This window comes from Nomascus leucogenys, chromosome 7b (assembly GCF_006542625.1).
Source record: "Nomascus leucogenys isolate Asia chromosome 7b, Asia_NLE_v1, whole genome shotgun sequence".
Classification (NCBI taxonomy): Eukaryota; Metazoa; Chordata; class Mammalia; order Primates; family Hylobatidae; genus Nomascus; species Nomascus leucogenys.
Window position 1 is genome coordinate 100,065,878 of NC_044387.1, and position 72,089 is coordinate 100,137,966.

The 72,089-nt window shown below is 35.4% G+C and overlaps 1 long non-coding RNA gene across 1 annotated transcript; it reads right to left on the reverse strand.

Moving 5' to 3' along the window:
- Positions 1 to 38,643: 38,643 nt before the first annotated feature.
- On the reverse strand, positions 38,644 to 44,925 carry LOC115835914. Its single transcript, XR_004030872.1, has 3 exons — positions 44,784 to 44,925; positions 39,473 to 39,586; positions 38,644 to 38,800 (listed from the first exon to the last, which is right to left on the reverse strand). It is a non-coding gene; the product is annotated as an uncharacterized LOC115835914 (long non-coding RNA).
- Positions 44,926 to 72,089: the final 27,164 nt, after the last annotated feature.

Genomic DNA, 72,089 nt, shown 5'->3' on the forward strand with positions numbered 1-72,089 from the left:
TCTCAGCAATGGATAGAACAATTAGAAAATAAACAAAGATGCAAAAGGACTAAACGATACTATTAGTCAGGAGGGCCTAATCAACAGTTACAGAAAACTCTACTCAAGCACAGTAGAATATACGTGACTGTCACATGTCTGCAGAAAGTGTACTAATATTGGCCCAGCTGTCAAAAAAAAACTCAACAAATTTAAAACATATGCTGCGTCCTCCAAACGCAATGGATTTAAATTAAAAATTAATAAGAGAAAGATAATAGAAAAATCTTCGAGTACATAAACTAAACAGACCTTAAAAAAAAATCCATGGGTAAGGTAAAAGTCTTGTACGTGTACCCACTGAATCTAAAATAAAACTTTTTTTAAAAATCCATGGTTAAAAGAGGAATTATGAAGAAAAATAAAAAAACACATTTAATCCAATGAAAATTCAACATACTAAAATTGGGCAGATACAACCAAGGCAGTGCTGAAAGGGAAATTGAAAAAACTAAGTGCATACATTAGAAAACAGGAAAAAGTCTCAAATCAGTAATCTAAGCTTCAACCTCACAAGACTGGAAACAAAGAGTAAAATTATTGCAAATCAAGGAGGAGGAAGGAAATAAATGTAAGAGCAGAAATTAATGAAATTTAAAATAAGAAAATAATAGGTAATAGCAATCAAACAGAAAAAGCTGGTTATTTAAAAAGTTCTATAAAACTGAAAATCCTCTAATAAGACAGATAAAAAATAAAAGAGACAATAAATAAATTGTCAATATCAAGTCTGATATAGGTCTACTGACCCTGCAAACATCAAAATGATAATAAGGAAATAATACAGACATCTCCACACACATACATTTGACAACTAAAATAAAATGGCCTGATTTCAAAAATAAAAAATCACATCTTACCTCATGTGGAATAGTTAATTTGAAGCCACATAACTCAAGGAATTTGAATATGTAATTTTGAAATCCTAAAAATGAAACCTCTTAGCCCAGATAGTTATACTTTTGAATTATATCAGACCTTTAACATTTCTATACACTGTCATCCAGCAAAGAGAATATAAGGGAACACTTCCCAATTTATCTTATGAAACTAGTGTTACCCGGATAACAAACTAGACAAAGCCAGTACCAAAAAACAGTAAGGAAGAAAGAAAACTACCAAATATTAACTTTCATGAATATAGACAGAAAAATCCTTAACAGGATATTATCACATACAATTCTTCACCTCACTAATCAAATGGATGCATTCCAGCCAGGGATGTAGTTTGGTTCAATGTTTGACTATCAATCAATATTATTCACCATGTTAAGAGGATAAGGAAGATCCTATCAATCAATGTAGAGAAGACATTTGACAAAATTCAACACCCATTCATGATGAAAACTCTCAGAAAACTAGTAATAAACAACAATAAGCACATAGGGAACATCTACAAGTAACATTGCACTTAACGAGGCAAGATTGAATGTTTTCCTCTTACACTTGGGAATAGGACAAAAACATTCACTCTCAGCACTCTCATCCAATATAGTGCTGGAACTTCTAGCCAGTACAAGAAAACAAAATAAGTGTCCCAAGTGTGATGGCTCACGCCTGTAATCCCAGCACTTTGGGAGGCCAAGGTGGGTGGATCACGAGGTCAGGAGTTTGAGACCAGCCTAACCAACATGGTGAAATCTGTCTCTGCTAAAACTACAAAAATTAGCCAGGCATGGTGGCGGGTACCTGTAGTCCCAGCTACTTGGAAGGCTGAGGCAGGAGAATTACTTGAACCCAGGAGGTGGAGGTTGCAGTGAGCCGAGTTGGTGCCACTGCACTCCTGCCTGGGCAACAGAGCAGGACTCCCTCTCAAAAAAAAAAAAAAAAAAAAAATTGAAAGCATACAGATAGGAGAAGAAGAAATAAAACTGCTTTTATTTACAGATGAAATGGTTGTTTATGTAGAAGATATAAAGGATTTTTTTAAAAAAATAGAACAAGTGAATTCAGCAAATCTACAGAATATAAGCTAAACATTTTTTAATCTATCATAATGTTTTTATATACTAGCAAGGAAAACGTGAAGCCTGGAATTAAAAATACATTTGCATTTGCAATCAGTAAAAAATGAAATATTTATGTGCAAATGTAACAAAACACATAGGCAACTTCTATGCTGAAATCTACATAATGCTAATGAAAGAAATAAATGAAATAAATAAACAAAGAAATATACATTTTTCATGCATTGGAAGAGTCAGCCTAGTAAAGATGTGAATTCACTTTCAATTGACATACAGGTTGAAAGTAATTTCTAATAAAAACCCAAAACGATTTTTTTGAACTATAGATAAATTTATTCTAAAATTTCTTTGAAAATTTAAAATACTGGAATAGGTAAATCTATTTTCAAAAAGAAGAATAAACAGAGAAATCAGTCTATCTGTTTTCAAGACCCATTGGATAGCTACAGTAATCAAGACTGTGATAGCAGCACAGAAATAGACATGCAGATGAATGGAACAGAATACAGAACCCAGAAAGGCCTGTGCAAATACTGTCAACTTATTTATGACTAAGGTTCAAAAGCAATTCAATAAAGAAAAGATAAACTTCGCCACAAATTTTGCCAGAGCAATTGAACATTTCTGGAGAGACAAAAATGAGAATTAACCTTAACCCAAGTTTCATACCTTACACAAATCAATCATAGAGCTAAAATGTAAAATGTACAACTGTGAATGTTTTAGAGAAAAAAACAGATAAAATATTTGAGATCTAAAGGTAAGCAGAGTTGTTAGACAACACCAAAAAGCATGATTCATTAAAAATACACAAAAATTTGACTTTATTAAAACGAGAAGCTTTTGCTCTATGAAAGACCCTGTTAAAAGAATGAGAAGACAATTTAAAAAGTAGGAGAAAAGATATGCAAACTACATATAGAACAAAGGACTAGTATCTAAAATATATTTTTTGAAAGCTATCAAAACTCAACTGTTAAATTCTAAACAATCCAATTACAACATGAGCAAAACACGGAAAGAAACACTTTCCCAAAGACATACTGATGGCAAATAAAGACATGAAAAGATGTTCAACATCATCATCAACAGGTCAATGCAAGTGAAAATCACACTGAGATATCACTCTATGCCTATTCGAGTGGCTAAACAAGAAATAGCATCTATAACAAACGACGGTAAGGATGCAGAGAAAACGGATCCTCATATTGCTGTCGGAAACGTGATATGGTACCACCAGCATTACCACTAGGAAGCATTTTGGCAGTTTCTTTAAAAATTAAACATGTAACTATCACATGACATAGCAATTTCACCCTTGCTGGAGGCATTGATCACAAATAAATAATCTTTATTTTACTGCCAGTGATGTGTTCATGTTTCCCGTTGTTAGCACGTTCCTATTTCTTCTCAATCTCCGGTATTTTCTTTTTTGTATATGTAATTAATGTGTATTTGTGGGAATCTGTGAGTGTTTGGGCATATTTAAAGCACTGATAATCACAATTGTTGTATAACCATTCTGAATTGTTTTTATTACTAATCATAGTCTTGTTCTCATTTACTGCTTTTCATCTGAACTATATTTGTTCTGATGTAAAATTCTCAATCCTTGTTTTTTTAATTGTTTCATTTGCCTGGTAGGTTTTTGTTCATCTCTCTGTTTTTAGTCCTTTGGAATCACTGTTTTAGGTGTGTTCCCTAAGAGTGAGTTTACCTTGATAAGCCACTCTGAAAATCTTGGTTATAAATTATTAATAGTAAAACACACTCATGTTTATTGATGACATATTGTCCTCAACTTCGTCATGTATTTATGTTATCACTCCTGGGTTATAATGATAAATGACATCATCAAATTTGTAAGGGTAATTATTTATTTATTTATTTACTTTTGTTACATTTTAAATTTACTTTTGAACTTTTTAAAAGGCTTTTATTTTTATTTTAGTAGTTACTTTGCATTTACAAGTTTGATAGAGACATTTTTTCTTGCTTAACATTTTACAATGGAGTCTGTCAGTTTTGAATGGTGATTTTAATTCTTACTTATTCTCTACAACACAGTCAATGACGCCAATATACTTTTTCTTTTTTCTCCATGTACTCCTTTTTTGGTAATAATGCACTATTTCTGCATTGTCAAACATAAAATGTTTTCATACTTTTCTTCATGAATATCCTTATCTTCAGCTTGGTCTTACAATTAAATATATTTAAGGTTTACATCAGCCTTTTGCTATAACTTCCCCGGTTTCCTTTTGATTGATTACCTTCATCCTCCAGTAGATTCTTCCAGAAGCACATGTATATGCATTATTTCCTGAGTTAATTCATATTCAAAACTATATTCTGAAGCCTTATATATCTAAAACTCATCTAAATACAAATTCCTTAGTTTATACTTTTTTTCTCAAGCCTCTTGAAATTGCTACTTCTCTTTTGCCTTGACTTCTGTGTTATCTTGAGGAAAGTAATATCACTTGTTATCTCAAGCAAGAAATTTACTTAAATAACAAATTGTATGACATAAATGGAAACAATCCAGGAATCATTTATTTAGAGTAATTGCCCCTACGTAAAGATCAATGTCGGCCAGGCATGGTGGCTCATGCCTGTAATCCCAGCCCTTTGGGAGGCCAAAGAAGGTGAATCACAAAGTCAGGAGTTTGAGACCAGGCTGGCCAACATAGTGAAACCCTGTCTCTAGTAAAAACACAAAAAAATAGCCAGATAGATTGATAGCTGTGGGTAACACAAATTGAGAAAGGTTAGTGGAAGAGGGAGGTGAGTATCACTTGTAGCCCTAAAATCAACTGCAGAGCTGGGAGCTGCATAGCATCTTACTAACTTCCTTCTAATTTCTTCCTCTAGAAGACAAGTTCACAGGAACTGTGGAGGAGGTGCTCTGCAAATATGCGAGTAGATTTGAATCCGTGCAGTAGAAAGGATGAACTATCTAGAGGGGACATCACCCTTTTTCTTAACCTCAGCACCATGATTTGAAGATAAGAAGGCTAACCAAAACTTCTTGCTCCACACTGTGTATTTGCATTTCAGAACTAAAAGGCAGAAGCATGTCGTGTATTTTAAAAGATTGCTTTTAAAAAGATTCTCCCAAGCCCTATATTTTTCTAGAGAACTAAATGGAGATGAGTCCATGAATAGAAAAGACCTAACCTTTCTTTTGATTCATGCTTATATATCTGGAATAAAGCACAGAGATGTCTAACGATTTTATAATATGATCAACTATTTTTCCTGACTTCTTTTATTCAGCGAAGCAGAGTTGCTTCTGATGGAATTCTGAAATAGAGATTGTTCCTGAAACTAAGAACTATTAACTAAGAAGTGTATTTGAGGTTCTTAGCACTTAATTTGGTATAATCATGCCTTATGAAGTCATAGTCAAGAAGCTGTATAGTGTTTCCAGCTGTTAGACATTTTTATAAGAAAGGGTCCTGTTCTCCCCATCTAGACATAGGGCTTCACACCCATCTCATTTCCTGGGCCCTCCAACATAATATAGTAGATCTGCAATTAGCCTTCAGGATACGACTTATTGTCTCTCTACTCTAACATTATCTTAGTTGTGATACGGAGGTAGACTATAATTTTCAGAAAAAACAATCCATACTATACAAACGATATCATTAGAGCACACTGGAACCCAAAAGCTCTTTATTATCACATGTAGGGTGCGCCCACAAGAGCTTGAGGGCTTGAGAAATGTTTCTCACAAGTGAGTCACAGAAAGTTCTCTCAAGAAGAAAACTGGGAAAGGATTGAGATTCTCTCTCAATCTTCTGTCCTCTCCCTCCTTCGCTTTCCCTTTGATTTCCTTCCTCCTTCATTCCTCCCGCCTCTCATTATCTCTACACTCCATTTATCCTCTTTCCGTCCTTCTCTCCCTCTCCTTGCCTTAATACTTTCTCTCTGTCCCTTCCTTTATCCTTTGCTTCTATTTCTGCCTTATTTAGAATTGTGAATGGAAATCAGCTTCACCTTAAGCTAAATTGTCTTATTTACAAATATTTAAAATAATTTAAAAGACTATAAAATTTCTAGTAAAAAGAACTTTTGCAATATAGGATAAATATGGACTACCCTTTTACCTATTTTTACCTTTAAACTATTTCTTCTATTAGAAGTAACTTGCATGTGTTCATGTCTAGAGAGCAAGTGGTGGTTTAAAAGACATATTTTTTATCTTTTTTTGACTTCTTTCATTCCAAGACATTACATTATTAAATGTGATATAAACACCAGAAAGAAGCAAAAAGTTTTCATAAAACGGTAACTATTTAACAAAACTTACTAAGGTATTTTCACATACAGACACCCACCAGAGTGCTGTGAAATGAACCTATCACAGTGCCCTTGGTGAGACATGGGTAGTTATGCCCCGTTTCTCCTGCAGAGGGCAGCTCCAGACACCTCAGAGCTAAGGCAGTTTCTGTAACCTTCCTGGCCTGCAACTGGGATGATTCCTGTAGCTGGAACTAAGACACCATGGCCTGAAAACTATGCCTACTGGCTGCCTGAAAGGGGTATCCAGCAGACACCTCTGATTGGGCCCAGCAGCTACACATAGATGGGTGTGAATTCTTCAATTGCATATATTGGCCTGATTGTGAACTAGGGTGGAAACTGTCACTATTTAAGCCAGTTCCACTCTTTGCTCTCCCAAAGGAACTTTCCCATTAACAACAGAAGTTGTGTCTCCTTATCTTCAAATTGCTTTTTTTTTTTTTTTTTAGAAAAAAAAGCTTTCCTTTGCTTTTCCTTGGGGGTACCTCATGATCTTTTCTTTTCTTTTTTTCTGTTTTTTTTTTTTTTTTTTTGAGAGGGAGTCTCGCTCTGTCGCCAAGGCCGGAGTCCAGCGGCACAATCTTGGCTCACTGCAAGCTCCGCCTCCCGGGTTCACGCCGTTCTCCTGCCTCAGCCTCCCGAGTAGCTGGGACTACAGGCGCCCGCCATGAAGCCCGGCTAATTTTTTGTATTTTTAGTAGAGACGGGGTTTCACCATGTTAGCCAGGATGGTCTCGATCTCCTGACCTCGTGATCCACCCTTCTCGGCCTCCCGAAGTGCTGGGATTACAGGCATGAGCCACTGCGCCCGGCGTGATCTTTTCTTAACAATATATATACACATTAAAAAGGCAGACAGAGAGAGAGAGAGAGAGAGAAGGAGACAGCCTTTAATATACATTATCCATAATTGTTAGTGGAGAGTATATTATGTATATTTTCTATAATATGTGCTAATAGAAGGATCTCTCATATCCATAGATTGATAGTTCCAAGTCAAAGGTTGCAATAGCTATAGCCTATTATTACATGGACCGTTAAATTGCCTGGAAATATAGCCTCCTCTCCCAGCTTCTCTTTTTAGTAAGTGTTCCCCAAACAAACTTTGTAAAACAAAAGTTTCATTTCATTCATATACCTGCTAATATCCTTGATTGGATATATATTAAAGTCAACATGTGCTAAAGATAACAATTTATTATCTAGTTGCTATCTTTTAAAACAGCAATATGGAGCCTCTTAACATCTAAACATCTCAAATATATTTCTAAAGATAAATGGTATGCATGCACTGTACCTATACAGTTGTATATTTGCACTACAATTGTCACTAATTATACAAAACACACATAAACCTATCCTATAAACTATGTACTAAAAATACACTAATGTACCTTGAACTATATCAAAGTGGGGCTATATATATTTTTTCTGGTTTTAAGATTATATTATTATAGTCTTAGTCCTTCCCTGTCTTTATACCCATTCCCAAATGTGGGATGAAAGAGAAATAGAAAAATACATATGAGGTAAAGAGTCTTTTATAATGATAAGTAAGAAAATGATACACCAGTTTGAAATGCAGCATTTCAATCAGTCGCTTTCATTGTTATTCTGAATATTCAAATAAAAAAGAATAATCTCAGTGGATTCTTTTGGAAAAACAAATAAATTACAAAATGAGGAATGTGTATTTGCCCATCTGTGCATTTTGCAGCCATAATGACAAATTGTTGATTTGATATCATGGGCATTATTAAAATCAAAGTCCTGCCAATCCAGCTTTCATATATAACAGATTATACTAATTATCTATTGGGGCCAAATTCACACTCTAGCTATTAACTCTTATTTACCTGAATAGAAAAATGAAGTACCCACAATATAAAAGCCAGCAATGTCCAAAACAAAAAATAATTGGACTGGAGGATGACATTAACTGCCTAATACATTCTGATATCAATTTCATTTTCAAGTTTTTTAAAAATTGAAAAAACATTGTACTACTTTGAATCAGGCTTTCTGATACTAAATAGCCCTTCTAGTCTTCTTACTCCAAACAAGCCAGTGAGTGACTAAATTTTAAATTTCGACCTCTCCAGCAATATTCTTTATCTGAGCACCTGTGTTTTTCCTCAGTTTCCTTTCTATTCTCTCTGGATGAAATAAGGAAAGGATATAGCATGTATATCCTCTGGTGGATCAATTAAATTAATGAATTAATGAATATTTGTTTAGCAATCATTTATCAAGTGTATATTATGTGTCTGATAATCCAGAGTCTATTCCTTGTGAATTTTAATTATATTATTATTAAGATCAAAATGTGCCCAATCTCTATGCTCTCTAATGTAAGAGATCCATTCTTTCATGAACCACCCCTATCTAAATACCTAATAAAAGTTCCAGGTGGGAACTTTCATTAAGATCCTATTATCCATTCTCACTGCAGTCCCAGGCTGGACAGTGTCACCACATTTTCATTCACAAGTGTGCATTGGTGCTGCTGCTACCATCCTGGTAGCATAAGGCAAGAGCTTCATCTGGCTCACCCTTTTGCAGAGGGATGGGATTGAGTGCTTCCATTCTTGAGGAACGGAGTGATGAGAAATAAAGTGCAAAGTTCACTAAATTAACTGAGATGAGGAAGTATGAGAGAGCATTTTATATGTCCATTTGTGTAGGTTACTGTAGCAAATTATTCAATGAAATATTAATCCGGGTTTTTCTGGGAATATATCTTGTAGATGAGATTGAAGTCCTTTGTGAATTAACTCTAAGTATGGGAGACTATACTAGATAATCTGGGTGAGTCTGGTTTGATGGGTTGAAAGATCGTTCCAGAACTAAGACTTTCCGGAATTAGGAGAAATTCTGCCTGTGGACAACAGCTTCAGCTTACACCAAGAGTTTCAGCCTGCCTTTCCTGACAGCCTGCCTGATGGGTTTCGGTTTGTCTAGCTGGCCTCCATAATCATGTAATCCAATGCCTTGGTACACATTTTACATTAGTTCTGTTTCTCTGGTTGAATACTGACACAAGAAGGAGGAAGAGCCTAGTAAACAAATAATGACTTCAGGTAGCAGCACCATGATGACACAGAGAGGAAAGCAATGATGTCTATGCATGGGGAGGAAGGGGGGTTCAAAATATATTATGGAGAAGTTATGAGTTGTATTAGTTCCTGAAGGATTCACCATAAATTATGTCCTAATCATAAGCCAGGGTAAAGGCAGCCAAAAGCAGTGGGGGAAAAAGAAACACATGAGAAAAGTAATGGAGGCATGGCACCCCATGGCAGATTTTAGGAAAAGCAAGTTGTTGCTGTACATGTATGGCAAAAGGACAGAGTAGACGGGATAAAGTGACAAACAAGGAATCTAGAAACAGTTAGGATATAGATCATGAAATTTATTTAATGCCACGTTTAAGTGTTCTGAAAATGTTTGCACAACAATGAAGGATACAGAGCTGTGTTCAAATACAATCAAAATTTTGTGTTAGAAAAAGTTACTTTTTCTGCTATGTGGGTGATGAATTAGAATGGAGCATATATGAAGACTTATGATAAACAAGAGTCAAATTCAATGGCAAATGGGAGGAATGTGGAAAGCCTGAGGCAGGGGAGTGCTGCTGTGGGTGGAAATAAAGGGACTAATTATAGATATATCCAAGAGCATGTAGTTACCAATTGAATATAGGGAGTAAGGGAATTTTCCAAGTCTAGAAAGGCAATCCATTAATAACTATACCAGAAGACCCTGCAGCAGGAATGAAGATACCTAGATCAAAAAGGGAAATGGAAAATCTGAGAATATAAGAAATGTAAAATGATTTCAGTGTTATATATCTTGGGCCTGAGATGCACATGACTAATGAATATACTGGTTTGTACAAGAGAGGTTGTTAGCATTTCATTCAGCTGTGAATAACAGAAAACTTTCACTTGAACGACTTAAACAGATAAAGGCATATTTTGTCTGATTATACAAAGTTGAGGTTGGCAGTTCAATGTTAACAGGGTGTCCAGTACTGCCCCTGAGAACCCACACTTCTTCCATCTTCCTTCAAACTCGCTGGATGTGTAGAGTGTTTTTCCCCAGAATCCTAGGGGTGTGTGTGTGTGTGTGTGTGTGTGTAGAGGAACTCCTTCCTCAGGCATTTCTAACTATACATCATTATCAGAAATCCTGCCGAACAGTCCATCTCTAGATACAAGAAAGACTGTGATATTGACTATTTTGGTTTCCCAGTGTGTAAATTTTTAAAAAAAAGACAAAGAAAACGTGACTGAGTGGTGTGGGTTCTGAGTGAGCAAACCATTCGTATCTTCCACACAGGTCATTTTTAGAAAGATAGGACTAGGTAGGTTAAACATATTGGTAGCAAATAAACTTTTGTGATTAGGAGATAAGAAGAAAAGCACAGGAGTTAAAATAATGTATTATGCAATGGACAAGGACTACACAAAGTAGAACTGAAGGAAACTACCCAAAATCTAGAAAGAGAATTAGAATAGGGAGATGTCACATAAGCAAAATGAAAAGGATTTCAAAAAGGAATGTCTAGGAAATTCAGATATAAAAAATGCTGAAACATGAACATCCTATTTGTTGATTAAGGGTTGGTTTATGACTTTTCTCAAATCAGTTTTTGGAGTATTTTTAGTGTGATGTTTAAAGTGATTAGTACAGTCACTGTTCTGGGCACGGGGAATGCAATAGTGAAGAAGACAGATAGGCTTCCTGCCTGACCCCATAAACTGCATATAGAGGTGGAACAAGATACACATATTTTTTAAAAAAAGAATTAATGAAGGTAATAAAGGCAGTGAATGGATTAAATGAACAAGAAACCAAAAAATTAGAGAAGGGGACAAAATCTAGGTCAGGTTCTCATAGAAGATCTCCCAGGTGAGACCTAAATATAAAAAACTAAAAATGTAAAATATGGGGGAAAGGAAGGGATCTTTTTGCTAGGTAAGTGGTAATTGGAAAAAGGACCTCAATAGCAAAGGCAATTCTAAGCAAATCTAACAAAGCTGGAGGCATCATGCTACTGGACTTCAAACTATACTACAAGGCTACAGTAACCAACATAGCATGGCACTGGTACAAAAAGAAACAAATAGACTAATGGAACAGAATAGAGGGCCCGGAAATAAGACCATACACCTACAATTATCTGTTCCTTGACAAAGCTGACAAAAACAAGCAATAGGGAAAGGACTCCCTATTCAATAAATGGTGCTGGGATAACTGGCTAGCTATATGCAGAAAACTGAAACTGGATGAACAGCTTCCTTACACTGTATACAAAAATTAACTCAAGATGGATTAAAGACTTAAATGAAAAACCCCAAATTATAAAATTCCTGGAAGACAACTTAGGCAATACCATTTTGGACATAGGAACTGACAAAGATTTCATGATAAAGATGCGAAAAGCAATTACAACAAAAGCAAAAATTGACAAATGGGATCTAATTAAACTAAAGAGCTTCTGCCCAGCAAAAGAAAGTATCAACAGGGAAAATAGACAAGCTACAGGATGGGAGAAAATATTTGCAAACTATACATCTGGCAAAGGTCTAATATCCAGCATCTATAAGCAACTTAAACAAATTTACAATAAAAAAATGCCATTAAGAAATGGGCAAAAGACAAGAAGAGACACTTTTCAAAAGAAGACATACATGCACCCAACAAGCATATGAAAAAAAGTTTAACATCACTGATCATTAGAGAAATGCAAATTAAAACCAATAAGATAATATCTCACAGCAGTCAGAATGGCTGTTATTAAAAAGTCAAAAAACAACAAATTCTGGTGAAGTTGCAGAGAAAAACAAATGCTTATACACTGTTGGTGAGAATGTAAATTAGTTTAACCATTGTGGAAAACAATAGTTATTCCTCAAAGAAGAATTCCTCTAGTGATTCCTCAAAGAGCTAAACACAGAACTGCCATTCAACTCAGCAATCCCATCACTGGGTATATACCCAAAGGAATTTAAATCATTCTATCATGAAGACATATGCATAAGTACATTAATGGCAGTACTATTCACAATAGCAAAGACATGGAATCAACCAAAATTCCCATCAATGTAGACTGGATAAGGAAAATGTGGTACATATACACCATGGAATACTATGTAGCCATAAAAAAGAATGAGATCATGCCCTTTGCAGGGACATAGATTGAGCGGGAGGCAATCATCCTTAGCAAACTATCACAGGAACAGAAAATCAAATACCATATGTTCTCCTTTATCAGTGGGAGCTAACTGATGAGAATGCACGAACGCATAGAGGGGAACAACAGGCACTGGAGACTCTCAGAGGATGGAGACTGGGAGGAGTGAGAGGATCAGGAAAAAATAACTAATGGGTATTAGGCTTAATACCTGGGTGATGAAATAATCCGTACAACAAAACCCCATGACCCAAGTTTACCTGTATAACAAACCTGCACATGTACTCCTGAACTTCAAATAAAAGTTTTAAAATTTTTCTCTAAGTTAGAAAGAACCTGACATGCTTGAGAACCTGAAGATAGTTCAATGTGACTGGGGCATTGCACTATACCATGCTGAATTTTTTTTTCAGTTAAACTGTTTAATTATACAGGGTGGGAAGAATGACATCTGTTTGCTTTCCAAGAAAACATGTATTAAAGAAATGACCTTTCACTTGTTGTGAAATTCATTCGTTGTGTATTTGAACTTGGATGGCTTCAGCTGGGCCAGGCATTTTGTTGCCTCTATGTATATGTCTAAGACTGGAGATGAATGAAGCTCCATCTTCAACTGGATTAATTTGTATATTAGCTTTTTTTTACAATGATTTTTATATTAGCATTTTTTACAATGTCACCATCTGAAATACTTTTCCAGAGAAGTGTCTCTTCCTGTAGTTATTCCTGGTATTTTGTGGATTTATATGAATGTAAATGTATCTGAAACATCAAAGGGACAAGAAAATGATCTTTGCTATGAGTCACAGAGTAAGAACAATAAATGCCCACAGATCAACAAGAACTATTCAAAAGACACAGGAGCATAATTGATGGGACTGGTGATCTTTTTATAATTAAAACATTTAGAACCAGAAAAAAGTCATGGAACTAAATGTCAGGTGTCACAATGTAAGAATTGTATTATTAATTAGTACATTTCATTACTTTTTTTAAAGTAGAGTTTCAAACTTTCTTAATTGATTTTATTTTTAATTTTCAGGGGTACATGTGCAGATTTGTTATATAGGTAAACTTGTGTTATGGGACTTTGTTGTATAGATTATTTCATCATCTAGGTATTAAGCCCAGTACTCATTTGTTATTTTTCTTTTCTTTTCTTTTTTTTTTTTTTGAGATGGAGTCTCACTGTGTAGCCCAGGCTGGAGTGCAATGGCGCCATCTTGACTCACTGCAACCTCTGCCTCCCAGGTTCAAGCGATTCTCCTGCCTCAGCCTCCCGAGTAGCTGGGACTACAGGCGCATGCCACCACGCCCGGCTTATTTTTTGTACTTTTAGTAGAGATGGGGTTTCACCGTGTTAGCCAGGATGGTCTCGATCTCCTGACCTCGTGATTCCCCACCTCAGCCTCCCAAAGTGCTAGGATTACAGGCGTGAGCCACCACACCCGGCCTATTTTTCTTCATCCTCTGTTTCCTCTCACCCTCTATCCTTCAATAGGCCCCAGTGTCTGTTGTTTCCCTCCATGTGTCCGTTCCTTTGTCCTGGATGGTATTTTCTAGATTGTCTTCCAGGGTTTTTATAGTTTTGGGTTTTATATGTAAGTCTTGAATACATCCTGAGTTAATTTTTGTATATGATGTAAGGAAAGGGTCCAGTTTTAATCTTCTGCACATGGCTACATGCTGAATGAATTAGCTCATGAAAAAGCGTTGGGGTTTTATCCCACTTGAAATGTAAAGTTTATTTTTTAATTGACAAATAATATTCATACATAGTATTGGGGTACATAGTGATGTTTTGATATGTATAATATTTGATTAGTCCACTTGCACCACTACAAAGGAATCCCCGAGACTCAGTAATTTATAAAGAAAATAGGTTTAGAGGAAGGGTGCGGTGGCTCACGCCTGTAATCCCAGCACTTTGGGAGGCCAAGGCGTGCAGATCACCTGAGGTCAGGAGTTCGAGACCAGCCTGGCCAACATAGTGAAACCCCGTCCCTACTAAAAATACAAAAATTAGCTGAGTGTGATGGCAGGCACCACACTTGGGAGGCTACTTGGGAGGCTAAGGCAGGAGAATCGCTTGAACCAGGAGGCAGAGGTTGCAGTGAGCTGAGATTACACCACTGGACTCCAGCCTGGACAACAGAGGAAGACTCCATCTCAAAAAAAACAAAAAAAAAAAGAAGATTTATTTGGCTCATGGCTCTATAGGCCGTGCACAAGAAGCATGGTGCCAGGATCTGCCTCTCGGGAGGGTCTCGAGAACTTTTTCTCATGGCAGAGGGCAAAGAGCGAGCAGGCATGTCACATGGTGAGCGAGAGAGCAAGACAGAGAGGTGAGGGAGGTTGCAGACATTTTAACAACCAGACCTCCTGTGAACTAATAGAGTGATAACTCATTCATTACCTCCAGTCTTATGGTCACATATGACTGTAGTGGAGTAAGTACCTGGGAAATATAGGTTTTCTGTTTATTCTGAGAAGAATGAAAACGTTTGGTGAACACATAATATTATTTCTGCCACCAGAGATATTTTGGAGATAGAATTGATGGGAATTTTTGATGGGTTGTACATGTATGTGTGCTGGTGTGTTTTATTTAAAAACTAGGAGATCTTGAGGTAAAATAAGTATTAAGTAAAACTGAAGGCATTTTCTGGATTGTTAAAATACTGGCTGCTCAATGGTTTCAACATCTCAATGAGTTCTCACAGGAATACTGAATGAGTCTATTCACTGGCACAGGAAAATGTGAGAATACAACAATATTTCGAAATCAAAATTTCAGAGTTAAGACAGGTTCTAGAAGTAGGCAGAAGCCTAACTATGATGCATTAAGGAATAATAATTAGTAATCATACAATGTTAGTGACAATAGCTATGCCATTGAAAAAGCTTAACGGAGAAAGGAGAATATTAGCATGGTAGGTAAAGGGAGGCAAAAACCTAGGTCACTATAGGCCAGGCGCTGTGGCTCATACCTGTAATATCAGCACTTTGGGAGGCCGAGGCTGGCGGATCACAAGGGCAGGAGATCGAAACCATCCTGGCTAACGTGGTGAAACCCCGTCACTACTAAAAATTCCAGAAATTAGCCGGGTGTGGTGGCGGGCGCCATAGTCCCAGCTACTCGAGAGGCTGAGGCGGGAGAATGGCGTGAGCGCGGGAGAATGGCGTGAGCCCGGGAGGCGGAGCTTGCAGTGAGCCGAGATCGCGCCACAGCACTGGAGCCTTGAACACAGAGCGAGCCTCCGTCTCAAAAAAAAAAAACAAAAACAAAAACAAAAAAAACACACACACACACAAAACCACAAAAAAACCTAGGTCACTGTTTTTCAACTAGTTTGTTAGATCCTATATTATTGTCTGCAAAAACTTACAGTATGTGCAACTGAATTTATATCAATTTTATATATATTTATAACAATATTATATGTGTGCGTGTCTACACACAATATGCATATATTTATATAAATGAATGCTCTTATACCAACAGCTATCACACAGAAGGTTGAACTGAGAGAGTAATCTCATAGAACATGCAATGAAGGGCAGCTAAATGCAACTCAGAAGACGATACTGAAATATGAAGCAAAAAAAGGAAGTCTATCTCATGAGTATATAAGAGAGCATTAGTAAATTAGAAAGCTAATTCATTAAAATATTGCATGGGATGCTTCCCTTGACACGGAGCTATTTTTGTGTTGAAAAAGTGCTATGTCGTGTTCATGGTGCACTAGCAAATTTTAACAGCTGCTCTCTGGAGGTGTGGGGGTAATGGGAACCGACTGATTTTGTGGAAGTTATTTTTACAATATTATTTTTTAATTTTACATTTATTTCTGCCCTTATTTTGAGTTCTTTCACATAAGGTAAGTCATATGCTAAGAAATGTTTATGTCTTCTCAAAATTCATATTTTGAACCCTAATCCTCAATGTGATGATATTTGAAGGTGGAGGATTAGATTAGAAGGGTGGAGCCCTTGTGAATGGGATTCATGACCTTATAAGGGACTCCAGAAAGCTCTGTTTCCTCTTCCAAAATGTGAGGACACAGTGAACCAGAAAGTGGGCCCTCACTAGACACCAAATATTCTATTCCCTTTATCTAGGACTTCCCAGTCTTCAGAACTGTGAGCAGTTAAGTTTCTGTTGTTTATAAGCCACCTGGCCTATGATGTTTTGTTATAGCATCATGAATGGACTGAGACACGATGAAAGCAAGCACCATATATTATCTTGCATATCACTTTATCCTCGGCACCTGACCTTAACTAGTATTTGTTTAATAAATAAGTAAATAAATAAATGAGTCAATAAACAGCCAAATGGATAATAAAGACTATATTATATTGTTTAGAGAAATAACTGAAGGTACTAAAAGAAAAGGTGTATCATCAGCAAGAAAAGAAATCCCATTGGTAATTTAAAGAAATGTTACCATAAATTTGATGGACTTGTGGGTTAAGTTTGACAATTTCCAATTTACTTATTTCCATGCATCTTCAGACATTTCTGGAATTTGTGATTGTCAAAAGGAGTAGGTATTGATCTCATCAAAATATATATGTGAGTGGTAGACACAAGAGAGTCCATCTCAAGAACTGTGATGGATTGGGTTTTCTTAAAATCTGGATATTTAGATGTCTTCCAGACAAACGCAGCTCAGAGGAAATATAAGTACAATAAACACACATAAAGGAATCTCACAGTTTGTCTCAAATTTTTTTTTCTGATTTTAACCCCATTAGATAACAAATAAGAACAATTTCAGGAAGGCAGACAGTGATGGGGAAGGGGAAAGGGTAAATATGATGTGGATATCACAGCTAAGAAATTAGATGCACATTCAGTTTTTCCATCTTCATTTTGTGTGTTTATATTCATAAACGTAAGAATAATACTAAGATATTAATGAAAATGATGATGATGATAATAAAAGTCATCCCTACATAGTACTTTCTGTGTGCTAGGCACTGTTCTCAGAGGTTTTGATTGTAGTTTGCCATTTAAATTTTACAACATCATGAGTTAATGACTATTTTTACCCTAATTTTACATGGAGAAAACTGCATTGCTAAATCTATGTAAACAATATAATTGTTTTATCTCAAGTAAAATAAAATGGGATATTGACAAAAGCAATCAGGATCTTGAGCAAATATTTTTAAAATGATAAAATGATAGTGGATTTAAATAAATAGTTCAAATATAGTGAAATGAGAAAGTGTGTCCTGATTTCTTCTTATATTGAATGTCGTGGAAGCATTAATAGTCATTTGATATCACACTTGATAAAGACCCTGAATGTCAAAATACAGCACCTCTAAGCTCCCAAAGAAAACTTATTTAACCTTCTATACCAATGCCAAAAGTTTCTGTAGCACTGAACACTGACAAACCTTTCCTGTGAATTTATAACATCATAGAGTCTTAGAACCTGAGATCATTTGACTTTATAAGGCTTTAAAGGTTAAAGGCATAGAATAATTTAAGTATTAAAAAAAAAAAGGTGTGGAGGAAAGAGGAAAGGTGTGTTTTCTGAAGCAAAGAAATTACTCTAGTTATTCAAAGTCTTCCTTTTCCTCAGGGCAGCCAAAATAATTGGATTTATGTGTATCTGAATCACTGGCAGGGGGCAGAGGGGAACCAATGTCACTTTTTATATTCATCCTAAAATATTTATTTCATTTTTATTATGTTATTTAAAAATAAATTTCTTAACAGAACTAAATACTGAATATGTAAACTAGGATCTCAGGCAAACTGTTTGACCACAATGTAAAGGAAACTATATAAACTTACTTGTAACGTCAATTAAAGTTAACTTAAACTGGATTATCACTTAGGCCATTGACTATTTATGATACTTAAATTATTCTATATATTTAACTCATGCCTTTATAAAATTGATATTACCATTTAACAAGATAAATACCATATCTAACCAAATTCTGAATTTTATTTTGATTTATTGTTTTCCCTGTGTTAGCTGCTAACTCGTGAATGCCACTCTACTTATCACAAGATAGAAAAGGCATTGGGTAAATAATCATATAATTATGATGAAACACTTATAGAATTAACTTGACAGTGTTTTTATATATTAATATCAAAATACAGAGAGAGACATTCGTATTTCTTAGTTGATTCCTATAGGGTAAATTTTTGTATAAGATTTGAACTTGGCTTAACATATTATGGATTGTTGGTGAGATTAAAGAGATAAAAAAGTTGACTTTTACATCATGGATATATCCTAGTATAAAGTGGCAGTGTATCTCAGTGGGGATTGTCAGCAATCAAATTTTGTAGAATTCTAGTTGGCACTAATTCTTAAAAAGAGAAAGATAGGTTGAATTGGTAAAAACTAACAAAAAAAGATCATTGAACTGATAAAAAAAAAAAATGAAAGGAGAAAACTCTTAAAGCACTGCAGATACTATTCATTAGCAGCAAAAGCAAGATGTCTACAAAGATCCCTAGGGCATAGCATGAATGTGTGTGCTCACCTTCTGAAAAGACCATCTTCCTAACCACTGATAGAATGTTTGGGGATACTGCAATTTGCATTAGGGAACAGCGTGTTTAGTTCGTGATTAACTGAATGGTGTGTCAGAAATGGGTCTAGGAATAAAAGTAGGTCTGGAAACAATTGGTCACATCACAGGGAAACATGTTGTGCAATACATTAATATGCTGCTTCTAAATAAATGAATCAGAAAAGGCTACATAGTTCCCTGCTCAACTGATCATGTTTGGTCAAGTGGAGATTAAAAACTAAGTAACAAATTGGTAAAATATCTCTATCTCCCTGTTACTCCGAAAACTCCAGAGAGATCACGATCATTCACAGAGGCACCTCTTGCACTCTTAGACCTCACTAAAACTCTCTAAGTCACACTATTCATGTGATTTTATCTGACACTTTATGATTTATTAAATGTACTTCACTGGATGTGGAGGGTTAATTAACTGAGACTGTATATTCAAAATCACCTCTTGTATCATGTATCGATACATGTCTTCACAGGAATATTTCCAATTAGGTTCAAAATTTAAAATCCTCAAAGAATTAAATATGTACTATAAATGTTCAAAAACAAAAGGAAAATACTGAGAACTGAATATAAAGCAGGAAAGCCACAGCAGAAGCCTTCCCAAATATCATTTAATATTTACTGACTATGCAATACACATTTCTTACTATCTTTTATGCAGAATAGAAGCTTTTTAATAAAATATTATTTGAAATAATAATATACCTGTAAGAGGATATTGACAGACTTTCTAAAGCAGAAAAAAAAAACCCCACAAAAACCTGTGTTTATAATTAATGCTGCTGGATGCTCGTTGTTATGGGTTAAGTCATGACCTCCCCAAATTCATAATTTGAATCCCTAACCCCCAGTACCTCAGAAGGTGACTGCGTTTGGAGACAGGGCTTTAAAGGGGGTAATTAAGTTTAAATGAAGCCTTTAGGGTGGGCCCTAATCCAATCTGGTGTCTTTTTAGAAGACGGCATCTCGACACACAGAGAGAGGTACATTCACACAGAGGAAAAACCATGTAAGGACACAACAAGAAGCGATCCCCACTGTTGGGCACGGTGGCTCACGTCTATGATCCCAGCACTTTGGGAGCCCGAGGCTGGCGGATCACCAGGTCAGGAGTTTGAGACCAGCCTGGCCAACATGGTGAAATCCTGTCTCTATTAAAAATACAAAAATTAGCCAGGCATGGTGGCATGTGCCTGTAATCCCAGCTACTCAGGAGGCTGAGGCAGGAGAATCACTTGAGCCCCAGAGGCGGAGGCTGCAGTGAGCCAAGATCGTGCCACTGCACTCCAGCCTGGGTGACAGAGCGAGATTCTGTCTCAAAAAAAAAAAAGGCGGAGGGGGGGGATCCTCAAGTGACAGAGGCTTCAGGAGAAACCAAACCTGCCGACTCCTTGATCTTGGATTTCTAAACTTCAGAACTGTCAGAAAATAAATTTCTTGTTGTTGAAGGCACCCAGTCTGGGATATTTTGTTATATCAACCCTAGCAGATTAACACACCCATATACAGTTGATTCATGTTATTCATGGGAATTACGTTTTATAACGTTGCTACGAACACTGTATTAGCAATAGTTGAACCACTGCTTTGAGGAAAAATAAAGGGGTAGGTTTCCTGCAAGCATTTGATTACTGATTTTCATCAACTGATCAATAAATAACATTGCTTTATGTTTGTTTCTGTTTCAAGACAACTTTCTGAATATATGTTGTTGATTCATTAAGGTTCAATTGACAGCCAACAGCACTGTAACACACCACACCCCTAACAAAGGTTATATATCACACATGTTTCCATCAGGCACCTTACAGCCAGTTCTGGAGAATAGGAGTAGGAGACAGCCCTTCAACACTATGCTTGGGGGAAGTTTTAACATTGAAATAATCAATATTAAGCGCAGAAGTGTGAGAAATATAGCACTAGACAGATCGTGAAAAAGACAGTTGTTTAGAGTATAAGAGCTGAAACAAGAAGATAGAAAGTCACTTTGTTCATTGGCAATGTGCATCTTGAGTGACTCAAACTTTTTGTCACTTTGTACGTCCGTGAATTGCTGCTAAAGCACCAAAAATATTGATTTGGGGGTTACAGATAAATTTTATAGATAAGCAAATTTGCAAATGAGGAATTCATGAATAATGAGGGTGAACTGTACTGAGAATTTTTTTTCCTTAAATGCACCCTTGCAGTCTCACACCTATTTCCCATGTCACACAATTTTAACTTAAGAGCCCACTTTCCTCCTTGTGTCTCCAGGAGAAGTAAGCCTGCTGAATACTTCTGTATTCAGTTAGGTATTTCTTATAGGTGGATAAATTACAGGCACAAAATCAGGTTATCCAGTTCAATTTATTGTTCTTTTTTTTTTTTTTTTTTTTTTTTGACAGAGTCTAGTAGCTCTGTCGCCCAAGCTGGAGTGCAGTGGCGCCATCTCTGCTCGCTGCAACCTCCGCCTCCCAGGTTCAAGCATTTCTCCTATCTCAGTTTCCCGAGTGGCTGGGATTACAGGCGCACACCACCACGCCCGGCTAATTTTTTTTATTTTTAGTAGAGACAGGGTTTCACCAGTTGGTCAGGCTGGTCTCGAACTCCTGACCTCGTGATCCGCCCACCTCGGCCTTCCAAACTGCTGGAATTACAGGCGTGAGCCACCATGCCTGGCCTCAATTTATTGTTCATTTACATTGTTTGTGGCCCTGACTCCTACAGGAGAATAGCTGAGGGTCTTACACTCATTCTCTGCCTCTGTTCAGGCCTGTACTGTGGATTCTTAGACTCACCTTAGGAGTCAAATCAAATAAATTTCTTCTGGAAAGTTGAAAATATATGACATATATTACTTGTTTCTGTTTCTTCTGGATTCCACAACACCTCCTTGCCAAGAAAGGGGCAAATTATAGAATAATCAATAGATCACAACATAGACAATAGGTATCAGCTGTTAAGACAGCAGACATAAAGATATCACTCTAACTTACATTGTCTTTGAATTTATTATTTCAGTGTTATTATTGTTCATAGAGCAACTGTTTTCTAATACTCTTCTATTGATCTTTTATTTCTGTGTTTTATAGCAAGTGTTATTCAACAAAGGCATTTAGTTATTTTATACAGATTCTAGTTCTTCTAAGTAAAACAATATATATTTAATCTTTTTTTTTTCCTTTTCATTACTTGTGAAAGGTTTCGAACTACAGTCTTCAGGGTGGTTTAATCTCTCCTGCAGGTAACATATTTTAATCATGACCAGCTCCCTTTTGAACCATTGCTATACCTCTATCTGCCTTCTATTTTCTTGAAGTCTTTGAAATGGAAAAACCTATTCAAAAATAACTTATTTTTGAGAAATTAAATGTGAAATTCAAAGAATCTAACCTCTGCTTAGATGACGAACAGCAACCAAAACAAAAAACAAAAGCCCTTTGAGTTTACCAAGTTCTCATTTAAATACCAAATCATTCTACCTTCAAATAAAAACATAGTTCCTTCTGCTTAAGAAGGGATTCTGATTCACAATTTTCTTATACTTTAGAAAATAATATAACTATAAAAGAATATACTTGAATTGTATATATTATTATGGCACAATATAAATATATCCATATATAAATACAATATGAATATTAAACATTTTGAAGATAAATATTAAAATATATGTATGTATTTAAGAATTAATAAAATATCACCAAATATAAAATCAATTAATTTTCACAATCAATTTTAAAATACCAAATAGAAATTATGGAGGGAAATAGAAGTGGTAACTACAATAATTATTTCGGTAAACGAATTGTGTACATTGTTTATTTCTAAATTTATGTGGATACTACCTTTATATTTTTAAATTTTAATTTGACTGCTGCACTTTTTCTAATGAAGCCAGACAAATTACACAGGTTTCTTTCTGTAAAAAGAGGCACTCAGTAATAAATAGGGACAACTGGATTGTCACTGCATAAAATCTTCTTTCCCTATAGCAGGTTTCTGACTCTTGGTCTGCTTGCAGGGGGCTTTACCCCTCTTCCCCTCTCACCCTTTCTTTACACATGGAAGCAGGCCACTCAGCTCTGCCTACAATGCTCTTTAACCACTGACTGTGACATTTATCATCTAGGATATGATCCAAATGAAATAAAGCTATTATCAGAAAGAGAGAATATTAAGGCTTGACTGGAGCCTACATAATGGCTGAGGCCAAAGAACAAAAAACAAGGCATTTTGAGATCGACAAACAGGCCTATCCAACAACGGAACAACACAAGTGCCCATTCCTTATCTCTGTCTCACGGCATCATCATTCCCCCACCTCTGTTCTTAGTAATAGATCTCCACGGAAATGCAGTCAGACATATTTCTGCTTCTGAAGGGTCTGCTTTGTCTTATGTTTTTAATGAAAGCCCATAGAAATAGGAATATCTGCTCAATAAATTGTAATCTGGTCTTTGACCAATCATTGTCACTGACTTTGATTTAATCCAATTGGATCAGTGAGTATTCTAACTATTTTCAACAGGCCTAACTAGGGCCAAATGTAAAAAACAAAAACAAGCAACAACAACAAGAACAACAACAACAAAAAAACAAGGCATTCTTAATCTCTGGTAAATACAGCTTTAACTTTTAAGAAACAGATAAAATATCCTAACAAATTTAAGATTCTTTGAATCAATTTCTACATTTAACCCTTGATATTAATATATTTAGTTGCTTTTTACACTGTTGAAAAACATAAATAGATTTTATACCAAATATTTAGTAGAGATATAAAAATTTTTTTTTGCCTTTGTCTGAAATCAAGTCTACATAGTGGCTTTAAAAGTTTATATTTTACATTCGATCTTGATTTTTTAACAGGTTAAATGTAGCATGTGATTTGATATGGGGAAAGGTTTAGCCTGGTTAATAGAAAAGGAAATGAAATGCTGGGATTATACTTGTAGGGAAAAAGATTTGTTTGGAAAATGGTTTGCAGAGTATTGGGATATCACCTTGAATTAAGAATGGAGGGGCCGGGCGCGGTGGCTCACACCTGTAATTCCAACACTTTGGGAGGCCGTGGCAGGTGGATCACTTGAGATCAGGAGTTTGAGACCAGCCTGACCAACATGGTGAAACCCTGACTCTACTAAAAATACAAAATTAGCTGGGCATGGAGGTGCATGCCTGTAATCCCAGCTACTTGGTAGGCTGAGGCAGGAGGATTGCTTGAATGGGGAGGCAGAGGTTGTAGTGAGCCAAGATCACACCATTGTACTCCAGCTTCAGCAACAAGAACAAAACTCCTCTCCAAAAAAAAAAGAATGGAGGGTGAGTGATGGCAGATAAACAGGTTACTTGAAGGCTACTCTTGCCAGATTAGGATAAATATGCAGATGCGTGGCCTCAAATTTTCATTAAATTGAATATTTATTTCTCTTCACTTTCAATTTTGTTATTTGAGATGCATATTGGGCTGTTTTTTCAAATATTTACCCCTTTCTACCTATTATATTGGTCAATCTCTCAAAAAATAAGCATGCTAAATTCTGTTGTGATACTTGAGTATGTTAGTTAAAATAACATATATTTCTAGCCAGAGCGATCAGACAAGTGAAAGAAGTAAAAGGTATCCAAACAGGAAAGGAGGAAGTGAAATTACCTTTCTTTGATGGCAATGTGTTTCTATACCTACAGCACACTTAAAATGCTGTCAAAAGACTCCTAGACCTGATAAAAGACTTCAGCAAAGTATCAGGATAAGATATCAAAGTACAAAGATCAGTAGCATTTCTATACACCAATAACATTCAGTCTGAGAACCAAATCAAGAACATGATCTCATTTACAATAGCCACAGAAAATAAAAAATAAAATGCGTAGGAATACATCTAACCAAAAAGATGAGATTTCTGAGGAGAGCTATAAAATACCACTGAAAAAATGTATACATGACCCAAACAAAAAAAAAAAAAGAAGAAAAGCAATTCCATCTTCATGTTGTGAAGGAATCAATATAATTTAAATGTTTATACTCTCTAAAGCAATCTACAGATTCAATGCTATTCCCATAAATTACCAACATCATTTTTCACAGAATTAGAAAAAACTATTCTAAAATTCATATGGAACCCCCCAAAAAGCTCATATAACCAAGGCAATCCCAAGCAAAAAGAATAAAGCCAGAGGCATCACATTACCTGACTTCAAATTATACTGCAAAGCTACAGTAACCAAAACATCATAGTATTGGTACAAAAATAGACATATACCAATGGAGCAGAAAAAAGACCATTGAAATAAAGCTGAACGCCTACAACAAACTGATTTTTGCCAAAGTCAACAAAAATAAGCAATGGAGAAAGATAATCCTATTTAATCAATGGTGCTGGGATAACAGGTTAACTATATGGAGAAGAATAAAATTAGACCCCTACCTGTCACCATATGCAAAAATGTACTCAAGATGATTAAAGACTTAAATGTAAGATCTCAAACTATAAAAATCATAGAAAAAAACCCTACGAAATCCTCTTCCAGTCATTGGCCAAGGCAAAGAAGTTATGATGAAGATTCCCAAAGCAAATGCAGCAAAATCAATGTAGAAAAATGAGACCCAATTAAACTAAGGAGCTTTTGCATAGGAAAAGAAACTATCAACAGAGTAAACCGTCTACCTAAAGAATGGGAGAAATTATTTGCAAACTATGCATCCAAATATATTTTCAAACTATGCATCTTGATATGTTTAAGTTCCTTATAAAATGTTATAAGGAATATTTTAACATGATGTTATAAGGAATTTAAACAGATCAACAAGAAAATGATCAAATAACCTCATTAAAAAGTGGGAAAAGGACAGGAACATATACTTCTCCAAAGGAGACATATGAGTAGTCAAAAACCATGAAAAAAATGTTCAGCATCACTAATCATCAGAGAGAGCCAAATCAAAACCACAATGAGATACCATCTCTCATCAGTCAGAATGGCTATTACTGAAAAGTCAAAAAATAACAGATATTGGTGAGGTTGTGGAGAAAAGTGAACTCATATACTGCTGATGGAAATTTAAATGTGTTCAGTCCCTGCAGAAAACAAGTAGTTTGGAGATTTCTTAAAGGCTAATAACAGAATTACCATTCAACCCAGCAATTCCATTACTGGGTATATATCCAAAGTAAAAGAAATTGTCTTTTGAAAAACACACCTCCACTCATATGTTTATCACAGCACTATTCACAGTAGCAAAGACATGGAATCAACCAAGGCACCTACAGAGAGAGGACTGAATAAAGAAAATGTGGTACTTACACACCATGGAATATTACACAACTATAAAAAAAGAACAAAATCATGTCCTTTGCAGCAACATGGATGCATCTGGAGGCCATTATCATAAGCGAATTAATGCAGGAACAGGAAACCAGATTTTATGTTCTCAGTTATAAGTGGGAGCTAAACACTGGGTATGCATGGACACAAAAATGGTAATAATGGACACTGGGGACTCTAAAAGTTGGGAGGAATTGAGAGGGGCAAGGGATGAAAAACTACCTGCTGGGTTTCATGTTTGCTACTGGGGTCAAGGGATCATTAGAAGCCAACAGCATCACACAGTATATCCACACAACAAGCATGCACATGTACTCCCTGAAACTAAGTTTAAAAATCAAATTTAAACATAGAGAAAATAGGCTGGGTGCAGTGGCTCATGCCTGTAATCCCAGCACTTTGGGAGGCCAAGGCAGGCAGAGCACTTGAGGCCAGGAGTTCGAGACCAGCCTGGCCAACATAGTGAAATCCTCTCTCTACTAAAAATACCAAAAATTAGCTGAGCGTGGTGGCAGACACCTGTAATCCCAGCTACTCAGGAGGCTGAGGCATGAGAATCACTTGAACCAAGGAGGTGGAGGTTGCAGTGAGCCAAGATCATGCCACTGCACTCCAGCCTGGGGGAAAGAGTGAGACCCTCTCTCCAAAAATAAAAATAGAAATAGAAAAAATATTATGTCTTATAATAGAAACACAACCAGTCAAAATACTGTTTTTCTACCAACATTAAATACATTTAAATTATGCAGCAGCTATACAATCTTGGTTCCATCCAGGAGACTGATTTACATGGTTTCTTGGGCTTCCAAAAACTGGAAGATTTTTCAAGTTTTCTAAATTATTTTCAAAAATTTTTTTCACAATAAATATTTTTGTTATCGTTAAGTAACAATATGTTCAGGATTGCACACTGTAATTATTAGTAATGCAGATAGTCTACACGGCCAGTCAAGACTGCTATAATGAATCCTGGTAATTAGGATGACAGCATCTTAACAAAGTGTCAAAGCCCAATGAACATGTTTGCCTAAATACAAGACCACACACAACTCCCACATGTATAACATCTAAATGTTAAAATTGCCAGATAGGATACACTAGTACAGGCCTCTTTTGTGTATCCAGCAGTCTAATTAGTGATGTCTTCTTTGAAGTGTCACATTGAAATAGTGACATCAAACTCAACATGCCCCCAAAGTAAATCTTGATTTCTCTCCTCAGCTATCTCTTCAAATCCTGCTCCCTTCCAGTAAATTATAGCACTATTCACTCTGTTGCTTCATCAGGGATTCAATGTGTATTCACATTTTTTTTTCTCTGTTGCTTACACCCACGTGTTCAGTAAGTCATATTTTTTACATCCTCAATGTATCTCAAAAGTATCCAGTTCTCTACACTTCATGGTCATCAACTTGGCTATAACCATTGTTATTTTTCACTGGACTAATTTCAAGAATGTCGGCTTTCAACAGATATTCTAAAAACATATATTTATTGAGTAAGCACATATTTTATAAGGCTTCACATGATTTGGCCATTAGACAATCTCATCACATGTTTCTTTTTGTTTGTCCACTCCACTTCAGTCACACTGGGATTATTTCACTTGCTAGAAAGGTTTCCCATCTTGGGATCATCCAAAGGTTGTTACTTCTACCTGGAATGTTCTTCTCACAGTTCTTGGTAGAGGTGACTTCTTTTCATCCTTCAGTGGTGGCCTAAAGGTAACTTTCTCAGGTTCCCTGACCTGACCAACTTTACAGTTTTGTTTCTCTTCTTTGTTATTCTAAATAACTAATATATTTTATTTTCTTCATCTTGTTCATCACAAGCATAACTCATATTAATTTGTTACTCACGTATCATCCCCTCTCTTCTCTAATATATACTTCCCGTGGAGGATAAAAATATTTTATTTACTGACAAATACTCATAATCTAGCATAGTTCCAGACATGTAAGAATTTATTAAATGATATTCTAATAAATAACAAGTTATGAGATAAGATGCCCTGTGGTCACGTTCAAGATTTTCCTCAGTAAACAATTTGAGATCTGCCTTATCTAATGTTTGAATGGATAAGTCGAGGCAAAAGATCATGGTTGAACCATTTTTTAAGTCTAAATAATTTTAAAGCAGTTTTCAGCAAATATTGACTTCAGGCATATAAAAAATAGCATAACTGGTGAACTTTTCAACATAAATTGAGTGGAGATTAAGTTGCATCTTTAGATACCTGAATATACTGGGTGGCTCTACTGAGTTTTTAGCCAAAAACCAGTTCTATATTTTGAGAAATGGTGTTTTTCTCCAGAAGAATTTATCTAAGGCTTTTCTTTTCAGCAAGATTTGGATGACAATATCTGCCATTTCTTAAAGTTAGTGAGATTCCGTACACTGTCCATTTTTAGACAGTGAGCTATGAATTCAGACATATTTAGGTTCCAACTTCATTTCTATATTTATAAATACCTATAGAAAGTTTGGACAATTCGTTAAATATTTTTCAATTTAAAATGAAGAAAAAACTTACTTATTCTGTAAAATTAGGTAACATTACTTATAAGATTTTCATTATCATTTCTAACTTATTATAAACTCACGTCACCTACATATATGACAAATCTTATCTTTTGCTTCTTTACGATAAAATCCAGGCAGATGAGGGCCAGACAGTGGGTCAGCTGGGCATGCTCCTGGAATGCCAATTTACAGATGGTACCAATGTTTCTTTGGAATGCTAAATGTTATGTGCGGGAAATGTAGAAAATCCTGTTTATCAGAACACATCTCAGAGCTGCTTCTTATGTGTCAGGCAATGCTAGAGACTTTTTCATGAACTCCATTGCTTAGTTTCCTCTGCACAATACATGTAAATGGGAGGAAAGCTTTGTTCTAAAAGCTTGGGCATGTTGGGAGCCTACTAAATAAGGTGGTGTGACCAGCAAAGACCAGCCAAGACACTGTTGTGTGGGACATGCAACTTTAGGGCAAACGTGGAATTATTAGGGATAACACATTATAAGAGAGTACAGACACCTGTTCTCCTATTCTACCCTGCCCTCTGCATTGCTTGGTCTTTGTTTTAAATAAATGTTCGGTAAATATTTAAGTAATAATGTTTTCAGAGATGCCAGATTATTAATCTTTCCAATATATTTCATTAATTGGTCAAGTTTTAGGTGTATGTGATGAATTCATTTAATACTGTTAACAAATTATTGAAAATAAACTTTTAAAAACCTTTGTATCATACCAGATTATATCAATTTCACCAAATGAAAATTATTAGAAAATTTACCAACAGAGCATGTATACCAACTTTTGCTTTCAGAGTAATGATATAATGTAGGTCATTCAAAAACCCCAATGGAAACAAAATGGCGGGTGTGGAATAGAGTTTGCTAAGCTTAGTTTACAATTGATTCCTATCTATTAAGGATTCTACAAAAGACAGAAACATCTTCATTTTAGGTTTTTTCACCTAGATTTGAAGAATGCAACAATTGTCAGAGTAGAAAATGTATGCTCTTCATGAAAAATATTGCTCTGCAAATCTCCAATTAGCAATGCAGCAAAAAGAAAATCCAAAACTTGAGAAAGAATATATATTAAGAATACAGATTTATGATTTCAGAAAGCAAAATATTTTATAACCATTTTATCCTAAAATAATTTGCTAATACATTTTCCTCTAAAGGATTCTTAAAAGACTTGTGTCAATGGTGTCAAATTTATTCATCAAAGTTATTGTGGAATATATTTGTTTTATAAAATTTAAAAATCATTGATAAAATAATGTGTTTTCTTTTCAGTGTTTGAAATATTTATCTATGACAAATAAGATTCATTGAATTTAAATAATACTAGATATAAAACTCTCTATTTAATGCAATAGTGAAAAAGAAGTAGATTGTGCTATATAAATTTACATAAAGCTTATATTGAAAGAATTTTTAAAAAATTCCCTAAATTTAAAATGTTTACTATATTATAAATAAATAATAAAAAACAACAGCATCTTATTGTTTTGTTTGTTTGTGTTTTGTTACTACGACACAAAGTTTGAATGTAAATTAAATAGTACAATGATTATATAATAATATCAACTTTTTGGGGCTTAATCTGCATTAGTCAATGTGATAAGCTTCTTTAATATACCTTATATATAAGAGAATATGCACAACAAATAGAAAGGTAGAAACTATCATTCTTCTTTGATAAATAAGAAAACAGAATCTTAGTATAAATAGCTTAACCATGGAAATACAGCTAGAAAATGGTAAGGTGAACTATGAACTACTGTCAGGTTTTCCCCAGAGCCTATCTTCAAGTCAGTTGGCTATATCATACTGTAAATTTATTACTCGTGAAGCCACTGTAGCAAAGAGGAATGCTTATAGAAAATATTCATGTAAACATATATAATATATAGAAAACCTATTTCATTCAATAATACTGTATCAGTTTTCACACTGCTACTAATAAGCTACCTGAGACAGAATAAATTATAAAAGAAAGAGGTTTAGTGGACTCACAGTTTCACATAGCTGGGGAGGTCTCAGGAAACTTACAATCGTGGTGGAAGGGGAAGAGGAAGCAAGGCACATCTTACACAGTGGCAGGAGAGAGACAGGGTGCAGAGGAAACAGCCATTTTTACACCATCTGCTCTCGTGAGAACTTCCTCTCTATCACGAGAACAGTGTGAGGTAAACTGCCCCATGATCCAATCATCTCCCACCAGGTTCCTCCCTTGACATGGGGGGATTTCAATTAGAGACGAGATTTGGGTGGAGACACAGAGCCAAACCATATCAAATATATTATATGAAAAATATCCACTATAATATATGCATACATATGTAAATTTTATATACCCTTTTATTCATATGTATTTAATCTTTATTTTGCAATGCCTTCATTTATTTCATCATATGTTTTAAGCACTTCTAAAATTGCAGCCACTCTTCTAGTTATTGTTCTTTTGGTTCATAGTGTAAAGAGCAAGAAGATATTCTATAAACTCAGAAAATAGTTTTTAAACATTTGCTTAACTAAACTTGTGAATCTGTTTTTCAGTAAATACACTGAAACATTAAACTCTTTTTGGTCGTTTTTGCTACAAAGTTGTCTTAGCACATAAGTTTTGGGGAAAATGTTCATAAAAGTTTTGCTAGGCATACTATTAAGCCATTTGTTTATTTTTTGCTGCTTCTTGTTTGTTTTAATTTACAAGTAACCATCTCAGCAAACTAGAGCAAGCTTACAAGATATGCATTATAAATTAAAGTCATCCGTTTAAATCTCCAAATATTTAGATCAAGGCAATATTCATTCTTGACATAAGAAGATAGAACAAAATTGTCTTCCCATTGTCATCATGAATGCTGCTTTAAAAATGAGGAGTGTATCCTCTAAAATGCACACAAGTCTGACCTCAAAATTATAAACTGTTAACTTCAAGAGCTGTGTGGAATAACCTCTTCAAAATGCTCTGAATTTCTGGGCATCATACAGAAAACCAGTCCGAAAAAATGGCATATGTAGGGGTGGGAGGAAAAGGGGTTCATAAGGTTATGCTGCTAAAACTTTTGCCACAATGAAAAGAGGCAAAAGCTACATTAAATAACCTTACATATCCTTAGCACAATAACATCAGAAAGTCTTACTTTTGAACACATGATAAAGGAAATGCTCCATTATCATTACAGTTCATTTGTACTGATTCAACACTACATTACCTTTGAGAGTTTGGGTACACTATATTGAATTCATGGAATTACAGAAATTAGAATTATAAAAGGCCAATTGGCCCATCTTGCTCTACGTATTAGTGAAAGATTATTTGGTGTAACATATTCTTTAGTGTTTAGTGAAATTTTAAATGAGTTAAGCAATCATGATTTTGGGAAATGATCTCAATCATAAGAAAGCTTAGGGCTTAGATTTTTCATTATCTTTAGAAAATGCATGTTTAACCATATTCTAGCCATTGAGATTTTTAAAGTATGAGTCAGTTTTTCCCAGTATTTGAGCAGTTTCCCATACGGAACATGGCAATGCTACAACATATTTAGTGCTAACTACTTTTGACAAAGTAAGAAATATTGCCAAGTGATCAGGGTATGTGCATTTTAAATTTGTTCTAATTTACTACTGGGAAAGATGGTTCCGTTTAAGTAAATGTGGAATATGATATAGAGAAGACTATTGTGAGCAAATGTGAATGATCTTTAGTCACGGCAAGACCTTTCAACAGTCTAACCTCGGAAAGGCTTTCCATGGCTACTTCCTCTGCATCATTTCTATCTTTGTATAGTAAAAAAAAAAGTCACCACAGAATTTTCAAAATACTTCACAGCAATCACCATAGGTTAATTTTCTACAAATGATACATTCAAAAGCATTTTCTTCAGTAAGACGAAAGTTGAATAAATCCCCTGATTCGTCATGAAACTCTAAGTCAGTCCATGTTGATGAATATTCTGTTACAAACTATTGTGTCTGTTTCCTAGATTTAGCATGAAATCTGAAACAGGGAAAATGAGAATTGCTCTCAAATCCAGCTGCAATCAATCATCTTGAAATATACTCTGGCTCCTATGAGTGACACAACATAATAATTAAAGTCCTCTTCTGTTAGAAATTGAATAGTTTCAGAAACAATTTTTGATAGAAATAGACTTTTTTAACTTTTAATTTTAAATTGTTCCTAATGAATTCCCATAAGTGTAATTAGGCTTAATTAGGCTTATTTAACTCTTTATTCTTTTTTTTTTTTTTTTTTTTTTTTTTTTTTTTTTTTTTTTTTTTTAAGACGGAGTCTCACTCTGTTGCCCAGGCTGGAGTATAGTGGTGCGATCTCGGCTCACTGCAACCTCCACCTCCCAGATTCAAGTGATTCTCCTGCTTCAGCCTCCCGAATAACTGGGACTACAGGCATGTGCCACCATGCCCAGTTAATTTTTGTATTTTTAGTAGAGACAGGGTTTCAGCATGTTGGCCAGGATGGTCTCAGTCTCTTGACCTCGTGATCCACCTGCCTCGACCTCCCAAAGTGCTGGGATTACAGGCGTGAGCCACCGTGCCCAGCCAACTCTTGATTTTTCTTGCAGAAGTGAAATGCTTTCAGTAATAAGGAATTTTTTTTTCCATTTTTATTTCCCCTTGTTCACACATTTTATTATATTTATGTCGCATACTAGAGGTTTTGACAGAGTTGTGTGTTTGGGGACCCTCTTCTTAATGTATCCTCCCTTCTCATATGTATTCATCTATTAGATTCAAAGTAACTTTCATGCAGTTTAACAATCAACTTGAATATGTTCATTTCAAAGTAAATTAATTTTTACAGATGTATTTTATTTAACATCCTCATTCTCATGGTCGCTCTGGCCAAAATTTCAGAATAATCTCTGTTACTAATCCATTGCCCTCTTACATTCAGGAAACTCACCTTTTTATTCACTCTTTTCCAGTGAGTCCATCTCAAAATGATTTAGTTTAGTAACAGTTTCCCTTTTTATATCATCTGATTTTTTTATTGCAAAATTATTTTTCCCAAAGGTACCTGGAAGAAATGTAGAAAAAAAATAACCTCTTGCTTTGGTTCAGAATAGATCACTTTCATATCTCAGATGCCCCTACAACCATTCACTGATTAACTCAGTAGTTACCTAGTATAGTATCTGATTACTTCTTTCAAATTTGTAAGATTAGCTATTCCAAGGAAATGAATCTTTTCGTGAATTTTGGATAAAAATAGATTTTTGTAAAACATGGAAATTAGTGCATACAGGAGGTGATGGGAAGTTTTAACAAGAGGTTCTGAATGGATCCTTTAATTCACAGATTGATCATGAAGGGACTGAGACATGAGAACAAGGAATCCGAGGAAAATGTGTTCTAAGAAGAAGAAAAAAAAACCTGAAGAAGTTTCCAACAAAGAAAAATGTTGTTTAATTCACATATGTGACTAAGGATGCTCATCAGTATTCTTTAAATATTTCATTAGATGTTGATTGAGCAGTTACTATACGCAAAGTATTAAGCTAGCTATTGATAGAAGATAATTTCCTTCTTTAATATTAAGTGAATGGGGCAGATAACACTTCTGCTGTATACCCAATGTTTTTTATGTAATAATAATTATTTCCTTCAAGTTGCTTGCAATCTATTCGTAGACAGAAACAGTAACTACCAAGAACAAAACATAATCCAAGAGTTTAAGAATGTAAGAAGACATCCCAAAAAGTAGATTGTGATTAAGTCAGGAGTGATTCATACAGACCCTATATACCGTTGAATGGTAGAAAGAATACTAAACTAGCCAGCTACCAAATTATATGCCCTTGTGTCTATCATCTGTAAGGTCCTAATGATACATGGCACTGTAGTAACGAATAAAGAAGCTTATTTTACAAAATAGCTTGTAAAATGTTAAGAGCTACACAAATGTAGTGAACTTTTCTTTTAATCTCAAAAGATTATTGTTTAGAGCAGTGTTTCTCCATCAGAGATAATTCCATCCCCAAGAAATACTTGGCAAAGTCTGGAAACAATTTTCATAAGTGTAGAGGAGGGAAAAAACTTTTCCACTACTTTCTCAGGTTCGGACTCTGGGATCCTGTGAACTAAATTGACAAAAGATAAATTAACAGGAGAAAAGTCATGTAAGCGTTATTGATGTTTTATGTGCATGGAGCATTTCACAAAAATAAATATTTAAGCTTATAGGGTAAGCAGAGATTGAGGAAGAAAAGACTAGAAGTAGGGAAGTGACTAGAAGCAGGGAAAACCCAAAGGGGAAGTAAAGAGGGATACATTGTGGGGAAGTGACTAGATAAAAGAAAGTGAGGTTTTGGTTCCCAGAGAGGTAACTTGGGGAATGATGACAAGAAAATATATGGGGTAAACTAATGGTAGATAAGTCTTCTTTGTAAACCAGACACATCTTGGTGCCATCTCTGGTGATGAGTCATTTTCCTCTCTTGGGCATGGGAGTGGGGACCTTTACAAATAAAAATATCCCTTTATAGGCCAGGCGCGGTGGCTCACGCCTGTAATCCCAGCACTTTGGGAGGCCGAGGAGGGTGGTTCACGAGGTCAGGAGATCGAGACCACGGTGAAATCCCGTCTCTACTAAAAATACAAAAAAAATTAGCCAGGCGTGGTGGCGGGCGCCTGTAGTCCCAGCTACTGGGAGGCTGAGGCAGGAGAATGGCGTGAACCCGGCAGGTGGAGCTTGCAGTGAGCTGAGATCGCGCCACTGCACTCCAGCCTGGGCGACAGAGCGAGACTCCGTCTCAAAAAAAAAAAAAAAAAAAAAAAAAAAATCCCTTTATAAAAAGGAAATCTGTGCCTTAATTTTTGTCAGATAGAATGAAGGCAGATGGTTCTTACTGTGGTTTCTCAATTGCTGTTGCTTTTTAATTACTTGCAGCTCAAAATAATCCTTATGCCAAAGTGGCATTCCCTTCAGTTGTCACACTTTGGGTGTGGAGGAACTGCTGGCATCTAGCAGGTGGAGGCCAGGAATGCTATTAAACAGCCCACAATGCACAGGATAGTACTCTTTCCCCTACCATAAAATTATCCGACTCAAAGTGGCATTACGGCTGAGGTTGAAAAATCCTAGTTGTAAGCACGTAGGAAATGATTCATGAGTGACATACAAAGTGCACTAAATTAAAGTGCATTGAATTAAAGAATGGGCATGAATTGGATACAGGGAAAGTATTCTTAGATGCAGAGAGTAAAACGAGTGATAGTGTCCTTCCTAACAGGAGGTTCATTACTCAAAAATGAATTGTGAAGGCAATAATAGAGCAATAAGATGAAGCAGATTTCTTCGTGCAAATGTATGTCTTTAAGACCAGGCTATAGTAGGAGAATTCTTCTGTAGTTACTAGAATAAATTTGAGGCTAACAGAAAGTTGGGAAATCTATGCTTCTAAGGTAAGCAGAAATTGAGGAAGAAAAGACTAGAGGCAGGGAAAATGACTTAAAAACTATTATAATAGATTCTATTTGTGTTAATGAAGACCAGGCAGATAAAACTGATTGGAAATGGTAGTTGAAAATGCAAAGAAATTCCAAGGGATTGTAGAAAGGGTAGACTGATGCCCATAGAAAAGGGGTATCACAGGTTTCCCTCAGAAATAAATATTTACTACTTTAGGCAATGGAATACCATAATCTATATGGATGGTCTGATCAATTCCATATATTGGGACTATTTGGCTGAAGAACTAAAACTCTCCTCACAGCTTTACATTTTAATAAGGTAGAAAATACATAATATTTGGAATATAATATACAGGGTTGCATGGAAGCTCAGAGGAGTAAGTACATCTTACTCTCATGGATAGGTAAAGAACTGTTCTGAAATAAAATGAAATTAGAAACTGAATCTTGGATTAGCAAAAATGCCTCAACTCTAATCTCCTATAGCACCATGTCTAACATTTAGTTAACTTTTGCTCACCCCAGATAAAGAAACGTGGGTGCCCTCCCTGCCTCCATGGTAGGGTCCAGAACATTTGGGGTAGGTGCAGTAATTTCTGCTTTGCCCCTTTGGCAGCTCAAACAGGAATACTCTTTATGCCTCACCTCCCAGGACCCAGAAAGAAACTGGAGTATAACATTCTTGACACTTATATCCTCATCTGTATCTGAAAATGATATTCTGTCCCCTGTCCCTAAAAATCCTGCAGCCCCACACCCATCCTACTGCCCCGAACAACTTGCTCTCACTCCAAATCTGCACATCTCAATCCATGACTTGAAGGATTTGATCTTAGCCATGAAAAATATAATGTGAGAGGCAGGGAGAGAACAATTCTGCCATCTAATATGTACTTTCAAGTCTTCCATCTTCATCTCTCACAGGCTTTTAAAATTAATGCCAGAAACAAGAAAAATCCTTTCCACTCTGCAAGAACATCTCTAAAACTCATAAGAAAAAATGAGACAGTCACTCTTTGGAGGTGCTACAGAGGTACTGTGTGGGAATACTTCACAAATCATCTCATCCCGACACCTACATCCTCAACTTGAATGAAAACTGGCATTATTGACTCGTTTCAGGAATGCTATTATAGAGACCAGGGGGAGAAATGTTTAATCAATTAAACACTTTAGCATTCCTTAGTAGGTTCTGTCAAAGACAGTCATTTAGAAAGAGTGCACATAATCTTCCTCTGTTTCTTTATATTACCATTTCTGCCAATTACATTGTCGTTCTTCCAATCAGTCAAGCTAGGAAGGGGAGTATCGGTCTTTCACAATTTTCTTTTGTTACTCCATTGTGTAACTTTCATGCCCTGCTGGTACTTTCCTTACAATATATCCTTGTGTTGTCCTGATTCCCTCCCAGTTTTTATATCCCTACTCAGGACAGCATTTTATACAACTGAATTTGTGTGTGTGACCTGACACATTTCCTTGATTCTCTCCTTCAGTAGAACCAGCAAAGTATTATAGTCCAACATAAAGTGAAAGTGACTTACATGGACTGTATCTAAAGGTCAAAATGTTCAAGATAGTTGCCATGCCATCATGATGATGGGTTTGCCTTTTCATTTTGTTTTACTATCTCTAATCCTTTCATCATTGTTTTTGTTGCTTGCTATATGTGTGATCACCAGTTGTCTTCAAACTATTCTTTAGTTGCAATACTTACTTTGCAAACTTAAATGAAAAACATTAAATTTTTTTAAAACTTCACAACTACTTGTAGAAATAAATGCATTCCAAATGTTTTATTTATTTTTCAAGCTTTCTAATTTCTCCCATTCTTATCAATAAATATCTAGATTTCCAATTTATCCATTGGCTTGTTTTATAAATCTATTTGGGTATTTATTTGAAAGCTACACAACACTTTCAAAGATGTTTGTAAAATAGAATTACAAAATGATAAGCTTGCTAGAAATGAAATACATAAAACAACTCAAAGTAGAAGCAAATCCTGAGCAACTCGAATTATCAGCCATCTGTTCATGTGAACAGCCAGTAATCAAGTTTTCTTGCTCACATCTACCAACAGACGAGTAGAGAAAAACCTCTTAGACAAATACCATCCTATTTCAAACCATTGTATTGGTTGTCTTGGTATTCCAGAACAAATCAACACAAACTCAGTGGCCAAAAACCACAGAAACTTACTTTCTCAGACTTCTGGAGCCCAGACGTTTGAAACAAAGGTGCTGGCGTAGCCATGTTCATTCCAAAGTCTCTAGGGGAGAATCCTGGCCTCTTCCAGCTGCTGGTAGCTTCCAGCATTTCTTGGTTTATGGCAGCATAACTCCAGTCTCTGCCTCCAGCTTCACACGGCCTTCTGTCTTGTGCTTATAATCTCCCTGTCTTCTCTTTTTAATATACCAGCCATTGGACCAAGGCTAATTCGAAATGAAGAATGATTTTAACCTGGGGTCCTTAACTTAATTACAATTGCATAGACCCTATTTCCAAACAAGGCATACACCGGTACCAGAGTTTAGGACTTGAACATATATTTTTGGAGTATACAGTGTGACTTATTATACCCGTGGGGGATTCAATTTGAACTAATAGTTTTACTTAACTGCTACCATTACTCATCGTCTTTACTTAATTGCTTTCATTCCTCACCCTCAGGTGAGATTATCCACAGCAGTATCTTGCACTATTTTTAACCATCTATCACCATTACATGATACCAATTATAACATAGTTCTAAATGCCTATTAGTCATTATTAGTCTTATTATTACTTTTGCACAAATACAATAATATATTCCAATTTACAATGAACCCAATTATCTATTTCATATAAATAGTGTATAAATGAATATAATTATTTATGTGTTTATTTTCATTAAACACTTATTTGTGTAAGAGAGCAATGAAAAGAACAGATAATATTTTATTCACTTGATGAAAAGTTTAAATGAGCATTTATTCAAAACAATTTGCTGCATCAAGAGGACATTTTACATTTCTTTGACTAACATTGAATCTTAAAAACTTTTCTCATATTAGGAACAGTTGGGAAACTGTCTCTGCCACAAACAACAAGTAGGAGCTACTCACTTTCTCAGCCTCCCTTGCAGCTACAGTACAGGCAAGTGACTTTCTGCTTCACCAATGAGATACTCCTAAACCAGTCTTTGGATCATAAAACCAGGCAAGTGCAGAGGCTGGCACCTAGTTATGGAGACAGGGACATTTAGAATTTAGAGGCAACAACACCAGTGGTTCTGGCAGCAGAAGTCTATGCCCAAGCCAGCAGTCACAAAGACACAAGTTGTGGTGAATTGCACTGTGTTGCCCTTGGAGTCACAGCCCTGCAGCGTGTTTTTGGGTATTATTCCTGGTGAGGTAGTCTTCAAGCCTGGTTATAGGCTTTCCCAGAGATTATGTGGGCTATCTGTAATTACTTATTTGATGACTTTTCCGTGTTGCCAGCAACACAGAACAATGACTGACGTATTGACTCACCAGATTCAGTTCACTGGCAACAACAAATAATCCAATATGTCCATATAATTAAGAAAATTGAGCAGGAGGCACAGGGAATGGAGAGAGGTCAGAATGTAATGGCTTCTGTAATACCAAGAAGTGAGTAAAAGCCTTGATTTTTAATCCAAACTTTATTTCTACAAAAAATTTTATAATATATAATCTATTATCCATCTTGTTGACATCTAAAATGTATCTGAGTATCAATGGAGTATCTTTAATTTTATAGCTTGTCATTCTGCATGAAAAATAAACAAAACAAAATGTATCTTGGTTAATGAAGATGATGATAGTGATATTAATACTATAGATGTGTGTGTATATGAAACTAGGTATAAGGACTAAGGATGTCATCACCATTATCACTACTTTTGTTCCTATTATAAACTATAAAGTTTTCCAGGGGTCTCTCCAAACCTACATGAAATGGTCTATTATGTTAAAGTTCTTTTCCACAAGAGTATACCAGGCCAATATTAATAACTTATATTTAATTTTACCATATATCTCTTCTTCTAGATACCTATATACATCAATATATCCATATCTACCTATAGATAGATCTATGTATGTGTCTACAGATGTATCAATATAAAGATACAAATATACTCTTTTATTTTGCTATCAATATTATTTTTAAAACAGTCATTTTTAAACTGTAATGTCATATAACAAAGGTTAAATAGAGTTTGTGGAAACTAGCCAAAAAATCTAACTGCAATTCTAAACAACTTTTTAAAGTTAATTCAAAGAATGTATTCTGAGTTCCAAAAAAGCAACTTGTATATTAATTTTTATAATATAACATCTTAAAAACTAAATTTATTAATTAAGCACCTTCTGTAAGGGTGAATTAATGTAAAACAAAATGATTACAAATGTTGTACAGGATTGCTGAAGGTTAGAAACAAATGTTAAATAGTTTAAAAGGTGATTGTTTAAGAATAGACTTTTAAGATTTTAAAAATACCTTTAGGTTTATTTTGTAATTTTGAAAAAATGTCATCTAAGGCTAGAGAACACTTACTTGCAGAAAAAATAAGAACATGAAATTTTTTTAAATAGAAAAAAGATTAATCTTTTAGTATTGTTAAATGTCAGAAAACAAACTTTTGTTTAAAAACTTGAAGTAAGTCATTTATGTGATAAAATCAACAATGAAGAGTACTTTTGAATCCATCCTTAAACCTATACTGTCTGAACATAGAGACAAATACACTCTGCATCTATCTGGATCAATGACTCATTAAGCACTCTTTAAGAAGAAATGAATGTACTTTAACCCCTTCTACACTTAAACATCATAAGTACTTATTACTCAACAAATACTTACTTCTTCCACATAGACATGTTTATTTACATATTTCTGGGTACTATGTCAGTTGTTATTTGAATGTTTTCATCTCTGCCAATTCTAATTGTTACATAGAGAAATATTCCATAGCTCTTATATTTGAATTTAGGTTTATGAATATTGATTTTTAAAGAGAGTTAGACTGAAAAAGAACTATTTGTATTCACAGTTGAGATCAAAATACACCTTACCTAACCAAACAGTTTCAAGCACAAACCTATCCTTTTGCTAGATATAAGAAAGAAAAATAAGGCCACTATATAGAGATACGTAAAGCCTTTTCAATTTTAAAATATTCTCTGGAATTTAAAGTATTTGTAACTTTTCAATTTGAAATTTATATAAAAATAATTTTGAGTGAAACTTAATTTATAAAATAAATAATAAACAATTCAGTCATTAGCATTTATAGATTAATATATTTAAGAATATTTCATGCACTACAAAATTACTAATGATATGAGGCATGATTAATAATGTTTTATTTGTTCTTCAATAGTTCAGTTAAATTAAAGAGAGGCAGACATGTAAAAACTCAATTACAAATAACATGGGCAGCTCTATTAAAGAAATTTGTGCAAGGTTGAGGCATAGCCTAGAAGAAAATGATCAATAACAACTGCATCTCAAATTAGATGTTTTTAAAACTGAATCATGAAGAGTAATTAATAATTCAATCATTAAATAAAATTAAGGAAAATTAATTATAAGCAGAAGAATAAAATATGTAAAAGCACAGATGTATGAAACAGTATGTTTGGAGTTATTGGTCCTTTACTAGCTCTGGTTCTGAGACAAATATACTACACTGTCTCTTCATTATCTTTTGTATTGAGATAAAATTTACACAACACAAAAATTTCCCTTTGTACTCATTTTCAAGTGTACAGTTCAGTGGGTTTTAGTATATTCACAATAATTTACAATCCTCATCACTACCTCATTCTAGAACATTTCATTAACCCCTAAAAGACACCTAAGTCCTCCTTCTCTCAACCTCCTTTTCTGTCTGGGGGCTGGGGACAGCTCCTGGCAGCTGTTACTCTACTTTCTGCTTCTGTGGTTTTGCTTGTTCTTGACACTTCACATTAATGTGATCAAGTAATATGCAGTATTTTGTCTCTGGTTTCTTCATGTTGTAGCATGTGTCAGTACCTCGTTTCCTGTTATTGGCTGAATAATATTCCATTGTAGAATATATCACCTTTGTTTCTCTTGTGATCATTTCATTTCTGCTTTTTGGCTATTATGAACAACACTATGTATATCATGCCCAAGTTTTGTGTGAACATATATTTTCATTTCTCTAGGAATACAACCAAATGATTGTAAAGTGGTATCTTACAGTTTCAATTTGCATTTGGTGAGATTGTATGTCTGCCTCCCCTGAGGTTAGGTAGGACCATATGACTAAGTTAGCCAAAGAATTGTGACCATAATTGAAATGTATCACTTCCAGGCTGCTGCATTTATTTGGTGTGCTAAAACCCTTCTGAAGTTCTTTCTAGCAAAGATGCCAACAACTGGCTTTGTTCTTTCAGCTTAAATGAGTAGAGCTCCTCTGCTAATCAGAGATGGACATGAAGTACTTTCAGGAGTGGCTGAAGACACTTTAATTGTGAAATTATTTATAACAACAGAACAATAACAGCCTACCTGTACTGGTATTCATATCACTTCTGCTTATATGGTAATTTCTGTTAGGAAAATAGACAATAAAATACATAATGTGGTGGTACAATAATACATTTAGGTCTCTTTTTTTAAAAGAGCAAATTTACTGATTTTATCATACAAAGAATTGTGAGAACGAATGATTACCTAGGATACTCGTTAGAATACAATTTCCAAGCTTCTTAAATACAATTTCTATTTTAATTATTGCAACTCATTTGTCTAACAACATGTAGTTGGGTTTTCCTTATTTAACAATCCAGATATAATTCACTAGTTTTGAGAGATTGAGTGCAGTTCATAGTTTACCTTCTAACTTTCTTGTAGTCCCTCTGCCCTCTGAAAGAGGGTGTTCTATTACTTTCTTTTGAGGTCAAAATTTGAGCGCTGCAGTAACCTTTTCTTAGACTTTCTAGTAAGCCATATCACGGGAAATGAAATTATGTTAATGGAATTGTATTAAGTGGTAGAAGATGAAAAGATGTGTGTGTGTGTGTGTGTGTGTGTGTGTGTAGGGGGGTGTGTTTGCATGTGTGTGTGTATCTCTTCAAAGATTATGTTTAAGAATGAGATCTATGATTGTATATCTCTCAACAAAAATATATATGTATATATTTTAAAACCACCTTAAAATCACTTTATTTCTTGCCTGTTTTAGACTTAAACTAATAAAGACTATATAGACTTTAAACTGCATGCCACATCCACTATGTGAAGGCTCTGGGATCTTCACTGGCATCTAATTTGTTTAACATGAAAGTATTTTGCGGTTAGTATTATTTAAACCCCAACTTTAGAAAGGTGGGAAATAGACTGAAAGTCATGTATTGTTTGTGAGTCATAATTATAAAGCAATTTTTGTGACTAGCAGATCATGACTTTTCAGGAAAGAAAGGAGAGAAAGAGAAGGAGCGAGAGAGAGAATAACAGAGAGAGGAGGGAGAGGGGAAGAAAGGAAGGGAGAAAGGAAAAAAGAAATAAAGAAGCATAATTGAACCTGTAGGTCTACGACCCAAATGAGCAAACCTGGGGTGCTTTGGATGTATTCGCTTTTCTGCTTCTGATGCATAGGCACCTCCCAGCTGCCTCTGCCCATCCCTGGAGCCAGATCTCAGCGTGCTGTGGATCAGTCCTGGTTACCACTGGGTCTTCCTGTTCTGAATCTGGTCCACAGTGATTTTGTTTCTTAAAATTCCTAGGGTGACTTTTATTTTTTAACCATTTAAACTACATCTGCAGTCTTTGAGTTTTTGATCTATAAAAAAAGGAAGGCCCAACTTAACTGGAAATTTATGCTTATTACTTCTTTTTTCCTATATTATAAAAATAATTTGTAATTGGAAAACATATCCATTTTACTCAATGTAACAAGTAGGACAGGAATCCGTCTTCTTATCACCATTATAAGAAAGTTATTATTTCTTATCACTAACAGTAGGCATTATAAAACTTTAATGTTGTGGCCAATCTTATTTGGTGAAAAATGTACAATCATTTTTTTATTTCTTTATTCTGATCTTTGATGGGCTTACCAAATTTTAATACATTTATTGGTTATTTGTATTCCTACTTTGTTCCTACTTACATTGTACATTGCGATAATGGCTTTTCCTTGTTGGTGTTGGGGAATTCATTTTAAATTATAGCTATTAACCTAAATCTTGCTGCATAAATTGAAAATACATTTTGCCAATATGTAACTTAAGCATTAATTCTTAACATGCAATTTCACTCACAGAAATGTGTGTGTTCACATCTATTTTGTCTTTTCTAAACTCTGGATTGCTCATTATGTAAAGCTCTTAAGCATAGTGCCTGGCACTACATAAGTACGGCACAATCATTAGCACTTACTATTCTGTCTTTATCTTCCAGTGAAATTATTCTGATATATAGTGAGGGCTTCATTCTGGTAGTCAATATTTCCAAACGCAGGCTTTCTTTCTTTTTCTTTTCTTTCTTTCTTTCTTTTTCTTCTTTCTTTCTTTCTTCTTTCTTTCTTTCTCTTTCTTTTTCTTTCTTTCTTTCTCTTTCTTTCTTTCTTTCTTTCTTCTTCTTTCTTTTTCCTTCCTTCCTTTCTTCCTTCCTTCCTTTTTTCTTTTTCTTTTTCTTTTATTTTTTTTTGAGATAGAATTTCACTCTTTCGCCCAGGCTGGGGTGAAGTGGCGTGATCTCTGCTCACTGCAACCTCCGTCCCCCGGGTTCAAGCAATTCTCCCTAAGGCAGGTTTTTGTATAAACACAGGGAAGGGGAAAAGTTCCAAACACATATATTTTATAATAAATGAGAATTTTTAAAATGATAAGTAATAAAGTTTCACAATTACTTCCACTCATTTTAGCATACTGGTGGCAGGATTGGAGTTTATGTGTGTTTCTAGGAGAAATAATTAAAGATAACTTTAATTTTATAAGGTTGGGCAAAAGATTCTTTGTCCTGAATTATTTTTTTAGTCAAATCTCAATCAAAGTCTCCTCTAATTTTTAGTTCTATCAATAGTGGCATGTTCTGGCCTCCTTTTGGTTTGTTAATATTTCTATTATTTATTCTAATACTGCAGAGACATTTAGGGGAAAATGTTGGTAGACACACTCCATCTGAAATCTTGACCTGTAGGCTCAATTTTTTGTCTTGGCAAACAAAAATCTTAGGCTAGATTTTTTTTTAGAAATCATGAGAATATACAAAAAAAAGGTCCAACCATATATTGATTATGGAAGGCAAATCTCCAAATGTGTGACACATAAATCAAAATACAGCATGTGTGGTTTGAAGGGACACTAATAAAATGCAAATAAAAGAAAAATCTGGCAATACAAATAGTAATAAATGTAAAATAGAAATAAGTCTTTAAAGCCATAAAATAAGACTTATCCTCTATTGAGGATATGTAACAATCACAAAGATATGTAAAAATTTTTATTTTATATTATATAATGTCATAATAAAATCTCTAAGAAATGAGAAAATTTCACAAAAAATTATGGAAGTGAAAAATTATGTCACAGTGTCAATATTTTATTTAAATCATTTCTGATTTAGAGAAAAAATACAAATTTGAGGGGATCTGAATAATACTGTAGTTATACATTACACTTCCTTTCAGAGGATGCATGTTCGGTGAATCACTTGATGGAAAATTTGCATATATTAGGCTATGAAAGATGCTTTAATATTATGCATTTATGAGAAATCATGCAGACCCATTCACTGTTCTTGGGATCAAAACAAAAGATGGTTTAGAAATTAAGAAAAAAGGAGAGAAAAACAACACTATCAGCATCGTGATCAATGTTACCAATTAAACCACAAAAATAAAAAAAATGCTACCAGATATAAAAAATATAAACAGATTAAACTCTCTTAGCTTAGTCATCTTCAATCAAAAAGAAATGTTGGCCAGGCACGGTGGCTCACGCCTGTAATCCCAGCACTTTGGGAGGCCAAGGTAGGGGGATCACAAGGTCAAGAGATCGAGACCATCCTGGCCAACGTGGTGAAACCCCGTCTCTACCAAAAATACAAAAATTAGCCAGGTGTGGTGGCATGCACCTCTAGTCCCACCTACTTAGGAGGCTGAGGCAGGAGAATCGCTTGAACCCAGGAGGTGGAGGTTGCAGTGAGCCAAGATTGTGCCACTACACTCCAGCCTAGAGACAGAGCAAGACTCTGTCTAAAAAAAAAAAAAGAAATGTTAAAAATTTAGAAATTAGAGAAAAAAGAATGTTAACTTTAAAAAATGTAAGCAATGTGAGCACAATTATTAAAAGAGATGTATGCTAGTCTGAGATCATGAGGAAGAATGACAGTAAAAGAAAAATTCAGCTCATATGTTGAAAACTGGAACAGCAAAAAGCCTAAAACAATATTAACTGTTTAATAAAAATTTTAGCTGAAAATAATAGCATCTAAAAGAATCAAACTAGAAGCAATGATCCATTAATCCCCTTCTGTTTCTAAGATGTCTAAAAATGTATAGGCCAGGGGCTGTGGCTTTCACCTGTAATCCCAAAGCTTTGGGAGGTCAAGATAGGAGAACTGCTTGAGGCCAGGAGTTAGAGACCAGTTTAGGCAGCAAAAGCAAACCTTGTATCTACAAATGTTTTTTTTTTTTAATTATCAGGGCATGGTGACATGGGCCTGCAGTCCCAGCTACTCAGGAGACTGAGGCAGGAGATCACTTGGACCCAGGAGTTGGAGGTTGCAGTGAGCTATTATCATGCCACTGCACTCAGCCAGTGCAACAGAGCGAGATTCTCTTTCTAAAAATAAGAAGAAGAACATATAGCCAAATGTCAGTCCAGGAAAATTTTTCAAAACAGAAAACCACAAATAAATAACATTTGGGAAAATAATGCAGATATTATTCTATTTAAAGAAGAATTTTTTTAAAAAATTATAATATCACTTTATTCCAAATAGTTTTAAAACATTTGTGTAATAATCTGTATTGTAGAAAAAATAGTAATCACCCTCGTGGATCAAAAGAATCAGGAAAGCAATTGATAAAAATTTATGAAAAAGAAAATTACAAAATTAGCAAAAACAGAGACTAACCTGAAAGCATCTGTGGATTATTTCAGGAAAGAATTAGATAATTTCAGATAAATAGTTACAGGTCATGAAAACAATAAGTTTCCAAATTCAAGTATGTAACAGTAAAAATGTTCAAAGAATTAAAACTGTAGCCTTATCATATTTTAGATATAAAATAAAACAAACCTCAAAAGAAAAATGGTAAATACTGATATAAAAATTTTTATAAATGTCCAAAGATATTTTGTAAACACCCAACATATTTTCTGATTAGATAGATAAACAGATGGATTTAAAACACACTATTGGATGTAGAATAACATTGAAGATAACAAAGAATTGCCCTCTCAACTTTCCTTCCTAGAATTCATAGAGAAATACTTGTTAGTTTCATTAAAGAAACAGACAAATCAAGGATCCCTTTTATTGTCACTGTTACTTAAATTGTTCTAAAAGATTTAGCTATTGCAAAGTAACAGATGAAAGGAACACTTAGGTGTTTGAAAGAAGACACTTATTTCCATATGTGATATAAACTATCTTGTATAAACTGAATTTTAGTATTCTATGCTACCAAATCCCTCATGTTAAATAAGAGAAAAGAAAAAATATGTAGAGACGTCCAAAGACTGAGACAACATAAATCTGAGTTACAACTTTGGACTTCTCTCTTTATTCCTCTGTAGGGGTGTGTGTGTGTGTGTGTGTGTGTGTGTGTTGTGTATGTGTCTTTCTCTTTCTAACTGGACAGGTATAGATACATAGATAGATATAATATAAAGATATATATCATAGTGTACAAATATATATCAACTGATATATAATTGAAAAGTGTTAGTCTATAATATAAAATCAATAATAACTGACACTGTCACAAATTGGGTTATCTAGAAGAAGACAATGTGAAAAAGTTTGGGGTACAAGGTATTCATGAGAATCAAACCTGTAAAAGGAAAAAAAAGGAAGCAGAATTTGGAAGAGAAAGACATGAAATTATGACACAGGCCCATCATAGTCTTACCCAACAGGTGAGTTTCTCAAGGAGCTGTGTAACAAAGCGGAAACCTAGTGGGGGAAATATTAGACCTTCCATCCTTCAGTTGGTGTCACAGCCACAATTGGGACTCCTCTCCCCTCTCTCTGCTTTTCATTATCCATTCTAGATTGTCTTCACTCTCACTTCTCACTTCTCTGTGACACAGATCACCCTTGCAAGGCTGTGACATTAGGAGAGATGTCAATCTCCGAGCCTTAAGGAACTGACAGCTGGAGATTGTCTGCTTCCTGCGCACCCCACAGCTAAGCAGGGGGTCCTTCCTTGAAAGACTTTCCTGAACGAAAATCACAGTAGCACAGATACATAATTAAAAGATGTGGTAAATAATGTATAACGTGCAAGAGATATTTACTATTAAGTAATGAACACATGATATAGAATATGTGATAGACAATACACAATGTGGAATATATATAATATATAACATATGAATGCATATATTAATACAGTGCTCATCTGCTTCTCCTCAGTGGATGGGCCTCATTCTTTCCCACTGCCAATAAGGTTCCTTTACTGGGTGGGAGGAGGAAACTTGGGGACAAATTCAAGCTTACATCATTCCAGCCAACGATTCCAGCAGAATGAGATGGCTTTTCTCTCTCAGCCATGGTGCTGGCGGGCCTTTGTGTTTGCTCTATGTAGGGGATGGGAATGTCTTGTCTCGTTTCGTTTTGAGTTCTCATCTAAACAATGACAAGAATGGATGCTGACTGTCACAATGTAGGGGTTGTATTGATTTTTCACTGGCCTTTCCAGACTATTCTTTTTTTTTTGAGATGGAGTCTCACTCAGTCACCCAGGCTGGAGTGCAGTGGCACAATCTCGGCTCACTGCAACCTCCCCCTCCCGGGTTCAAGCAATTCTCCTGCCTCAGCCTCCCAAGTAGCTGGGATTACAGGCGTGCACCACCATGCCCAGCTAATTTTTTGTATTTTTAGTAGAGAGGGGGTTTCACCACGTTGGCCAGGATGGTCTCGATCTCTTGACCTCGCGATCCCCCTGCCTTGGCCTCCCAAAGTGCTGGAATTACAGGCGTGAGCCACGGCGCCCGGCCTCCAGACTATTCTTCACCCTGCTCTGCCACAGCTTGTGACCCAATAGTCTGATCTCTGTGGACTATGTCACCCTGTCCCCTGTCCTCTGACTCTGCTGATGAGAGACCCTGGCAGGAAATTGGATGAAGGAAAGAAAGATTAGTGCATCTAATCCTCTCTCTTCCTGTTGGGATACATCTCTGCTCCTGGCTATATTCTTCCATGATGGAAGTGCCTGGCAGGCCCTCTCTTATGGATCAAGCTTTTACTTCCCCTTGTCCCTTCAAGGATGGGGTGGAATGACTTCCCTTTGTTGTTGCTCTGGGCACTTCCTCAGCCTTTGTAGTTTCCCTTCGCCCAGTTTTTACTCTGAAATAGTCTCTCCACCGTTAATCATCAGAGTGTGTTGTCCATCTCCCCCGAAAACCTTGGGTCAACCCTCATCTCTTTACTTAACTTCAGCAAATGACTCTGGGTGTGACCTGGGTGGATACATTGATAATTTTATGGTGCAGAGAGGGAGGAGCATTGAGATTTGTAGGCCAAAAGGTGGGATAATGTGATTGTCCACTCTAACGGAAACACGTTAGTTTCCCAAGGAAAGGGGACTAATTTCAGCAAAATAAAGGGAAGAGATCTTATATAAAAATTACAACTGTCCCCTAATCTTTCTTTGCAGTGCTTACAAACAGAACTTTCTCCTTAGAAATGCAATTCCAATGACCTTGTAGTCCTATTTTTTTATAAAATCTAAATTATATACATTCCTTTTCCAGAGAGTGTCTACCCCAAAACACTCCTTCCATTAACTCGACTGAGCTACAAGTACATGTTCCCTGTTTGATATGGTTGTGTTTTATCAGGCCTGTACACAGCTACTCATGGTTCTACAGTATATGGCTAGTAAGAAATTAACTGCTCCTAAGAAAAATAAATAAATAAATCAGATGCCAGAAGTAACTGAAATGACACTACCTCTGATTAAGCACTCTTATTTAGGGAAGTGGAGAGAGGAGACAAATGAATGGCCTCTTATTTATTGCACACGCCACATCCTGCAGGACGTAGAGTCAAGAATTCTTTGTCAATAAGTAAGTATTTGGGTCTGGAGGTGTGTTGACCTCTAGTTTTTCAGACTAAGTCTTACCTTTGTCCATCATGTTTCTTTGACATACCTGACAAGGTACTTTTTACTCCTTGTTGGCATGGACAGGAGGTTCTGAGAATTGTTTTATGATTTGAGAATCACAGTCCTCTGTTTAAGGGGCTAACAGTTCTCAGGGGCAAAACTTCCCTTTTTGTCCTTCCAGTTTGATTTTCTGGGGACTTAAAACATCTGGTAATCAACACTTTGATCATAATAGCTGGGAGTTTCTCTAAATTTATTTTTCTTAGTACAAGGTCTAAGGGCTTATATCACTACCCCTCTCTCTCAAGCCCCAAAATATCTAATATCTGCTTCTCTTCTGCTCTCTGCCTTGGGAAAATACAAAACAATAAATGAGATAAGACAAAGTTATTATGCTTTCCACCTACAGGAATCAGCTCAAGTGTGGTTTTTTCTTTTTCTTTTTTTATCTTTTCTTTTTTTTTTAGAAGGAGTCTCACTCTGTCACCTAGGCTGGAGCGCAGTGGCACAATCTTGGCTCACTGCAACCTCTGCCTCCCGGGTTCAAGCAATTCTCCTGCCTCAGCCTCCAGAGTAGTTGGGATTACAGGCACCTGCCACCACGCCCAGATAATTTTTGTATTTTCAGTAGAGACAGGGTTTCTCCGTGATGTCCAAGCTGGTCTTGAATTCCTGACTTCAGGTGGTAGGCCCGCCTTAGCCTCCTAAAGTGTTGGGATTACAGGCATGAACCACTGTGCCCAGTCTAGGATTTCTACTGCTTTATGGCAGAAGGTTATTCTGGTGTGACAAGGGGTGGAGGACTGGAGATATGAATCTAATCCAAGAGACAAGGGTCCTCCTGGGACCCAGTGCCGTCTCTTGGATTTATTACTTCCATGATGTACTGCCATGAAGGTTAGCATGAGGCATGGAATTTGGATTTTTACCACCTTGATAGATGTTCACTTTCTAATACTATTCTTACTGGATGCAAGTTTATGTTAATGGATTTGTTTGCTTTATCCTTCCTGCCTTAAGTGATGGTAACCAAAGTTTGTCTCTTTCTATTTGAACTTTACTGAAAACCTACAATGGTTAAAAAAAAAAAGTCTGAGCTCTACAACTCCAAAATCCTGACTCTGTCATTTTAACTAGATCATTTAGAGCTTGATCATGGATAAACACTTGTTCTGTTTCCCAAAAATGTCAACAAGTGAAAGTTTTCCCAGTGCTTTCCTCCCATGTGAAATTAATTGCTAGCTTCCCAGCCAGGAACAGAAAGATTTTCATAGCCCACAATCTTGCTTCAATTTAGCTAAATCCATATTTTAGATTCTGTTCCATGAAATATGCACTTTGGAGTACCAGTTTCTGTATTACTGAGAGCAAGTAAAAGAAACCCAACTCAACTTAATTTGAACATAAAAAGGAAATACATTGACTCATATTAACTAGATTGTCAGAGTAAAGGTAGACTCAGATCTAATAAGAACCTGAATCCTGATATTCTTTCTCTTTCTCTCTCCTTTTTTGCTTTCTCCACTCCTTCTCTCTCTCCTCCTTCTCTCTTCCCTTTAAATGTTCAATTCTCTCGTCCTTCTCTGTGTTGAGTGCGTTCTGTCTCTCTCTCTGTCTTGCTTGCTCTCTTTTGTGTGCACAAGCACCAGCTCTCCCGCTCTCTTCTCTGAGAGTATAAGGGTTTCCTCCATGTAATTGTTAATATTGAGTGTCAACTTGATTGGATTAAAGGATGCAAAGTATTGTTCCTGGGTGTGTCTGTGAGGGTGTTGCCAAAGGAGATATTGAGTGAGTGGACTGGGAAAGGCGGACCCATCCTCAATCCGGGTGGGCACAATCTAATCAGCTGCCAGTGTTGCTAGGATAAAAGCAGGCAGAAGAACATGGAAAGACGGGACTGGCTAAGTCATCTGGCCTCCATCTTTCTCCTGTGCTGGATGCTTCCTGCCCTTGAACATTGGATTCCAAGTTCTTCAGCTTTTGGACTCTTGGACTTGCACCCCTGGTTTGCCAGGGGCTCTGGGTCCTTTGGCCACAGACTGAAGGCTGCACTATTGGCTTCTCTACTTTTGAGGTTTGGGGACTCGGACTGGCTTCCTTGCTCCTCAGGTTGCAGAGGGCCTATTGTGGGACTTCACCTTGTGATCGTGTTAGTCAATTCTCCTAATAAACTTCCCTTCATATGTACATCTATCCTATTAGTTCTGTCCCTTTAGAGAACCCTGACTAATACACTCTGTGTAGGGACAGAGCTTGGGGGATGCACCATACTAGTTAGTGAAGGCAAAGAAGATAAAAAGAGTTTTTCGGCCGGGCGGGGTGGCTCATGCCTGTAAGCCCAGCACTTCGGGAGGCCGAGGCAGGGGGATCACGAGGTCAAGAGATCGAGACCATCCTGGCCAACATGGTGAAACCATGTCTCTACTGAAAATACAAAAATTAGCTGGGCTTGGTGGCATGTGCCTGTAATCCCAGCTACTTGGGTGGCTGAGGCATGAGAATCACCTGAACTTGGGAGGTGGAATTTGCAGTGAGCCAAGATTGCACCACTGCACTCCAGCCTGGTGACAGAGCAAGACTCTGTCTCAAAAAAAAAAAAAAAAAAAAGAGTTTTTCTACAAATATCCATATATACAATCCCAGAGGACAATTACGATGCCCTTTTTGAACTAATTGTCTGGGAATGGGTCATGAGCCCACCCTGTTATTAGAGTATAGGAAAATGGTGACGTGGGAAATTCCACTTGTTAGAAGGAAAAAGGAAATAGATGCTGGAAAGATAAAACAGCACGCACTCACCACAGCAAAAATCAAAGACAAATCATTTACAAACAAAAGAAACAAATCAGAAACCCCAAAACTCTAATGATGTTTCCAGTGTTTAGCTCTTACAAATTGTGCTTCTGCGAACTGCACATGTTTTTGGTAAACTTATGTACACATTTCTGTTCGGTATATATACCTAGAATTGTTGGGCCATAGGACATATGTTTTTTTAGCATTAGTAGATAGTGGCAAACAATTTTCTAAAATCCGTCTATAAGATGATGTTCCCATCAGTAGTGTATCAGATTTTCAGTTACTCCACATTCCCACCACTATATGGTATGATGTCTTAAGTTTAGCTCTTCTGGTCTGTGTATAGTGGCATTATATTGTGTTTTAACTTGCATTTATCTGATGATGAAAGTAGTTAAGCAAATCATTATGTTTATTTATAATTTGGATATCATTTTCACAAAATTCCTGTTCAGGTCTCTGAGTCATTTACTTACTGGATTTTTAAAATTTACTTCTTGATTCAAATAAATTTTATGGATGTGAGTTCTCGGGGAGATATACACAATATTTTCCAACTAAGTGGCATGCTCACTTACTCTCTTGATGGTGTCTTTTAAGGCACATGAGTTCTTCATTTTAATAAATCCAGTTGGTCTGTTTGTAAAATAAATACATTTTTGGGTCCTACTTTAATTAATATTTCCTGCTCAACAATCAAAATCTTTTATATTTTCTTCTAGTGGCTTTATTGTTTGACTTTCATACTGAGAAATATAATCCTAAATATATTGCTTAGATCTGTAATGCATTTGATATTAACTTTTCTTTATTGTCAAGATCATAAGGTAGGAAGGGATCAACATCAATTTTTTCCATATGGATATTCAATTAACTCAAAGCCATTTTTTTCAAAGCCATTTTTTTCATTTTATAGCAAAATACACATAATATAAAATTTCCCATCTTTATCATTTTCAAGTGTACAGATAAGAGTCGTGAAATACATCCATAATGTTGTCCCACCATCACCACTCTCAATCTCCATAACTTTTCTTCTTGTAAAATTAAAACTCTGTACCCATTAAACAATAACTCCCCATTCTGTCCTTCTCCCAGCCCTAGGCAACTACCTCAGAATCTTTTATTTTTAAAATATTTATTATATGCACATATTCATATGTACACATGTATAGATCTCTTTATATCAACATGTTTATCTTCTACAAGTGTGTGTATGTATTCATCTTTATGTTTCAGGGTATGTATATGTATATATGGATAACATTCTAAATACATACACACACATATGTGTGTGTATGTTTTTAGTCTGATACTTATTGATTACAAACAAGAGGTTATTTTTCTTCTTATTGTCATAAAATTCACATTGCTAATGCTCCATATGCATATTACTGATGAATAAATTTACTTATTAAAAGAGTGGAATAAACAGCTCTGTTGCCTTTTGTAGACTTCAAATATTTGGAATATTTTTATCTTTGTAATAACCATTTAAAGTTGAAAGGGAAGATGAATTAAACATGCCAAGGAGATGACCTTCTGCATTAGAAGTCCTGTGATAGCTAAGACCATACAGGAGAAAGACAAAAGTTTAACTTGCTTGGCAGACTCTGATTCCCTTGATCTCAAACTCAGTGCCTTTAACATGAAATGTTAAATTACTAATTCCAAAATAATAATGACCAAACTCAATAACTCAACCATGCTAGCAGATGCTAGTGAAATGAATAGAAGCATATATAGGGCTACTATAGTTTTCAAAGGTGCTGTTGAATCACAAAAACTATTAGTATCTTTGTAGTGTTAAACTTTGAAGAAGAGCAGACACAGACAAATCAAGGTAAACATTAATTATTCTAGCAATAGAGCAATAGTTAGTATTAGAATTTGGATCTTAATTATTGAAATTAATCTGTGGCTTTTTAAGCTATGAAAGCATAAAATGTTCCACTAAAAATATGTGTCTTATGTTGGCAAATTAGGTAAACTAGTGTAATGTTATTGTAACATTACCATTACATAGAAAATGAGGGGTAAAGGCAAGTAAGCATACTTCACACAAAATTAGTCAGGAATATTAAATAGAAACATATTAAACATTAATGATCATTACTCTTTGAAAATTTAGCCCTGGATTATCACTTATATTACCATATAATATTGGAAACAGCTTCTTGTTTCTCTATTATTCTTACATTTCTCCAAAATTTATTTTAGGGAATGCATTTATTCACCAAGTAGCAAGAAAATTGTTTATATAGTCATGATAATGTAATCAGAGGGCAGATCAATGTAAACGGATTTTTGACATTGTAATTATTTGAACTTTAAATCATAACAATGTGTTTTTTATGTTTGTATACAAATTATATCTTCAAAATGATACATGTATAACAGGGTCAAAAAAAAGCCAGTATTTTGCACATCAACACTTAATTGCCTTTGACAGTTTAAGCTTATTTCAATGTTAGTATTATACATTGATCAGATGGACATTTTGAATCCATCTCCAATTCTATCTTGAACTAAAATCTCTTCTGCATAAATTCTTTTTCTTAGCAATTTTTATGCACAAACTTATTTTCATTCTTCAAAATTCTTTTGCTTTTAATTGTAACAAAACATATTTTTCAGACATTTTCTTTACAGTTTTCAAATTCTATGCAAGGTCTATGACACATTCCCTCTAATTTCCTATCCCAATCAATGCATTTATTTAAAAGATACTTACTGGCCGGGCGCGGTGGCTCAAGCCTGTAATCCCAGCACTTTGGGAGGCCGAGGCCGGCGGATCACGAGGTCAGGAGATCGAGACCATCCTGGCTAACACGGTGAAACCCCGTCTCTACTAAAAATACAAAAAATTAGCCAGGCGTGGTGGTGGGCGCCTGTAGTCCCAGCTACTTGGGAGGCTGAGGCAGGAGAATGGCGTGAACCCGGGAGGCGGAGCTTGCAGTGAGCCGAGATTGCACCACTGCACTCCAGCCTGGGGGACAGAGAAAGACTCCGTCTCAAAAAAAGAAAGATACTTACTAAACCTGTATGTCCTAGACCGTGATCTAGGCTTGTGGAGTTCAAGAATGAAAACAAATAAACAAACCAACAAAAGCAAGGCCTGTAATCTCCTGGAGTTGATGATTCTTGTTGAGAGGTAATAATATCAATAAAATATGCAAAAAGAAAGTAGATACTTTCAGAGCAAGATAGCCACACAGGTTAATGAGATAGAATCAGGAAGAAGAAAAAGAAGACCTCTCTGAGGCCGTCTGCGAGCTGACATCCGAATGGCAGAAAGTTCATCCACTTGACTATTTGCAGATTCCCTACAAATAAATGTAGGGATCCATGAGGCATGGATAAATAAATGAGGCAACCATGAGTCAAAAGCAAGCCCGGTGTGTTAGGAATGGCTGGAGCCTACTGAAGGAGAAGTAGAGTGGTGGGGATTAATTGAAGAAGTGGTGAGAAACAAACATGGCACGATCTCACTCATAAGTGGGATTTGAACAATGAGAACACATGGACACAGAGAGGGGAACAACACACACCAGGGCCTGTTGGGGTGTGGGAAGTGAGAGGGGAGGGAACTTAGCGGTTGGGTCAATAGGTGCAGCAAACCACCATGGCACACATACACCTGTGCAAACTTGCATGTTCTGCACAGGTATCCCGTTTCTTTTCTTTAGAAGAATTAAAAATAAATAAACAAATAAACAAACAAATCATAAGGTTGAATAAGTAAAAAAAAATTAAAGGGTAAAAAGGCGTTATGTAAAAGAATATACTGAAAATCTTAGAATTAAAATCATTTTTAAACTTTTTTTAAAAGTTTAGTAGTTCATGTACATAACGCAACTATTAGTTTAATTAGTATTAGTGGGAACATGTTGATTAGAGAAATTACCATGCTGAAAGATACAACTGGTGAAATATCTCAGAATGTAATATGAATAACCAAAAAGGTAAAAAAAAGATAGCGATATAGAAGATAGATGAGAAACCTGGAGATTGCACCACTGCACTCTAGCCTGGGCCACAGAGTGAGACTCCGTCTCAAACATTAAAAAAAAAGAAACCTGGGAAACCAGTCATACAAAACTTCCAGACAGAACAATAAATGGAGAGATCATTTGAAAGTGTTAAAGAATATAGTTGATTCCCCAAACCCAAGCAAACAAATATTAGGGATTAATCAGACCCTCATAAAAACGCACAGGACTATTTGTAGACTGTTCTTATAAATAAAAGGCTAAATGAATCTGGCCAGGGGCGGTGGTTCACGCCTGTAATCCCAGCACTTTGGGAGGCTGAGGCGGGTAGATACCTGAGGTCGGGAGTGCAAGACCAGCCTGACCAACATGGAGAAACCCCGTTTCTACTAAAAAATTCAAAAATTAGCCAGGTGTGGTGGTGCATGCCTGTAATCCCAGCTACTCGGGAGGCTGAGGCAGGAGAATCGCTTGAACCTGGGAGGCAGAGGTTGCGGGGAGCTGAGATCACGCCATTGCACTCTAGCCTGGGCAACAAGAGCGAAACTCCATCTCAAAAAAAAAATAAATAAAATGCTTAATCTTTCTTCAGGGGTATTTTGTAAACATTACAGAGAATTTTCCTAAACATCCATTTGGCTGGACTGTAGATTTAAAAATTATATATTTATTCTCTGCTTGCCAAAAGCTACATGCACAAATTACTGTAACTGGAAATTATGTGATACATCTAGCATTCTGTAACAGCCTGTGTCACATAACAAAACCTACACCTGCCTGCAGGAAATTGTGCCTCACCAGCTCACTTTACAGACTTTTCACTGTTGCAAGGTCCCCCCTCCTTCTGTAATGAGAAAGCTGTTACTTACAGATTGATTGCTGGGTGGTTTTACTCAATTCAGGATAACAAATGGTCCTGTGAATCAGAAGCCTCTGACTCAAGTGCTGGACATCCCTTTATGTGATCTACATAACAATGACTCTAAAGAGAATCTTTATTCAAAAACCCATATGTTATGTGAGTCCTCCAACTGATGTGTCACCTGACAAGTTTTTGCAGTTTTTTTTGGAATGACAGGTTGTTTTCTGTCTTTTGGATGTCTGGTTACTCAGATTTTCCATGGAATCTGCAAATGGCAAAGATAGTTTTTTAAAAGAGGTTAAATAACCATGAATTTTTTTCTTCTTCAGGTGAGAGAGGACTAGCATTCTGGACTCAGTGCGTTATAGTGATTGATACTGTCACATGAAGACAAATCAGAGAGAGGGAGACTGAATCTCCAGGAACTTTCATTTCTCCCATATAGTGCAGTATCATTGTTCCCAATTAGCAGGAATATTTAACCTAGAAAGAAACCTAAGAATAACATCCTTTTCAATGAAAAGATGTTACAGTTTTTGTGCTGTTAACCTCCCAAATTCACAATCATCGAAATATGTTTCAATTAATACATTGTATTTATACATAATTAACACAAGGAAAACTACATTTCTCTTTTGATTAATCAGTTATTTTGTTATAACTTTCAGAAACAAAAGGATTCTCACAATAGTTTTTCATTCATTAAAATGTAGAGCCCATCAAACAAATCTAATTATTTGTATAACCCTTCCTTTTTTAGGTGGAACAGCAAACTTTTTTGCTACTTTGTAGCTATTCTAGGAAAGCAAAAGATGATTTAGTTATAAAAGACATCCAAAGAGTTTATTATTCTGAATCTGAAATTTAAATTTGAGAAAGCACAGTTAAGAATTTTTAAAGGAGAAAATATATGAATTAAAGTCTTAAATATCTAAAATAAAGAGTTACAATCAATATTTTCCTAATGCATAGCATATGAAACAATGTAAATTTGAACTTTAAAAATTAGGGATTCAAGAGCAGGCCAAAAGTACAGAAAGTTAACAATATTTGGATGATAAAAAGAAAACTCTACAATGTAGGCCCAAAATAACTGGTAAACTTAGAAAAAAAAATTTGATTTTTTTGTATAAAAATTTTTGTATCTAAATTTGTATCTATATTTGAAAAATTTAGATACCTGCCTTAGAGATTGGAAAATTCTTAACAATGGCACAGATACCTAAATGTGACCCAGATTTAAGGTCCACATTTCAGTCAGTGCCTTTTACAAATGGAGGTGCTATTCCTAAGGAATATTGGTTTCATTTACTCCCAGGACAGTAAATTTAAAAACTAAGTCTGGCAGTCTCAATGAAATAATCAGAGCTCAGAAAACTTACCTTGATATTATGGGAAGGGTGGCCTTCCCTCTGAGCCAGCAGAGATACAAATAACAATTAGCAGTAAAGAATTTATTGTTATACATATATATAACATATAAATATCTTATTAAGGTTATAAAACACTCTTAAAAAACACTCCTATGTTATAAAAGTGTTTCTAAGTCAAATTTACATCTTAAATCGAATTTTTATAAAAATTTGTATCTAAATTTTTCAATAAACTTTTTCCTTTCTGTCTTAGAGATTGAAAAATTCTTAGCCATGGCACAGACATCTTAATGTGACCCCGACTGTGGGTCACAATACCAATCACTCTTATAAGAGTGTTTTTACACAGTCTTGCATATATAACATAGCTGTATAAATATACATAAATAAATATACAAACAGATGATTAGTGTAAAACTTTCCACAGCTTTAATTTTTCATCATATACTGTATTGCTATTTTAATAAGGCAGTTAGTTTATAGTGTATTTACCATCTTAATAAACCCTGAAAGTTTTATCAATAAAGAGACAAATTATTTTCTTGTTCACAGTTTTTATCTTTCCATAACAAATATACCTAGTGTTTTTTATCACTTACGCGATTTCAAATAATAATAATAATTACAATTCTTAATAAAAATAATTCACTTTGTTTTCTTCAAACACCAGGAGAAAACTAGAAAAAAGGAAAACATGTTGTCAATTTTTTTCCCATGAGAAAACATTCTGTTTTTTGCAAATTTTAAGGTGGCAAAAATAGCCACAATTGAAATGACATTCAAATGCATTTGTACAAAGTGTAATATGAATAAATTAAAAGTTGGTTCAGCAATCACTGTTTTGCATCATTTTGATATTTAGAAATTGCAAAGTATTCAAAGACTCTATTTTAATCACTTCAATTTATCATTTGTCTAAGGTTTTAAAGCCAATAAAAGACCTGTATTTACAAGTTTCATTAAGTTAATTTCTTAATAGTTATATTGTAATGAGAATTTCAGAGGCATAAACTTTTAAAATGTTCTTTTTTACAATTCTATAGAGGTAAACATAATTTTACATCCTTTTGGAATCTTAACTATGAGGAAACACTCATATCTTACTTGCCTCATAGAATCAATATCATTAATTCAGAAGGTATTTATAAGTAAGTTAATCCTATTCTCGACATAATAGGATGTTGTGATTACACTCATTTTTATAGCAAAACCAGGGAGAAAAATAGTTTTCTTTAAAATCAATATTATTAGCTGACTTGCACTTGTCTAATTGAATATCTTATTATCCCAAATAGTACATGAACTGTTATCTTGATATAATCTATAAACCTCTGAATTAATAAACTAATTTTTAAGGTCTCCGAATCATGCCAAAAGTTGAGTACCCTGATCTTCTTATTTTGGGAAACTTTGTAACCAGGTTCATAATTTAAAATTATAAAAACGTACAGCTAAATTTTTAACCCCTTTGAGTTAAAACTTTCAGAAGGAATAAATTTAAAGAGGAATAAACATATGAATTTAATATTTTCTTTTTATGTGTAGTAAGAATTTGAAAACTATTTTTACCAAACTTTTTATTTACAATATTATAATAACAAGTATCATTGATAAAATAGTGGATTTTTTCCCCCTTGAATGTTTCTTTAACTTCTAAATTATTATCATCGTCTTGCCAACAGGCATTTTCAACAAAATTTTTCTATCCTTTGACCTCACCAAAAAAATGGACAGAATGGTAGAGGTAAGGGAGAAGTGAAATGTAAGAACCAAGGACAAGTATAAATTTTTCAATAAACTTTTTTATCTGCCTTAGAGATTGGAAAATTCTTAACAATGACACAGACATCTGAATGTGATCCAGATTTAAGGTCCACATTTCAGTCAGTATATTATAAATGGAGATTCATTTTTTTTCTTTTTTTTGAGATGAAGTCTTGCTCTGTCACCCAAGCTGGAGTGCAGTGGCACGATCTTGGCTCACTGCAACCTCTGCCTCCTTAGTGCAAGCAATTCTTCTGCCTCAGCCTCCCAAGTAGCTGGGACTACAGGTGTGCGCCACTATGCCCGGCTAATTTTTTATATTTTTGGTAGAGACGGGGTTTCACCATGTTGGCCAGGCTGGTCTTGAACTCCTGACCACAGGTGATCCACCACCTTGGCCTCCCAAAGTGCTGAGATTACAAGCATGAGACACCACGCCCAGCCTACAGTGGAGATTCTATTCCTAAGGAATATTGGTTTTATCTATTCCCAGGACAATAAATTTAAAAACTAAGTCTGTCAGTCTTGATGGAAATAATCAGAGCTCAGAAAAGTTATCTTGAGATTTTGGGAAGGGTGGCCTTCCTTCTGAGCCAGTAGAGATGCAAGGTGGCTAGGATGTATCCCCTATTCATTATCTAGTGAATGGCTCTGGTCCATTGAAGCAAGAGTTTCAGATAAATTTTGGTGGAACTTCTAGTTTTACTGAAGTCCATCAGTTAGTGACCACCAGAAGCATGCATGTAGTCAAAGACAGACAGACTTATTAACTTGACACAGAAAACAAGAATTGATGAGAGAAACAATAAAGTGTTTCAGTAAGAGGGAGTTATGAGATATTTATTACAGATGGTGATTTATCATAGGCAGTTTTTTGAAGTTCAAAGGAAAGTTTGTCTTGTATTGAGACCAATCGGCAATTGTAATAAACAGGAGATTGGAGGTCTTAACAATTTTTAGGAAGAGGCAGAAGGAACCAGAAATGGAAGAGTAGTCATGCATGTCAGCTGGAAGAGAGGTTTATTTGATTATTTATGTAATGGCATCTGTCCTTGTTTCTGTGTTCAGATGGGATTAAAGAGTCATTTTGCCTGGCTGAGCCTGGTGGCTCACACCTATAATTTCACCACTTTGGGAGGCCGTGGCAGGCGGATCACCTGAGGTCAGGAGTTTGAGACCAGCCTGGCCAACATGGTGAAGCCCCATCTCTACTAAAAATACAAAAATTTAGCCAGGAGTGGTGGAATCCACCTGTAATCCCAGCTACTAGGGAAGCTGAGGCAGGAGAATTGCTTGAATCTGGGAGGCGTAGGTTGCAGTCAGCCAAGATCGTGCCACTGCACTCCAGCCTGGGGTGACAGAGCAAGACTCTGTCTCAAAACAAAACAAGAAAAAAGAGTCATTTTGCTTTTATCTTATTCTACCATGGTCAAAATGAGTCTGTCTGATTATTGTTTTCAGGAACATTTTTAGATCAGGAAGAACATCATGGCCTAGCTGTTGGCTGCCAAAGGCCAGCAGTTGGCCATCATGGCACGGTTGTTGCTATTGTTCTTTGTTTGTTTCCCTTCTCAATATTGGTATTCTCCAACTATGGAATGTGTTTCAGTAAAATATGTTGGCTTAAATGGGAGCTAGATTAATTAGTGAAGAGATAAAAGATTCAGGTATAAGATGGATAAGGGAAAATAAAATACTATGGTTCTTTTACTTAAGAGTATCAGTATAAACTTGCAATGTATTTGAAGTTTTTAAAAATTCATATTTTCATAGTTTTATCCACTCTATAGGAACAGAAACAAGGGTCAGGTCAACTTCAACACCTTTAGTGGTCAGGTTGTGGTCTTCATATGCCATTTTCCAATTAACAGAACCAGGGGTCCTTTGAGATATGGTTGACTCTAGACCTGGGGCAGAAAATAAACAAGAAAAACATTGAATTTCTTGTCATATCACAAGCAAAAAAGCTCTCAATTACAAGTGAGGATGTGTCAAAAAAAAAAACTCATTTTTCATTGACCTATGACCAATGAAAGCACAATTGAGCATCAGATTTCAGATCCTTGACATACAATCCTCTCCCAGAAGTTAAACCAGATCAACGGGTTGTATTAATTAACTTTGCATAGCCTTCTAGTTAGAAACAGATAACTGGATTGAATACTCCTCCACTCAATATGTTTTATTATGCTCTGGTCTGGGTTTGCTTATTTTGAGGATAGACTGAGGCTTTTTACTGATGGAGAGCCACATTTCACTGAATGCTTTTTAAAGAGCTTTCCAAAGCCTTGCCTTTTAACCCAAAGACTTCAGTTCCCATACTATCCTAAATCATCAGGAAAAATAAAGCACACACAAAATAGATTTAAACTAAAATCTGACAACGTTATTGAGTGCTGTGGAACTCCTGTGGCCTAAACCTGTTCACATAAGCTCTTCCTTTATGAGTTAATGCACCTTGAATTTGGGGATTTCAATCTAAATATTTGTCTGCCCTAATGCAAAGTGATACGGCTAAATATTGTGAAATATTCATACACTGCATACAGATTTATAATCATCAGGTAGAAAAACCATTTACAAGACATTCAAAATATCTTCCTAAGTAGACTTTGCATAGCCTGAAATAAAAAGATTTAGTCTTCTGACAGAAGTCTTAGTGGAAAACACCTCATCAGGAACTCTTAACAACTATCACAAACGATAAAACCCCAAGAGGTTGATCCCTGGATTCATGTTTCTTCATCAAAAGGCATTTGCTCTCCTCTACAGATCATTGTATTGCATTCTTTCATGAAATACTAAGATGAGGATTCTAAAGAACCTCCCAGAATATGCTTCTGGAAGATTCCTGGAATCTTCCAGAAGCATATTAACTTTAGAAGAGAAAAACTAAACCAGGATCCTTATACCAAGTAGATGTTGAAATAAGGTCTACAACATCTGAGATGATGGAAATAGATTAATTTTCTGATATATTTGCTCCTTTTAATTTTTTTCCTTTTGGTTTACCACTTACCTATTATCATTCAGTGGTACCCCTCAGTAACCTCCTGAGGTTTTTAAAAATGTGCTTGCACCTATATTTATCTCTTTATTTTGAATCCTCTATGGTGTTCTTCTACTATCTAAGAAAAGGCAAGACTCATATGCATTTTTCCACAACCACAGCTCCTACTCTGAATTCAAATAATTACTGAATTTGTCATCCCTCATTTGATGACCTCTGACAAAATTTAACTCTGATAAGGTCTTAGAAGTTAGATTTCTCTGATGTTCTCTCTCTAAATTTTATATTTCCCTAAGATTATTAATCCAATGCTTTACTATTATCAACATCTTATTTTGACTACAAGTAGATGAAATATTTCTACAGAAATCATTACAGCAAACCAGACCAGACCAGCCAGCAGTAGAAACACAGATTGATTAATTCTGTCAGATCCACTCTGTTAACTCCAGATCCTTTTTTAAAACTTTTATTTTAGATTCAGGGGTACATGTGCAAGTTTGCTATATAGGTAAACTCATGTTACGAGGGTTTGTTGTACAAATCATTTTGTCACCTAGGTGTTGAGGCTAGAACACGTTAGTTATTCTTCCTGGTCCCTCCCTCTTCCCACCTTTCACCCTCTCATAGGCTCCAGTGTCTGTTGTTTTCCTCTATGTGTCCGTATCTTCTCATCATTTAACTCCCACTTATAAGTGAGAGGACTTAGAATTTAGTTTTCTGTTCTTGTGTTAGTTTGCTAAGAATACTGGCCTCCAGCTCCATCCATGTTCTTGCAAAGGACATTATGTCATTTTTTTTAGGGCTACATAGTATTCCATGGTGTATATGTACCACATTTTCTTTATCCAGTCTACCACTACCATTGATGGACATTTATTGATTCTTTGTCTTTGCTATTGTGAATAGTGCTGCAATGAACATTGGCATGCATGTGTCTTTATAAAAGAAGGATCTATATTCCTTTGGGTATATACCCAGTAATGGGATTGCTGGGTTGAATGATAAGAATTCTTTTCAGTAACTAATCAGCTTCACTCAGAAAATCTACCTGTTTTAAGAGACCTATATTTATCTCACTACTCTTAATGACAAATATAATCATGCTCCCAATACCATCTGAGGTCCACTGACACACTAAGGTACTACTTCTCTGGTAGACAATATTTCTGCATCAAGTAGTTAAGCTTTATTTGTCTGTGTGCTTTCATAAACAATTATAGACAGAAAGATAGGTAATAAGACAGATACACTGATAGATGAAGAGAGATGTGTCATAGATAATCATATTTTGGTAAAATATCCATGCTGAGATGAAAGAAAACGTCCACCTATCTCTCTAGAACTGAGCTACATGAATGTGGGAGGTGTTTAGCTTTTCATGACTTGGCTTTCAGGCCCTTATTTACAGTCTACTGTGAATCCTAATAACCATCTTATTGAAGCATTTGCCTGTATTGGTTCATGCATTTTTTTTCAAGAGTCTTAAAGGCTAGTAGTTGTCAACAACTGTGAAGAATCTCAGATTTACTCCCACCTAAAGTTAGCAAGCTAGCTTGCCACAGTTTTGTGGATACTGGCAGAACACAGGAGACTTCTTATTACAAATGAAGAGCTCTTTAGTCATAGCACAATACATAGAAAAAGTTTCATATTCACATCAGTTCTCTTTGCATCTCAAGCTGCAGAGATAAGTCCACATGGATGCTACACAGGCTTATGGTTTCCATCACAGATGAAAAATCTTGAGTTGAGGAAACACCAAACTTTTATAGAGGCTTCAAGTAAACCTTTCCAAACTCTGCTTCAGAAGAAGACATTATCTTTCTTCTATTGTATAGAAAAAACAAATCCTCATTCTGCTATGAAGGTGGATACTATGTTTATATATCCAGGCATTTTGCTAGAAAAGTATCCTTTAAAATAAAGCGCAAGATGTACAAAATGACAAAAGTTGTCCATGCCTCTTCTTGTGTGCATGCAGAAATGCAAGGGTCCCATGGAGCATTGTTTCCCAACGCTTTTGTGATGCTGTCATGGGACACTATTCAAAATATAATCCTGCAGCAAAAGAAATCATAACATGTAATTGTCCCAACTGCAGAAGTTCCCTGAACAATCCGTAAACCATAACATTTGGGGAACATTGCAGATTTGAACACTACATACAGATTATTGTCCTCTGGCCTTGCTTCTTATATCTTTGCTTAAGGCAGGAATAATGGGAGACGGAGAACTAACAGATGGCAGATGGCAACTAAGGGGTAGACTATGATGTTTCTTTTTGAGCAGAAGCAATTTCCAGAGGACATTAACAAAAATCAGACAGGGTCACTCCTTGACTATGAAAGAACAACATGAAAACAAGATCACTCTGTAATCACATCTAAACTGATCCCTGTACAATCAATTTGACAACCTAATCTTTTCCTCTTTCAGCTCATATGAGTTACTATAGTTTTAGTAACAATGATAAGCTTAGCTCACCTATTTTTCTCTAGTCTTTTAATAAAATATATTAAGACAATCAATCACTGAAATGTCCCAATGTGATAGCAGCTGATTTATTTTCTTGGACTCCATCCCAAAATTTTTAATAAAAGCCCCAATCGCATAATAAACACTTCCCAGCTGCCTTACTGAAATGCACCATAGGTCCTCTTCTTCTTTGCTGTAGAAATTTATTTATTTATTCAGTTGGTTGCTTTTAAATTTTGTGGGGACATAGTAGGTATATATATTTATGGGGTACATAAGATGTTTTCATGCAGGTATGCAATGCAGAATAATAATAACATCATAGAGAATGGGTTATCATCCCCTCAAGCATTTATCCTTTGTGTTACATCAATCCAATTATACTCGTTTAGTCACTGAAAAATATACAATTAAGTTGTTATTGCTAGAGTCACCTGTTGTGTTATCAAATAAAAGGTCCTATTTATTCTTTCTAATTACATTTTGTATCCATTAATCACCCTCATTTCCACTGCAAACATCCCCTGCCCACTGCCCTTCCCAGCCTCTGATAATCATCCTTCTACACTCTATGTCCATGCCTTCAATTGTCTTGATTTTTAGATCCCACATATAAGTGAGAGAATGCAACGTTTGTCTTTCTGTGCCTGGCTTATTTCACTTAATGATCTCCAGTTCCATCTATGTTGTGGAAACGACAGGATCTCATTCTTTTTTATGGCTCAATGGTCCGCCATTGTTTATGTGTAGCACATCGTCTTCATTTGTTCATCTGTTGATGGACACTTACGTTGCTTCCAAATCTTGGCTACTGTGAACAGTACAGCAACGAGCATGGGAGAACAGATAACTCTTTGATGAACCAATTTGCTTTCTTTTGGGTATATGGCTAACCGTGGGTAGCTCTATTTTTAGTGTTTTGAGGAACCTCCATACTATTCTCTGCAGTGGTTTTACTAATTTACATTCCCACAAACAGTGTACAAAGTTTCCCTTTTCTTCACATCCTTGCCAGGATACTATTACAATTTAATAAGCCTTCTTTTGTTTGAATTTAGGTGTATTCTTGGTGAAGTTTGTCTAGCTGGCTTCAAAATATCAACACTCTCAGTGACATTACGATTACTAACCTGCGTTGAGGTTAATTTTTTAATTTGCATTTTGAATATTTTGCTTTTCAGTGTATATATCTCTGTGGATATCATGTCATTTTACTGGTTTATTTAAGTGATCTGAAATAGTTCATTTCTGTATGACTATGCCACTAGCTTCATATATAGTTGGTTCCTTAGTTGCATTTGCTTTTAATTCTCAGGGATTGCTTTTGCAAAAACAATTGATGTTGTGTTATAATTTTATAAAATATTATTATGGTTCCTAAAACAAATCTAAAAACAAATAAATTCTGAAACATAAATCATATTTTGTGCCCTTTACCTAGTTTCCTCCTTTCTCCATATGTACGAAGGGTAGCATATTAGATGCCATTTTGTCCATTGTGCATGTTTTAACTTACCTTCTGGTCATCATTCCAGAAGTATTTCACATTGATATTTAGAACTTCAAAGCACGCTACTTGGTTTTCTGTAGAGTTCCATGGTTTATTTAATCAGACTTTTAATGTTGAACAATCAGTTATTTCCTACGTTTTGCTACGACAATTAGTGCTGCAGCAAAGACTGTGCATATGTCTATATATTGTTACAGGTTAATCTTCAAAATAGAATTAACTATATAGGCCAGGTGCAGTGGCTCATGCCTGTAATCTCAGCACTTTGGGAAGCTGAGGTGGGAGGACTGTGCGAGCCCAGGAGTTTGAGACCGGCCTGGGCAATATAGTGAGACTTTGTTCCTACAAAAATTTAAAAACTTAGCCGAGGGTGGTGGTGCATGCCTGTAATCCCAACTACTCAGCAGGCCGAGGTGGGAGGATTGCTTGAGCCCAGAAGCGGGAGGCTGCAGTGAGCTGTGGTCACACTACCACACCTCAGCCTGGGCAACAGAGCAAGGCATTATCTGAAAAAATAAAAATAAAGCAATGAGCTTGAGAAAATAGTATACATGAAAGTTAAGGATCTGAGAAATCATTGCCTCAAAACTATTTAAATCCACATTCCTAAAGGAAAGTCTTCCTGATTTGCCAGATTACACATACTAAACTCTGCACTACTTGGTTTGTCAACTGAAAAGAGACAAGTTCTTCGGAAAACCCTAAAAGGCTGAACATCCCAGATCATAATAAAGTGGCACCAGGCAAGAAACAGAGCAGTAAGAACAAAGAGAGAGCCTGTCAAGCTGCTGGAAGTGGCCTCATTGATGTTCCATTATGTTTTCCAATTGATCAGACAGGTTGCTGCCAGCTTGCTTGGGATCAGTCCCTCATGGATGCTCACTGTGATCATTTTCAGTGACTCAGGCAGACTTCTTCCAGTCCTGATGAAGGACCAAAAAAAAAAAAAAAAATGAAATCCCCAACTCAATGTTTAAAAAAACAGGGTTCAAAGGAAAATAAGTTAAGAAGGAAACTGTAAGAGACTCTCTGTAAATTTAGAGCAAATGAAGTTCTAGTGTCTGGGATTAGCAAAGACTAAATTTTCTACAGGCTGGCTGTTTTCTTTTCACACGCCACCTCTGTAAGGTGTCAGTTATACAGACGACTTTTATCTCTTGAAGCTGGGGTCTAATATCTAATTGAAGGCTGCTGACTAATTGACAGTTTTATTTGTTTTATTTATTTTATGTATTTATTTATTTTATTTATTGACAGTTTTATTTGTTTTATTTATTTATAGAAATAATCTCAGACAAAATGTAATAAATAAATACCAAAAATCCTTTTTACACTTTGGTCTACATTGCAAAGCTATTAAAGATGAATTGATTTCCATTTTCTTGCTACTATAAGTGTGAATGCTTTTGTATTTATTATGTTTTTATTGTATTTTTTGTATGATTTTATTGTATTTATTTTGTATTATTATGGAATATTACTTATAATTTACTTTTCATATATAATGAATTGATATGTTTTGGCTGTGTCCCTACCCCAAATCTCATCTTGAAGCGTAATCTCCATAATCCCCATGTGTCAAGGGTGGGACCAGGTGGAGGTAATTGAATCGTGAGGGTGGTTCCCCCATGCTGTTCTCGTGATAGTGAGTGAGTCTCACAAGAGCTGATGATTTTATAATCATCTGGCATTTCCCCCGCTTACACTCACTCCATCCTATCACTCTGTGAAGAAGGTGCCTGCTTCTCCTTTGCCTTCCACCATGATTGTAAGTTTCCTGAGGCCTCCCCAGCCATGCAGAACTAAGAGTCAATTAAATATCTTTCTTTATAAACTACCCAGTCTTGGGTATTTCTTCATAGTAGTGTGAGAATGGACTAATACATGAGTGTTAACATTCCTCTTTTTTTTTTTTTTGCCTGATAAAGCCTTTATGTATCTTTTAAATATCAAATAGTATTTCTTAGAAGCCTTCTGAAAATATTGTGTCTGAATATTGATGCTATACAAAGAGATAATAATGTCTCCTTTGAGAATTTATGTTCACAAGGCATCCCTCACAAGAATTTGAAGCCTTATTTTGTATACCTATATAAAATATTTTAATGTAAGTGATATTAGAGTAATATGTCCACCCCCAGGGAAAGTGAAAAAAAGAAAATTCAAACAATTCAATGTCAATCAGACTTCAATACTATTATAAGAAAAAACTTCCAAGTAATACCTATTCACAGTAGGAAATAACAAATTCCACAAGAAATGAAAGTACTATGAATGAGAAGCTGTAGAAACTACACACAAAAGGTGACTACTGAAGACAATGACTTCAGACGTTAAAATAAATCACACAATAGAATATAATAATATTATAACATTCAGATATTAATATTATTAGAACATGAAATATTATTATGAATAACAAACATATGGATACTTGAAAATGTGAAAAAGGTGGATGATTAGAAGTGAGCATATATAACATACAAATAATTTGAGTTTGAAATAAAATATTAGAAGAAATAGAGCTAGTAATACAATTTAATCGAAGTAATGATTAAAAAAAGAGAGAAAGGAAGGAAGGAAGGAAGGAAGGAAGGAAAGAAGGAAGGAAAAGCAAAAAAAGAGAGAAAAGAAAGAGAGAGAATGAGGGAGGAAGGAAGGATGAAAAGAAGGAAGGCAAAGCAAAAAAAGAGAGAAAAGAAAGAGAGAGAGAGAATGAGGGAGGAAGGAAGGATGAAAAGAAGGAAGGAAAGAAAGAAAAAAAATTCTCCTATTAGGCATAGCAAGTAAAATTGTAGTAAACCAAAGATAGAGAGAAAGTCTTAGAAGCAGCTGAGGTGAGAGAAGATTGCCTGCAAAGGAATTTCAATTAACTTAAGGGCTGACTTTTCAAGGACAAGACCAGAAGTGAAGGAAATTGTTATATCTTTAATGTACTGAAAGAAAACACATTTCAACCTAGATTGTTGTAATCAGTGAAACCATCTCTCAAGAATAAGAACAGAACAAGGACAGAACAAGCACAGAATAAAGACATTATCTGAAAAACAAAAACAGAGATTTCCCCCACTTCAAATAACCAACGAAAATGAACGGCGATAATGAGTTTCAAAAATTGGATGAAAAGAATTGAGAAATAATAATAAGCTCCCAAATTAGAAACACAAGAAACAGAAAATAAGGAGAAAAGAAAAACACGTAATACTAGAAATAAATCAAAATACTGAATTCAAGAGAAGTGCCTTAAACATAAAACCAAATATGTTAAATAAATTATATATGATATTATACTAGGTAAGTATTAGTTAAATTAATGCTATTCAAAAATTATATATAAATTACACTAGGTGTTTATTAAATTAATGCTGCTCTTCAAAAATTGCATATAATATTACACTAGGCAAGAATTAATGCTGCTATTCAAAAATTGTACATAATATTACACTAGGTAAGTATTAATTAAATTAATGCTGATATTCAATTATTAATATCAAACAAATTAGAAATAAAGCATAAGTGTTAGCTTTATATGGATCACTACTATAAGGTAAAAAGATTCAAAAATCCAGGAGCATATATGCACTTCTAATTATTGGAATCATACAGAAAACAGTCA